We start from the raw sequence: 68,931 nt of genomic DNA, 5'->3' as shown, positions 1-68,931 counted from the left end.
CTCTATGTACTGCGAGCGCTGCTACTTGCAGCTGAGAAGGACCGTGGGGCTAGCAGCGAATTCGGAGAGCGCTAAGCACGTAGTCAAGAAGCGAGACGTGTCCTTGCAATGCGGTACTAAGAGCAGCTTCCTCGCGGAGGAGGCGAGCTCCGGCTACAAGTCATTCTCGTCCTGGCAACGGATCTCTGTGAAGGGGGTAGGCGAAAAGCTTTCGTTTTCCATTCGAAGTGCGTGAGAAGCAGACTGTTGCACGGAGCTCTGAGAACAAAGGTGCACGCCCTAGGCGGGCTTGGGCAGAAGCAGCGTTCTCGAGCTCTTGGCTGCCGGCACACTGTTGGCTATGGGGCGCCCCTGCAGGGGCTTCTGGCCGCCGGGAAATGATATCGGCCCCAGGCGTGGGCGAGGGCGAGGGCGGTGAACGAAGCGGCACAAGAGCCGTGTTTGTGTGCACCACGTTAGAGGCTACTAGGAGAGGAAGGTGGTTGACTCTCACTTGCCTTCCCAAGTGCCCTTAGCAGTCGGAAGGAGCAAGCTGAAGCACTGCTGCTTGTGCTGCTCCTTGGTTCCCTTGCAGCCTGCTGGGAAAGCATTGGCGGTCGCTTCTAGGCGCCGACTTGCACACAGCACCACGGTAAGTGCCGCTGAGAAACGAAATCCTGAGTGCAGCGTGGGGCTGGACGTGGCTTACGTGCAGTTCCTAAGGAGAAGGTGAAACTAGGCACTGCCTCTTCAATCTGGCCGCCTCTGCTCTGGTAGCAACTTTTGCAAGTCGGCAGAGGGAGCCGCGAGTATGTAGAACGGAGGGCAGCGAGACGCCGTGTGTTATGCGCCCTTTCAGGGCTGCTGCCAGGGGGCTACTTTAAGAACGCTTTCTTCTTCCTCGCGTCCTTCTCGCTTCGCTCTAGCTGCATGGAGTACAGCACCGCCAAGGTGTGAGGACGGGGTCTGCCCCAGCTTTTGCCCTGGCGTGCAAAGGCTGTGTGCTGCTTTTCCAAGCAGCAAGAGCACTGAGAAGTGAAAGCGATTGTGAAGGAGCTCTTTGGCTGCTCGTGTGCTCTTCGCTGCACTGCGCCGCTCGCAAGCGGCTTCGTTCTTCGCCTTCTGCCGTCCGGAGAGAGCTGAACTTCAGCGGTCAGTTGCAGCTCTGCCCAAAAGCGTGTTCTCACTCCTGCGAGCAAGCACGCCCTCTTGCCTTGGCTCAGAGTGCAAAGACCCTAGCGAGCACTCACTCAGTGCAATGCACCCAGAAAGACGCTCTCGCTCGTCTTTCAAGGAGCAATTCCTAACAGCAGAAGCAGCAGAAACACAAACTGGATGACGAGTAGGGAAAATGTAGAACACGACTCTGTCCTGCCACATTTTCGTGCGCAATACTTCCCTCCGGGTCTTCGGTCCTTGCGAAGCTCTATGTACTGCGAGCGCTGCTACTTGCAGCTGAGAAGGACCGTGGGGCTAGCAGCGAATTCGGAGAGCGCTAAGCACGTAGTCAAGAAGCGAGACGTGTCCCTGCAATGCGGTACTAAGAGCAGCTTCCTCGCGGCGGGGGCGAGCTCCGGCTACAAGTCATTCTCGTCCTGGCAACGGATCTCTGTGAAGGGCGTAGGCGAAAAGCTTTCGTTTTCCATTCGAACTGCGAGAGAGGCAGACTGTTGCACGGAGCTCTGAGAACAATGGTGCACGCCCTAGGCGGGCTTGGGCAGAAGCAGCGTTCTCGAGCTCTTGGCTGCCAGCACACTGCTGGCGGTGGGGGGCCCCTGCAGCGGCTTCTGGCCGCCGGGAAGTGAAAGCGGCGCCAGGCGAGGGCGAGGGCGAGGGCGGTGAACGAAGCGGCACAAGAGCCGTGTTTGTGTGCACCACGTTAGAGGCTACTAGGAGAGGAAGGTGGTTGACTCTCGCTTTCCCTCGCAAGTGCCCTTAGCAGTCGTAAGGAGCTGAACTCCAGCGGTCAGTTTCAGCTCTGCCCAACAGCGTGTTCTCAGTTCAGCTGGCAAGCACGCCCTGTTGCCTTGGCTCCGAGTGCATAGTCACTAGCGAGCACTCACTCGTGTGCTCTTCGCTGCACAGCGCCGCTCGCAAGCGGCTTCGTTCTTCGCCTTCTGCCGTCCGGAGAGAGCTGAACTTCAGCGGTCAGTTTCAGCTCTGCCCAACAGCGTGTTCTCAGTTCAGCTGGCAAGCACGCCCTCTTGCCTTGGCTCCGAGTGCAAAGACCCTAGCGAGCACTCACTCAGTGCAATGCACCCAGAAAGACGCTCTCGCTCGTCTTTCAAGGAGCGATTCCTAACTGCAAAGGAAGCAGATGTACAAAGTGGATGACGAGAAAGGACAATGTAGAACACGTCTCTGTCCTCCTACATTTTCGTGTGCGATATGTCCCTCCGGGTCTTCGGTCCTTGCGAAGCTCTATGTACTGCGAGCGCTGCTACTTGCAGCTGAGAAGGACCGTGGGGCTAGCAGCGAATTCGGAGAGCGCTAAGCACGTAGTCAAGAAGCGAGACGTGTCCTTGCAATGCGGTACTAAGAGCAGCTTCCTCGCGGAGGAGGCGAGCTCCGGCTACAAGTCATTCTCGTCCTGGCAACGGATCTCTGTGAAGGGGGTAGGCGAAAAGCTTTCGTTTTCCATTCGAAGTGCGTGAGAAGCAGACTGTTGCACGGAGCTCTGAGAACAAAGGTGCACGCCCTAGGCGGGCTTGGGCAGAAGCAGCGTTCTCGAGCTCTTGGCTGCCGGCACACTGTTGGCTATGGGGCGCCCCTGCAGGGGCTTCTGGCCGCCGGGAAATGATATCGGCCCCAGGCGTGGGCGAGGGCGAGGGCGGTGAACGAAGCGGCACAAGAGCCGTGTTTGTGTGCACCACGTTAGAGGCTACTAGGAGAGGAAGGTGGTTGACTCTCGCTTGCCTTCCCAAGTGCCCTTAGCAGTAGGAAGGAGCAAGCTGAAGCACTGCTGCTTGTGCTGCTCCTTGGTTCCCTTGCAGCCTGCTGGGAAAGCATTGGCGGTCGCTTCTAGGCGCCGACTTGCACACAGCACCACGGTAAGTGCCGCTGAGAAACGAAATCCTGAGTGCAGCGTGGGGCTGGACGTGGCTTACGTGCAGTTCCTAAGGAGAAGGTGAAACTAGGCACTGCCTCTTCAATCTGGCCGCCTCTGCTCTGGTAGCAACTTTTGCGAGTCGGCAGAGGGAGCCGCGAGTATGTAGAACGGCAGGCAGCGAGACGCCGTGTGCTATTCGCCCTTTCAGGGCTGCTGCCAGGGGGCTACTTTAAGAACGCTTTCTTCTTCCTCGCGTCCTTCTCGCTTCGCTCTAGCTGCATGGAGTACAGCACCGCCAAGGAGTGAGGACGGGGTCTGCCCCAGCTTTTGCCCTGGCGTGCAAAGGCTGTGTGCTGCTTTTCCAAGCAGCAAGAGCACTGAGAAGTGAAAGCGATTGTGAAGGAGCTCTTTGGCTGCTCGTGTGCTCTTCGCTGCACTGCGCCGCTCGCAAGCGGCTTCGTTCTTCGCCTTCTGCCGTCCGGAGAGAGCTGAACTTCAGCGGTCAGTTTCAGCTCTGCCCAAAAGCGTGTTCTCACTTCTGCGAGCAAGCACGCCCTCTTGCCTTGGCTCCGAGTGCAAAGACCCTAGCGAGCACTCACTCAGTGCAATGCACCCAGAAAGACGCTCTCGCTCGTCTTTCAAGGAGCGATTCCTAACAGCAAAGGAAGCAGATGTACAAAGTGGATGACGAGAAAGGACAATGTAGAACACGTCTCTGTCCTCGTACATTTTCGTGTGCGATATGTCCCTCCGGGTCTTCGGTCCTTGCGAAGCTCTATGTACTGCGAGCGTTGCTACTTGCAGCTGAGAAGGACCGTGGGGCTAGCAGCGAATTCGGAGAGCGCTAAGCACGTAGTCAAGAAGCGAGACGTGTCCCTGCAACGCGGTGCTAAGAGCAGCTTCCTCGCGGCGGGGGCGAGCTCCGGCTACAAGTCATTCTCGTCCAGGCAACGGATCTCTGTGAAGGGCGTAGGCGAAAAGCTTTCGTTTTCCGTTCGAAGTGCGTGAGAGGTAGACTGTTGCACGGAGCTCTGAGAACAAAGGTGAACGCCCTAGGCGGGCTTGGGCAGAAGAAGCGTTCTCGAGCTCTTGGCAGCCGGAACACTGCTGCCTATGTGGCGCCCCTGCAGCGGCTTCTGGCCGCCGGGAAGTGAAAGCGGCGCCAGGCGAGGGCGAGGGAGAGGGTGGTGAACGAAGCGGCACAAGAGCCGTGCTTGTGTGCACCACGATACAGTCTACTAGGAGAGGAAGGTGGTTGACTCTCGCTTTCGCTCGCAAGTGCCCTTAGCAGTCGGAAGGAGCTGAACTCCAGCGGTCACTTTCAGCTCTGCCCAACAGCTTGTTCTCACTTCTGCGGACAAGCACGCCCTCTTGCCTTGGCTCCGAGTGCAAAGTTCCTAGCGAGCACTCACTCGTGTGCTCTTCGCTGCACTGCTCCGATCGCAAGCGGCTTCGTTCTTCGCCTTCTGCCGTCCGGAGAGAGCTGAACTCCAGCGGTCAGTTTCAGCTCTGCCCAAAAGCGTGTTCTCAGTTCTGCGAGCAAGCACGCCCTCTTGCCTTGGCTCCGAGTGCAAAGACCCTAGCGAGCACTCACTCAGTGCAATGCACCCAGAAAGACGCTCTCGCTCGTCTTTCAAGGAGCGATTCCTAACTGCAAAGGAAGCAGATGTACAAACTGGATGACGAGGCAGGACAATGTAGAACACGTCTCTGTCCTCCTACATTTTCGTGTGCGATATGTCCCTCCGGGTCTTCGGTCCTTGCGAAGCTCTATGTACTGCGAGCGCTGCTACTTGCAGCTGACAAGGACCGTGGGGCTAGCAGCGAATTCGGAGAGCGCTAAGCACGTAGTCAAGAAGCGAGACGTGTCCTTGCAATGCGGTACTAAGAGCAGCTTCCTCGCGGAGGAGGCGAGCTCCGGCTACAAGTCATTCTCGTCCTGGCAACGGATCTCTGTGAAGGGGGTAGGCGAAAAGCTTTCGTTTTCCATTCGAAGTGCGTGAGAGGTAGACTGTTGCACGGAGCTCTGAGAACAAAGGTGCACGCCCTAGGCGGGCTTGGGCAGAAGCAGCGTTCTCGAGCTCTTGGCTGCCGGCACACTGCTGGCTATGTGGCGCCCCTGCAGGGGCTTCTGGCCGCCGGGAAATGAAATCGGCCCCAGGCGTGGGCGAGGGCGAAGGCGGTGAACGAAGCGGCACAAGAGCCGTGTTTGTGTGCACCACGTTACAGGCTACTAGGAGAGGAAGGTGGTTGACTCTCACTTGCCTTCCCAAGTTCCCTTAGCATTCGGAAGGAGCAAGCTGAAGCACTGCTGCTTGTGCTGCTCCTTGGTTCCCTTGCAGCCTGCTGGGAAAGCATTGGCGGTCGCTTCTAGGCGCCGACTTGCACACAGCACCACGGTAAGTGCCGCTGAGAAACGAAATCCTGAGTGCAGCGTGGGGCTGGACGTGGCTTACGTGCAGTTCCTAAGGAGAAGGTGAAACTAGGCACTGCCTCTTCAATCTGGCCGCCTCTGCTCTGGTAGCAACTTTTGCAAGTCGGCAGAGGGAGCCGCGAGTATGTAGAACGGAGGGCAGCGAGACGCCGTGTGTTATGCGCCCTTTCAGGGCTGCTGCCAGGGGGCTACTTTAAGAACGGCTTCTTCTTCCTCGCGTCCTTCTCGCTTCGCTCTAGCTGCATGGAGTACAGCACCGCGAAGGAGTGAGGACGGGGTCTGCAACAGCTTTTGCCCTGGTGTGAAAAGGCTGTGTGCTGCTTTTCCAAGCAGCAAGAGCACTGAGAAGTGAAAGCGATTGTGAAGGAACTCTTTGGCTGCTCGTGTGCTCTTCGCTGCACAGCGCCGCTCGCAAGCGGCTTCGTTCTTCGCCTTCTGCCGTCCGGAGAGAGCTGAACTCCAGCGGTCAGTTTCAGCTCTGCCCAAAAGCTTGTTCTCACTTCTGCGAGCAAGCACGCCCTCTTGCCTTGGCTCAGAGTGCAAAGTCACTAGCAAGCACTCACTCAGTGCAATGCACCCAGAAAGACGCTCTCGCTCGTCTTTCAAGGAGCAATTCCTAACAGCAGAAGCATCAGAAACACAAAGTGGATGACGAGTAGGGAAAATGTAGAACACGACTCTGTCCTGCCACATTTTCGTGCGCAATACTTCCCTCCGGGTCTTCGGTCCTTGCGAAGCTCTATGTACTGCGAGCGCTGCTACTTGCAGCTGAGAAGGACCGTGGGGCTAGCAGCGAATTCGGAGAGCGCTAAGCACGTAGTCAAGAAGCGAGACGTGTCCCTGCAATGCGGTACTAAGAGCAGCTTCCTCGCGGCGGGGGCGAGCTCCGGCTACAAGTCATTCTCGTTCTGGCAACGGATCTCTGTGAAGGGCGTAGGCGAAAAGCTTTCGTTTTCCATTCGAACTGCGAGAGAGGCAGACTGTTGCACGGAGCTCTGAGAACAATGATGCACGCCCTAGGCGGGCTTGGGCAGAAGCAGCGTTCTCGAGCTCTTGGCTGCCAGCACACTGCTGGCGGTGGGGGGCCCCTGCAGCGGCTTCTGGCCGCCGGGAAGTGAAAGCGGCGCCAGGCGAGGGCGAGGGCGAGGGCGGTGAACGAAGCGGCACAAGAGCCGCGTTTGTGTGCACCACGTTAGAGGCTACTAGGAGAGGAAGGTGGTTGACTCTCGCTTTCCCTCGCAAGTGCCCTTAGCAGTCGGAAGGAGCTGAACTCCAGCGGTCAGTTTCAGCTCTGCCCAACAGCGTGTTCTCAGTTCAGCTGGCAAGCACGCCCTGTTGCCTTGGCTCCGAGTGCATAGTCACTAGCGAGCACTCACTCGTGTGCTCTTCGCTGCACAGCGCCGCTCGCAAGCGGCTTCGTTCTTCGCCTTCTGCCGTCCGGAGAGAGCTGAACTACAGCGGTCAGTTTCAGCTCTGCCCAAAAGCGTGTTCTCAGTTCTGCGGGCAAGCACGCCCTCTTGCCTTGGCTCCGAGTGCAAAGACCCTAGCGAGCACTCACTCAGTGCAATGCACCCAGAAAGACGCTCTCGCTCGTCTTTCAAGGAGCGATTCCTAACTGCAAAGGAAGCAGATGTACAAACTGGATGACGAGGCAGGACAACGTAGAACACGTCTCTGTCCTCCTACATTTTCGTGTGCGATATGTCCCTCCGGGTCTTCGGTCCTTGCGAAGATCTATGTACTGCGAGCGCCGCTACTTCCAGCTGAGAAGGACCGTGGAGCTAGCAGCGAATTCGGAGAGCGCTAAGCACGTAGTCAAGAAGCGAGACGTGTCCTTGCAATGCGCTGCGAATAGCAGCTTCCTCGCGGCGGGGGCGAGCTCCGGCTACAAGTCATTCTCGTCCTAGCAACGGATCTCTGTGAAGGACGTAGGCGAAAAGCTTTCGTTTTCCGTTCGAAGTGCGAGAGAGGCAGACTGTTGCACGGAGCTCTGAGAACAAAGGTGCACGCCCTAGGCGGGCTTGGGGAGAAGCAGCGTTCTCGAGCTCTTGGCAGCCGGCACACTGCTGGCTATGTGGCGCCCCTGCAGGGGCTTCTGGCCGCCGGGAAATGATATCGGCCCCAGGCGTGGGCGAGGGCGAGGGCGGTGAACGAAGCGGCACAAGAGCCGTGTTTGTGTGCACCACGTTAGAGGCTACTAGGAGAGGAAGGTGGTTGACTCTCGCTTGCCTTCCCAAGTGCCCTTAGCAGTAGGAAGGAGCAAGCTGAAGCACTGCTGCTTGTGCTGCTCCTTGGTTCCCTTGCAGCCCGCTGTGAAAGCATTAGCGGTCACTTCTAGGCGCCGAGTTGCACACAGCACCACGGTAAGTGCCGCGGAGAAGGGAAATCCAGAGTGCAGCGTGGGGCTGGACGTGGCTTACGTGCAGTTACTAAGGAGAAGGTGAAACTAGGCACTGCCTCTTCAATCTGGCCGCCTCTGCTCTGGTAGCAACTTTTGCAAGTCGGCAGAGGGAGCCGCGAGTATGTAGAACGGAGGGCAGCGAGACGCCGTGTGTTATGCGCCCTTTCAGGGCTGCTGCCAGGGGGCTACTTTAAGAACGGCTTCTTCTTCCTCGCGTCCTTCTCGCTTCGCTCTAGCTGCATGGAGTACAGCACCGCCAAGGAGTGAGGACGGGGTCTGCCCCAGCTTTTGCCCTGGTGTGAAAAGGCTGTGTGCTGCTTTTCCAAGCAGCAAGAGCACTGAGAAGTGAAAGCGATTGTGAAGGAACTCTTTGGCTGCTCGTGTGCTCTTCGCTGCACAGCGCCGCTCGCAAGCGGCTTCGTTCTTCGCCTTCTGCCGTCCGGAGAGAGCTGAACTCCAGCGGTCAGTTTCAGCTCTGCCCAACAGCGTGTTCTCAGTTCAGCTGGCAAGCACGCCCTCTTGCCTTGGCTCCGAGTGCAAAGACCCTAGCGAGCACTCACTCAGTGCAATGCACCCAGAAAGACGCTCTCGCTCGTCTTTCAAGGAGCGATTCCTAACTGCAAAGGAAGCAGATGTACAAACTGGATGACGAGGCAGGACAATGTAGAACACGTCTCTGTCCTCCTACATTTTCGTGTGCGATATGTCCCTCCGGGTCTTCGGTCCTTGCGAAGCTCTATGTACTGCGAGCGCTGCTACTTGCAGCTGAGAAGGACCGTGGGGCTAGCAGCGAATTCGGAGAGCGCTAAGCACGTAGTCAAGAAGCGAGACGTGTCCTTGCAATGCGGTACTAAGAGCAGCTTCCTCGCGGAGGAGGCGAGCTCCGGCTACAAGTCATTCTCACCCTGGCAACGGATCTCTGTGAAGGGGGTAGGCGAAAAGCTTTCGTTTTCCATTCGAAGTGCGTGAGAGGTAGACTGTTGCACGGAGCTCTGAGAACAAAGGTGCACGCCCTAGGCGGGCTTGGGCAGAAGCAGCGTTCTCGAGCTCTTGGCTGCCGGAACACTGCTGCCTATGTGGCCCCCCTGCAGCGTCTTCTGGCCGCCGGGAAGTGAAAGCGGAGCCAGGCGTAGGTGTGTGCGAGGGCGGTGAACGAAGCGGCACAAGAGCCGTGTTTGTGTGCACCACGTTACAGGCTACTAGGAGAGGAAGGTGGTTGACTCTCGCTTTCCCTCGCAAGTGCCCTTAGCAGTCGTAAGGAGCTGAACTCCAGCGGTCAGTTTCAGCTCTGCCCAACAGCGTGTTCTCAGTTCAGCTGGCAAGCACGCCCTGTTGCCTTGGCTCCGAGTGCAAAGTCACTAGCAAGCACTCACTCAGTGCAATGCACCCAGAAAGACGCTCTCGCTCGTCTTTCGAGGAGCAATTCCTAACAGCAGAAGCAGCAGAAACACAAACTGGATGACGAGGCAGGACAATGTAGAATACGTCTCTGTCCTGCCACATTTTCGTGTGAGATATGTCCCTCCGGGTCTTCGGTCCTTGCGAAGCTCTATGTACTGCGAGCGCTGCTACTTGCAGCTGAGAAGGACCGTGGGGCTAGCAGCGAATTTGGAGAGCGCTAAGCACGTAGTGAATAAGCGAGACGTGTCCCTGCAATGCGGTACTAAGAGCAGCTTCCTCGCGGCGGGGGCGAGCTCCGGCTACAAGTCATTCTCACCCTGGCAACGGATCTCTGTGAAGGGGGTAGGCGAAAAGCTTTCGTTTTCCGTTCGAAGTGCGAGAGAGGCTGACTGTTGCACGGAGCTCTGAGAACAATGGTGCACGCCCTAGGCGGGCTTGGGCAGAAGCAGCGTTCTCGAGCTCTTGGCTGCCGGCACACTGCTGGCTATGTGGCGCCCCTGCAGCGTCTTCTGGCCGCCGGCAAGTGAAAGCGGAGCCAGGCGTAGGTGTGGCCGAGGGCGGCGAACGAAGCGGCACAAGAGCCGTGTTTGTGTGCACCACGTTACAGGCTACTAGGAGAGGAAGGTGGTTGACTCTCGCTTGCCTTCCCAAGTGCCCTTAGCAGTAGGAAGGAGCAAGCTGAAGCACTGCTGCTTGTGCTGCTCCTTGGTTGCCTTGCAGCCCGCTCTGAAAGCATTAGCGGTCACTTCTAGGCGCCGAGTTGCACACAGCACCACGGTAAGTGCCGCGGAGAAGGGAAATCCAGAGTGCAGCGAGGAGCTGGACGTTGCTTACGTGCAGTTCCTAAGGAGAAGGTGAACCTAGCACTGCCTCTTCAATCTGGCCGCCTCTGCTCTGGTAGCAACTTTTGCGAGTCGGCAGAGGGAGCCGCGAGTATGTAGAACGGCGGGCAGCGAGACGCCGTGTGCTATTCGCCCTTTCAGGGCTGCTGCCAGGGGGCTACTTTAAGAACGCTTTCTTCTTCCTCGCGTCCTTCTCGCTTCGCTCTAGCTGCATGGAGTACAGCACCGCCAAGGTGTGAGGACGGGGTCTGCCCCAGCTTTTGCCCTGGCGTGAAAAGGCTGTGTGCTGCTTTTCCAAGCAGCAAGAGCACTGAGAAGTGAAAGCGATTGTGAAGGAGCTCTTTGGCTGCTCGTGTGCTCTTCGCTGCACTGCGCCGCTCGCAAGCGGCTTCGTTCTTCGCCTTCTGCCGTCCGGAGAGAGCTGAACTTCAGCGGTCAGTTTCAGCTCTGCCCAAAAGCGTGTTCTCACTCCTGCGAGCAAGCACGCCCTCTTGCCTTGGCTCCGAGTGCAAAGACCCTAGCGAGCACTCACTCAGTGCAATGCACCCAGAAAGACGCTCTCGCTCGTCTTTCAAGGAGCAATTCCTAACAGCAGAAGCAGCAGAAACACAAACTGGATGACGAGTAGGGAAAATGTAGAACACGACTCTGTCCTGCCACATTTTCGTGCGCAATACTTCCCTCCGGGTCTTCGGTCCTTGCGAAGCTCTATGTACTGCGAGCGCTGCTACTTGCAGCTGAGAAGGACCGTGGGGCTAGCAGCGAATTCGGAGAGCGCTAAGCACGTAGTCAAGAAGCGAGACGTGTCCCTGCAATGCGGTACTAAGAGCAGCTTCCTCGCGGCGGGGGCGAGCTCCGGCTACAAGTCATTCTCGTCCTGGCAACGGAACTCTGTGAAGGGGGTAGGCGAAAAGCTTTCGTTTTCCATTCGAAGTGCGTGAGAGGTAGACTGTTGCACGGAGCTCTGAGAACAAAGGTGCACGCCCTAGGCGGGCTTGGGCAGAAGCAGCGTTCTCGAGCTCTTGGCTGCCGGAACACTGCTGCCTATGTGGCCCCCCTGCAGCGTCTTCTGGCCGCCGGGAAGTGAAAGCGGAGCCAGGCGTAGGTGTGTGCGAGGGCGGTGAACGAAGCGGCACAAGAGCCGTGTTTGTGTGCACCACGTTACAGGCTACTAGGAGAGGAAGGTGGTTGACTCTCGCTTTCCCTCGCAAGTGCCCTTAGCAGTCGTAAGGAGCTGAACTCCAGCGGTCAGTTTCAGCTCTGCCCAACAGCTTGTTCTCAGTTCAGCTGGCAAGCACGCCCTGTTGCCTTGGCTCCGAGTGCAAAGTCACTAGCAAGCACTCACTCAGTGCAATGCACCCAGAAAGACGCTCTCGCTCGTCTTTCGAGGAGCAATTCCTAACAGCAGAAGCAGCAGAAACACAAACTGGATGACGAGGCAGGACAATGTAGAATACGTCTCTGTCCTGCCACATTTTCGTGTGAGATATGTCCCTCCGGGTCTTCGGTCCTTGCGAAGCTCTATGTACTGCGAGCGCTGCTACTTGCAGCTGAGAAGGACCGTGGGGCTAGCAGCGAATTTGGAGAGCGCTAAGCACGTAGTGAATAAGCGAGACGTGTCCCTGCAATGCGGTACTAAGAGCAGCTTCCTCGCGGCGGGGGCGAGCTCCGGCTACAAGTCATTCTCACCCTGGCAACGGATCTCTGTGAAGGGGGTAGGCGAAAAGCTTTCGTTTTCCGTTCGAAGTGCGAGAGAGGCTGACTGTTGCACGGAGCTCTGAGAACAATGGTGCACGCCCTAGGCGGGCTTGGGCAGAAGCAGCGTTCTCGAGCTCTTGGCTGCCGGCACACTGCTGGCTATGTGGCGCCCCTGCAGCGTCTTCTGGCCGCCGGCAAGTGAAAGCGGAGCCAGGCGTAGGTGTGGCCGAGGGCGGCGAACGAAGCGGCACAAGAGCCGTGTTTGTGTGCACCACGTTACAGGCTACTAGGAGAGGAAGGTGGTTGACTCTCGCTTGCCTTCCCAAGTGCCCTTAGCAGTAGGAAGGAGCAAGCTGAAGCACTGCTGCTTGTGCTGCTCCTTGGTTGCCTTGCAGCCCGCTCTGAAAGCATTAGCGGTCACTTCTAGGCGCCGAGTTGCACACAGCACCACGGTAAGTGCCGCGGAGAAGGGAAATCCAGAGTGCAGCGAGGAGCTGGACGTTGCTTACGTGCAGTTCCTAAGGAGAAGGTGAACCTAGCACTGCCTCTTCAATCTGGCCGCCTCTGCTCTGGTAGCAACTTTTGCGAGTCGGCAGAGGGAGCCGCGAGTATGTAGAACGGCGGGCAGCGAGACGCCGTGTGCTATTCGCCCTTTCAGGGCTGCTGCCAGGGGGCTACTTTAAGAACGCTTTCTTCTTCCTCGCGTCCTTCTCGCTTCGCTCTAGCTGCATGGAGTACAGCACCGCCAAGGTGTGAGGACGGGGTCTGCCCCAGCTTTTGCCCTGGCGTGCAAAGGCTGTGTGCTGCTTTTCCAAGCAGCAAGAGCACTGAGAAGTGAAAGCGATTGTGAAGGAGCTCTTTGGCTGCTCGTGTGCTCTTCGCTGCACTGCGCCGCTCGCAAGCGGCTTCGTTCTTCGCCTTCTGCCGTCCGGAGAGAGCTGAACTTCAGCGGTCAGTTTCAGCTCTGCCCAAAAGCGTGTTCTCACTCCTGCGAGCAAGCACGCCCTCTTGCCTTGGCTCCGAGTGCAAAGACCCTAGCGAGCACTCACTCAGTGCAATGCACCCAGAAAGACGCTCTCGCTCGTCTTTCAAGGAGCAATTCCTAACAGCAGAAGCAGCAGAAACACAAACTGGATGACGAGTAGGGAAAATGTAGAACACGACTCTGTCCTGCCACATTTTCGTGCGCAATACTTCCCTCCGGGTCTTCGGTCCTTGCGAAGCTCTATGTACTGCGAGCGCTGCTACTTGCAGCTGAGAAGGACCGTGGGGCTAGCAGCGAATTCGGAGAGCGCTAAGCACGTAGTCAAGAAGCGAGACGTGTCCCTGCAATGCGGTACTAAGAGCAGCTTCCTCGCGGCGGGGGCGAGCTCCGGCTACAAGTCATTCTCGTTCTGGCAACGGATCTCTGTGAAGGGCGTAGGCGAAAAGCTTTCGTTTTCCATTCGAACTGCGAGAGAGGCAGACTGTTGCACGGAGCTCTGAGAACAATGGTGCACGCCCTAGGCGGGCTTGGGCAGAAGCAGCGTTCTCGAGCTCTTGGCTGCCAGCACACTGCTGGCGGTGGGGGGCCCCTGCAGCGGCTTCTGGCCGCCGGGAAGTGAAAGCGGCGCCAGGCGAGGGCGAGGGCGAGGGCGGTGAACGAAGCGGCACAAGAGCCGTGTTTGTGTGCACCACGTTAGAGGCTACTAGGAGAGGAAGGTGGTTGACTCTCGCTTTCCCTCGCAAGTGCCCTTAGCAGTCGTAAGGAGCTGAACTCCAGCGGTCAGTTTCAGCTCTGCCCAACAGCGTGTTCTCAGTTCAGCTGGCAAGCACGCCCTGTTGCCTTGGCTCCGAGTGCATAGTCACTAGCGAGCACTCACTCGTGTGCTCTTCGCTGCACAGCGCCGCTCGCAAGCGGCTTCGTTCTTCGCCTTCTGCCGTCCGGAGAGAGCTGAACTTCAGCGGTCAGTTTCAGCTCTGCCCAAAAGCGTGTTCTCACTTCTGCGAGCAAGCACGCCCTCTTGCCTTGGCTCCGAGTGCAAAGACCCTAGCGAGCACTCACTCAGTGCAATGCACCCAGAAAGACGCTCTCGCTCGTCTTTCAAGGAGCGATTCCTAACTGCAAAGGAAGCAGATGTACAAAGTGGATGACGAGAAAGGACAATGTAGAACACGTCTCTGTCCTCCTACATTTTCGTGTGCGATATGTCCCTCCGGGTCTTCGGTCCTTGCGAAGCTCTATGTACTGCGAGCGCTGCTACTTGCAGCTGAGAAGGACCGTGGGGCTAGCAGCGAATTCGGAGAGCGCTAAGCACGTAGTCAAGAAGCGAGACGTGTCCTTGCAATGCGGTACTAAGAGCAGCTTCCTCGCGGAGGAGGCGAGCTCCGGCTACAAGTCATTCTCGTCCTGGCAACGGATCTCTGTGAAGGGGGTAGGCGAAAAGCTTTCGTTTTCCATTCGAAGTGCGTGAGAAGCAGACTGTTGCACGGAGCTCTGAGAACAAAGGTGCACGCCCTAGGCGGGCTTGGGCAGAAGCAGCGTTCTCGAGCTCTTGGCTGCCGGCACACTGTTGGCTATGGGGCGCCCCTGCAGGGGCTTCTGGCCGCCGGGAAATGATATCGGCCCCAGGCGTGGGCGAGGGCGAGGGCGGTGAACGAAGCGGCACAAGAGCCGTGTTTGTGTGCACCACGTTAGAGGCTACTAGGAGAGGAAGGTGGTTGACTCTCACTTGCCTTCCCAAGTGCCCTTAGCAGTCGGAAGGAGCAAGCTGAAGCACTGCTGCTTGTGCTGCTCCTTGGTTCCCTTGCAGCCTGCTGGGAAAGCATTGGCGGTCGCTTCTAGGCGCCGACTTGCACACAGCACCACGGTAAGTGCCGCTGAGAAACGAAATCCTGAGTGCAGCGTGGGGCTGGACGTGGCTTACGTGCAGTTCCTAAGGAGAAGGTGAAACTAGGCACTGCCTCTTCAATCTGGCCGCCTCTGCTCTGGTAGCAACTTTTGCAAGTCGGCAGAGGGAGCCGCGAGTATGTAGAACGGAGGGCAGCGAGACGCCGTGTGTTATGCGCCCTTTCAGGGCTGCTGCCAGGGGGCTACTTTAAGAACGGCTTCTTCTTCCTCGCGTCCTTCTCGCTTCGCTCTAGCTGCATGGAGTACAGCACCGCGAAGGAGTGAGGACGGGGTCTGCAACAGCTTTTGCCCTGGTGTGAAAAGGCTGTGTGCTGCTTTTCCAAGCAGCAAGAGCACTGAGAAGTGAAAGCGATTGTGAAGGAACTCTTTGGCTGCTCGTGTGCTCTTCGCTGCACTGCGCCGCTCGCAAGCGGCTTCGTTCTTCGCCTTCTGCCGTCCGGAGAGAGCTGAACTCCAGCGGTCACTTTCAGCTCTGCCCAACAGCGTGTTCTCAGTTCAGCTGGCAAGCACGCCCTCTTGCCTTGGCTCCGAGTGCAAAGACCCTAGCGAGCACTCACTCAGTGCAATGCACCCAGAAAGACGCTCTCGCTCGTCTTTCAAGGAGCGATTCCTAACTGCAAAGGAAGCAGATGTACAAACTGGATGACGAGGCAGGACAATGTAGAACACGTCTCTGTCCTCGTACATTTTCGTGTGCGATATGTCCCTCCGGGTCTTCGGTCCTTGCGAAGCTCTATGTACTGCGAGCGCTGCTACTTGCAGCTGAGAAGGACCGTGGGGCTAGCAGCGAATTCGGAGAGCGCTAAGCACGTAGTCAAGAAGCGAGACGTGTCCTTGCAATGCGGTACTAAGAGCAGCTTCCTCGCGGAGGAGGCGATCTCCGGCTACAAGTCATTCTCGTCCTGGCAACGGATCTCTGTGAAGGGGGTAGGCGAAAAGCTTTCGTTTTCCATTCGAAGTGCGTGAGAGGTAGACTGTTGCACGGAGCTCTGAGAACAAAGGTGCACGCCCTAGGCGGGCTTGGGCAGAAGCAGCGTTCTCGAGCTCTTGGCAGCCGGAACACTGCTGCCTATGTGGCCCCCCTGCAGCGTCTTCTGGCCGCCGGGAAGTGAAAGCGGAGCCAGGCGTAGGTGTGTGCGAGGGCGGTGAACGAAGCGGCACAAGAGCCGTGTTTGTGTGCACCACGTTACAGGCTACTAGGAGAGGAAGGTGGTTGACTCTCGCTTTCCCTCGCAAGTGCCCTTAGCAGTCGTAAGGAGCTGAACTCCAGCGGTCAGTTTCAGCTCTGCCCAACAGCGTGTTCTCAGTTCAGCTGGCAAGCACGCCCTCTTGCCTTGGCTCCGAGTGCAAAGACCCTAGCGAGCACTCACTCAGTGCAATGCACCCAGAAAGACGCTCTCGCTCGTCTTTCAAGGAGCAATTCCTAACAGCAGAAGCAGCAGAAACACAAACTGGATGACGAGGCAGGACAATGTAGAATACGTCTCTGTCCTCGTACATTTTCGTGTGAGATATGTCCCTCCGGGTCTTCGGTCCTTGCGAAGCTCTATGTACTGCGAGCGCTGCTACTTGCAGCTGAGAAGGACCGTGGGGCTAGCAGCGAATTCGGAGAGCGCTAAGCACGTAGTCAAGAAGCGAGACGTGTCCCTGCAATGCGGTACTAAGAGCAGCTTCCTCGCGACGGGGGCGAGCTCCGGCTACAAGACATTCTCGTCCTGGCAACGGATCTCTGTGAAGGGCGTAGGCGAAAAGCTTTCGTTTTCCATTCGAAGTGCGAGAGAGGCAGACTGTTGTACGGAGCTCTGAGAACAAAGGTGCACGCCCTAGGCGGGCTTGGGCAGAAGCAGCGTTCTCGAGCTCTTGGCTGCCGGCACACTGTTGGCTATGTGGCGCCCCTGCAGGGGCTTCTGGCCGCCGGGAAATGAAATCGGCCCCAGGCGTGGGCGAGGGCGAGGGCGGTGAACGAAGCGGCACAAGAGCCGTGTTTGTGTGCACCACGTTAGAGGCTACTAGGAGAGGAAGGTGGTTGACTCTCACTTGCCTTCCCAAGTGCCCTTAGCAGTCGGAAGGAGCAAGCTGAAGCACTGCTGCTTGTGCTGCTCCTTGGTTCCCTTGCAGCCTGCTGGGAAAGCATTGGCGGTCGCTTCTAGGCGCCGACTTGCACACAGCACCACGGTAAGTGCCGCTGAGAAACGAAATCCTGAGTGCAGCGTGGGGCTGGACGTGGCTTACGTGCAGTTCCTAAGGAGAAGGTGAAACTAGGCACTGCCTCTTCAATCTGGCCGCCTCTGCTCTGGTAGCAACTTTTGCAAGTCGGCAGAGGGAGCCGCGAGTATGTAGAACGGAGGGCAGCGAGACGCCGTGTGTTATGCGCCCTTTCAGGGCTGCTGCCAGGGGGCTACTTTAAGAACGGCTTCTTCTTCCTCGCGTCCTTCTCGCTTCGCTCTAGCTGCATGGAGTACAGCACCGCGAAGGAGTGAGGACGGGGTCTGCAACAGCTTTTGCACTGGTGTGAAAAGGCTGTGTGCTGCTTTTCCAAGCAGCAAGAGCACTGAGAAGTGAAAGCAATTGTGAAGGAACTCTTTGGCTGCTCGTGTGCTCTTCGCTGCACAGCGCCGCTCGCAAGCGGCTTCGTTCTTCGCCTTCTGCCGTCCGGAGAGAGCTGAACTCCAGCGGTCAGTTTCAGCTCTGCCCAAAAGCTTGTTCTCACTTCTGCGAGCAAGCACGCCCTCTTGCCTTGGCTCAGAGTGCAAAGTCACTAGCAAGCACTCACTCAGTGCAATGCACCCAGAAAGACGCTCTCGCTCGTCTTTCAAGGAGCAATTCCTAACAGCAGAAGCATCAGAAACACAAAGTGGATGACGAGTAGGGAAAATGTAGAACACGACTCTGTCCTGCCACATTTTCGTGCGCAATACTTCCCTCCGGGTCTTCGGTCCTTGCGAAGCTCTATGTACTGCGAGCGCTGCTACTTGCAGCTGAGAAGGACCGTCGGGCTAGCAGCGAATTCGGAGAGCGCTAAGCACGTAGTGAAGAAGCGAGACGTGTCCCTGCAATGCGGTACTAAGAGCAGCTTCCTCGCGGCGGGGGCGAGCTCCGGCTACAAGTCATTCTCGTTCTGGCAACGGATCTCTGTGAAGGGCGTAGGCGAAAAGCTTTCGTTTTCCATTCGAACTGCGAGAGAGGCAGACTGTTGCACGGAGCTCTGAGAACAAAGGTGCACGCCCTAGGCGGGCTTGGGCAGAAGCAGCGTTCTCGAGCTCTTGGCTGCCAGCACACTGCTGGCGGTGGGGGGCCCCTGCAGCGGCTTCTGGCCGCCGGGAAGTGAAAGCGGCGCCAGGCGAGGGCGAGGGCGAGGGCGGTGAACGAAGCGGCACAAGAGCCGTGTTTGTGTGCACCACGTTAGAGGCTACTAGGAGAGGAAGGTGGTTGACTCTCGCTTTCCCTCGCAAGTGCCCTTAGCAGTCGTAAGGAGCTGAACTCCAGCGGTCAGTTTCAGCTCTGCCCAACAGCGTGTTCTCAGTTCAGCTGGCAAGCACGCCCTGTTGCCTTGGCTCCGAGTGCATAGTCACTAGCGAGCACTCACTCGTGTGCTCTTCGCTGCACAGCGCCGCTCGCAAGCGGCTTCGTTCTTCGCCTTCTGCCGTCCGGAGAGAGCTGAACTCCAGCGGTCAGTTTCAGCTCTGCCCAAAAGCGTGTTCTCAGTTCTGCGGGCAAGCACGCCCTCTTGCCTTGGCTCCGAGTGCAAAGACCCTAGCGAGCACTCACTCAGTGCAATGCACCCAGAAAGACGCTCTCGCTCGTCTTTCAAGGAGCGATTCCTAACTGCAAAGGAAGCAGATGTACAAACTGGATGACGAGGCAGGACAACGTAGAACACGTCTCTGTCCTCCTACATTTTCGTGTGCGATATGTCCCTCCGGGTCTTCGGTCCTTGCGAAGATCTATGTACTGCGAGCGCCGCTACTTCCAGCTGAGAAGGACCGTGGAGCTAGCAGCGAATTCGGAGAGCGCTAAGCACGTAGTGAATAAGCGAGACGTGTCCTTGCAATGCGCTGCTAAGAGCAGCTTCCTCGCGGCGGGGGCGAGCTCCGGGTACAAGTCATTCTCGTCCTGGCAACGGATCTCTGTGAAGGACGTAGGCGAAAAGCTTTCGTTTTCCGTTCGAAGTGCGAGAGAGGCAGACTGTTGCACGGAGCTCTGAGAACAAAGGTGCACGCCCTAGGCGGGCTTGGGGAGAAGCAGCGTTCTCGAGCTCTTGGCTGCCGGCACACTGCTGGCTATGTGGCGCCCCTGCAGGGGCTTCTGGCCGCCGGGAAATGATATCGGCCCCAGGCGTGGGCGAGGGCGAGGGCGGTGAACGAAGCGGCACAAGAGCCGTGTTTGTGTGCACCACGTTAGAGGCTACTAGGAGAGGAAGGTGGTTGACTCTCGCTTGCCTTCCCAAGTGCCCTTAGCAGTAGGAAGGAGCAAGCTGAAGCACTGCTGCTTGTGCTGCTCCTTGGTTGCCTTGCAGCCCGCTGTGAAAGCATTAGCGGTCACTTCTAGGCGCCGAGTTGCACACAGCACCACGGTAAGTGCCGCGGAGAAGGGAAATCCAGAGTGCAGCGTGGGGCTGGACGTGGCTTACGTGCAGTTCCTAAGGAGAAGGTGAAACTAGGCACTGCCTCTTCAATCTGGCCGCCTCTGCTCTGGTAGCAACTTTTGCAAGTCGGCAGAGGGAGCCGCGAGTATGTAGAACGGAGGGCAGCGAGACGCCGTGTGTTATGCGCCCTTTCAGGGCTGCTGCCAGGGGGCTACTTTAAGAACGGCTTCTTCTTCCTCGCGTCCTTCTCGCTTCGCTCTAGCTGCATGGAGTACAGCACCGCGAAGGAGTGAGGACGGGGTCTGCCCCAGCTTTTGCCCTGGTGTGAAAAGGCTGTGTGCTGCTTTTCCAAGCAGCAAGAGCACTGAGAAGTGAAAGCGATTGTGAAGGAACTCTTTGGCTGCTCGTGTGCTCTTCGCTGCACTGCGCCGCTCGCAAGCGGCTTCGTTCTTCGCCTTCTGCCGTCCGGAGAGAGCTGAACTCCAGCGGTCAGTTTCAGCTCTGCCCAACAGCGTGTTCTCAGTTCAGCTGGCAAGCACGCCCTCTTGCCTTGGCTCCGAGTGCAAAGACCCTAGCGAGCACTCACTCAGTGCAATGCACCCAGAAAGACGCTCTCGCTCGTCTTTCAAGGAGCGATTCTTAACTGCAAAGGAAGCAGATGTACAAACTGGATGACGAGGCAGGACAATGTAGAACACGTCTCTGTCCTCGTACATTTTCGTGTGCGATATGTCCCTCCGGGTCTTCGGTCCTTGCGAAGCTCTATGTACTGCGAGCGCTGCTACTTGCAGCTGAGAAGGACCGTGGGGCTAGCAGCGAATTCGGAGAGCGCTAAGCACGTAGTCAAGAAGCGAGACGTGTCCTTGCAATGCGGTACTAAGAGCAGCTTCCTCGCGGAGGAGGCGAGCTCCGGCTACAAGTCATTCTCGTCCTGGCAACGGATCTCTGTGAAGGGGGTAGGCGAAAAGCTTTCGTTTTCCATTCGAAGTGCGTGAGAGGTAGACTGTTGCACGGAGCTCTGAGAACAAAGGTGCACGCCCTAGGCGGGCTTGGGCAGAAGCAGCGTTCTCGAGCTCTTGGCAGCCGGAACACTGCTGCCTATGTGGCCCCCCTGCAGCGTCTTCTGGCCGCCGGGAAGTGAAAGCGGAGCCAGGCGTAGGTGTGTGCGAGGGCGGTGAACGAAGCGGCACAAGAGCCGTGTTTGTGTGCACCACGTTACAGGCTACTAGGAGAGGAAGGTGGTTGACTCTCGCTTTCCCTCGCAAGTGCCCTTAGCAGTCGTAAGGAGCTGAACTCCAGCGGTCAGTTTCAGCTCTGCCCAACAGCGTGTTCTCAGTTCAGCTGGCAAGCACGCCCTCTTGCCTTGGCTCAGAGTGCAAAGTCACTAGCAAGCACTCACTCAGTGCAATGCACCCAGAAAGACGCTCTCGCTCGTCTTTCGAGGAGCAATTCCTAACAGCAGAAGCAGCAGAAACACAAACTGGATGACGAGGCAGGACAATGTAGAATACGTCTCTGTCCTGCCACATTTTCGTGTGAGATATGTCCCTCCGGGTCTTCGGTCCTTGCGAAGCTCTATGTACTGCGAGCGCTGCTACTTGCAGCTGAGAAGGACCGTGGGGCTAGCAGCGAATTTGGAGAGCGCTAAGCACGTAGTGAATAAGCGAGACGTGTCCCTGCAATGCGGTACTAAGAGCAGCTTCCTCGCGGCGGGGGCGAGCTCCGGCTACAAGTCATTCTCACCCTGGCAACGGATCTCTGTGAAGGGGGTAGGCGAAAAGCTTTCGTTTTCCGTTCGAAGTGCGAGAGAGGCTGACTGTTGCACGGAGCTCTGAGAACAATGGTGCACGCCCTAGGCGGGCTTGGGCAGAAGCAGCGTTCTCGAGCTCTTGGCTGCCGGCACACTGCTGGCTATGTGGCGCCCCTGCAGCGTCTTCTGGCCGCCGGCAAGTGAAAGCGGAGCCAGGCGTAGGTGTGGCCGAGGGCGGCGAACGAAGCGGCACAAGAGCCGTGTTTGTGTGCACCACGTTACAGGCTACTAGGAGAGGAAGGTGGTTGACTCTCGCTTGCCTTCCCAAGTGCCCTTAGCAGTAGGAAGGAGCAAGCTGAAGCACTGCTGCTTGTGCTGCTCCTTGGTTCCCTTGCAGCCCGCTGTGAAAGCATTAGCGGTCACTTCTAGGCGCCGAGTTGCACACAGCACCACGGTAAGTGCCGCGGAGAAGGGAAATCCAGAGTGCAGCGAGGAGCTGGACGTTGCTTACGTGCAGTTCCTAAGGAGAAGGTGAACCTAGCACTGCCTCTTCAATCTGGCCGCCTCTGCTCTGGTAGCAACTTTTGCGAGTCGGCAGAGGGAGCCGCGAGTATGTAGAACGGCGGGCAGCGAGACGCCTTGTGCTATTCGCCCTTTCAGGGCTGCTGCCAGGGGGCTACTTTAAGAACGGCTTCTTCTTCCTCGCGTCCTTCTCGCTTCGCTCTAGCTGCATGGAGTACAGCACCGCGAAGGAGTGAGGACGGGGTCTGCCCCAGCTTTTGCCCTGGCGTGCAAAGGCTGTGTGCTGCTTTTCCAAGCAGCAAGAGCACTGAGAAGTGAAAGCGATTGTGAAGGAGCTCTTTGGCTGCTCGTGTGCTCTTCGCTGCACAGCGCCGCTCGCAAGCGGCTTCGTTCTTCGCCTTCTGCCGTCCGGAGAGAGCTGAACTTCAGCGGTCAGTTTCAGCTCTGCCCAAAAGCGTGTTCTCACTTCTGCGAGCAAGCACGCCCTCTTGCCTTGGCTCCGAGTGCAAAGACCCTAGCGAGCACTCACTCAGTGCAATGCACCCAGAAAGACGCTCTCGCTCGTCTTTCAAGGAGCGATTCCTAACAGCAAAGGAAGCAGATGTACAAACTGGATGACGAGAAAGGACAATGTAGAACACGTCTCTGTCCTCGTACATTTTCGTGTGCGATATGTCCCTCCGGGTCTTCGGTCCTTGCGAAGCTCTATGTACTGCGAGCGCTGCTACTTGCAGCTGAGAAGGACCGTGGGGCTAGCAGCGAATTCGGACAGCGCTAAGCACGTAGTCAAGAAGCGAGACGTGTCCCTGCAACGCGGTGCTAAGAGCAGCTTCCTCGCGGCGGGGGCGAGCTCCGGCTACAAGTCATTCTCGTCCAGGCAACGGATCTCTGTGAAGGGCGTAGGCGAAAAGCTTTCGTTTTCCGTTCGAAGTGCGAGAGAGGCAGACTGTTGCACGGAGCTCTGAGAACAAAGGTGCACGCCCTAGGCGGGCTTGGGCAGAAGCAGCGTTCTCGAGCTCTTGGCTGCCGGCACACTGTTGGCTATGGGGCGCCCCTGCAGGGGCTTCTGGCCGCCGGGAAATGAAATCGGCCCCAGGCGTGGGCGAGGGCGAGGGCGGTGAACGAAGCGGCACAAGAGCCGTGCTTGTGTGCACCACGTTACAGGCTACTAGGAGAGGAAGGTGGTTGACTCTCACTTGCCTTCCCAAGTGCCCTTTGCAGTCGGAAGGAGCAAGCTGAAGCACTGCTGCTTGTGCTGCTCCTTGGTTCCCTTGCAGCCTGCTGGGAAAGCATTGGCGGTCGCTTCTAGGCGCCGACTTGCACACAGCACCACGGTAAGTGCCGCTGAGAAACGAAATCCTGAGTGCAGCGTGGGGCTGGACGTGGCTTACGTGCAGTTCCTAAGGAGAAGGTGAAACTAGGCACTGCCTCTTCAATCTGGCCGCCTCTGCTCTGGTAGCAACTTTTGCAAGTCGGCAGAGGGAGCCGCGAGTATGTAGAACGGAGGGCAGCGAGACGCCGTGTGTTATGCGCCCTTTCAGGGCTGCTGCCAGGGGGCTACTTTAAGAACGGCTTCTTCTTCCTCGCGTCCTTCTCGCTTCGCTCTAGCTGCATGGAGTACAGCACCGCGAAGGAGTGAGGACGGGGTCTGCAACAGCTTTTGCACTGGTGTGAAAAGGCTGTGTGCTGCTTTTCCAAGCAGCAAGAGCACTGAGAAGTGAAAGCAATTGTGAAGGAACTCTTTGGCTGCTCGTGTGCTCTTCGCTGCACAGCGCCGCTCGCAAGCGGCTTCGTTCTTCGCCTTCTGCCGTCCGGAGAGAGCTGAACTCCAGCGGTCAGTTTCAGCTCTGCCCAAAAGCTTGTTCTCACTTCTGCGAGCAAGCACGCCCTCTTGCCTTGGCTCAGAGTGCAAAGTCACTAGCAAGCACTCACTCAGTGCAATGCACCCAGAAAGACGCTCTCGCTCGTCTTTCAAGGAGCAATTCCTAACAGCAGAAGCATCAGAAACACAAAGTGGATGACGAGTAGGGAAAATGTAGAACACGACTCTGTCCTGCCACATTTTCGTGCGCAATACTTCCCTCCGGGTCTTCGGTCCTTGCGAAGCTCTATGTACTGCGAGCGCTGCTACTTGCAGCTGAGAAGGACCGTGGGGCTAGCAGCGAATTCGGAGAGCGCTAAGCACGTAGTCAAGAAGCGAGACGTGTCCCTGCAATGCGGTACTAAGAGCAGCTTCCTCGCGGCGGGGGCGAGCTCCGACTACAAGTCATTCTCGTTCTGGCAACGGATCTCTGTGAAGGGCGTAGGCGAAAAGCTTTCGTTTTCCATTCGAACTGCGAGAGAGGCAGACTGTTGCACGGAGCTCTGAGAACAATGGTGCACGCCCTAGGCGGGCTTGGGCAGAAGCAGCGTTCTCGAGCTCTTGGCTGCCAGCACACTGCTGGCGGTGGGGCGCCCCTGCAGTGGCTTCTGGCCGCCGGGAAGTGAAAGCGGCGCCAGGCGTAGGTGTGGCCGAGGGCGGCGAACGAAGCGGCACAAGAGCCGTGTTTGTGTGCACCACGTTACAGGCTACTAGGAGAGGAAGGTGGTTGACTCTCGCTTGCCTTCCCAAGTGCCCTTAGCAGTAGGAAGGAGCAAGCTGAAGCACTGCTGCTTGTGCTGCTCCTTGGTTGCCTTGCAGCCCGCTGTGAAAGCATTAGCGGTCACTTCTAGGCGCCGAGTTGCACACAGCACCACGGTAAGTGCCGCGGAGAAGGGAAATCCAGAGTGCAGCGAGGAGCTGGACGTTGCTTACGTGCAGTTCCTAAGGAGAAGGTGAACCTAGCACTGCCTCTTCAATCTGGCCGCCTCTGCTCTGGTAGCAACTTTTGCGAGTCGGCAGAGGGAGCCGCGAGTATGTAGAACGGAGGGCAGCGAGACGCCGTGTGCTATTCGCCCTTTCAGGGCTGCTGCCAGGGGGCTACTTTAAGAACGCTTTCTTCTTCCTCGCGTCCTTCTCGCTTCGCTCTAGCTGCATGGAGTACAGCACCGCGAAGGAGTGAGGACGGGGTCTGCCCCAGCTTTTGCCCTGGTGTGAAAAGGCTGTGTGCTGCTTTTCCAAGCAGCAAGAGCACTGAGAAGTGAAAGCGATTGTGAAGGAACTCTTTGGCTGCTCGTGTGCTCTTCGCTGCACTGCGCCGCTCGCAAGCGGCTTCGTTCTTCGCCTTCTGCCGTCCGGAGAGAGCTGAACTGCAGCGGTCAGTTTCAGCTCTGCCCAACAGCGTGTTCTCAGTTCAGCTGGCAAGCACGCCCTCTTGCCTTGGCTCCGAGTGCAAAGACCCTAGCGAGCACTCACTCAGTGCAATGCACCCAGAAAGACGCTCTCGCTCGTCTTTCAAGGAGCGATTCCTAACTGCAAAGGAAGCAGATGTACAAACTGGATGACGAGGCAGGACAATGTAGAACACGTCTCTGTCCTCCTACATTTTCGTGTGCGATATGTCCCTCCGGGTCTTCGGTCCTTGCGAAGCTCTATGTACTGCGAGCGCTGCTACTTGCAGCTGAGAAGGACCGTGGGGCTAGCAGCGAATTCGGAGAGCGCTAAGCACGTAGTCAAGAAGCGAGACGTGTCCTTGCAATGCGGTACTAAGAGCAGCTTCCTCGCGGAGGAGGCGAGCTCCGGCTACAAGTCATTCTCGTCCTGGCAACGGATCTCTGTGAAGGGGGTAGGCGAAAAGCTTTCGTTTTCCATTCGAAGTGCGTGAGAGGTAGACTGTTGCACGGAGCTCTGAGAACAAAGGTGCACGCCCTAGGCGGGCTTGGGCAGAAGCAGCGTTCTCGAGCTCTTGGCAGCCGGAACACTGCTGCCTATGTGGCCCCCCTGCAGCGTCTTCTGGCCGCCGGGAAGTGAAAGCGGAGCCAGGCGTAGGTGTGTGCGAGGGCGGTGAACGAAGCGGCACAAGAGCCGTGTTTGTGTGCACCACGTTACAGGCTACTAGGAGAGGAAGGTGGTTGACTCTCGCTTTCCCTCGCAAGTGCCCTTAGCAGTCGTAAGGAGCTGAACTCCAGCGGTCAGTTTCAGCTCTGCCCAACAGCGTGTTCTCAGTTCAGCTGGCAAGCACGCCCTCTTGCCTTGGCTCCGAGTGCAAAGACCCTAGCGAGCACTCACTCAGTGCAATGCACCCAGAAAGACGCTCTCGCTCGTCTTTCAAGGAGCAATTCCTAACAGCAGAAGCAGCAGAAACACAAACTGGATGACGAGGCAGGACAATGTAGAATACGTCTCTGTCCTCGTACATTTTCGTGTGAGATATGTCCCTCCGGGTCTTCGGTCCTTGCGAAGCTCTATGTACTGCGAGCGCTGCTACTTGCAGCTGAGAAGGACCGTGGGGCTAGCAGCGAATTCGGAGAGCGCTAAGCACGTAGTCAAGAAGCGAGACGTGTCCCTGCAATGCGGTACTAAGAGCAGCTTCCTCGCGACGGGGGCGAGCTCCGGCTACAAGACATTCTCGTCCTGGCAACGGATCTCTGTGAAGGGCGTAGGCGAAAAGCTTTCGTTTTCCATTCGAAGTGCGAGAGAGGCAGACTGTTGTACGGAGCTCTGAGAACAAAGGTGCACGCCCTAGGCGGGCTTGGGCAGAAGCAGCGTTCTCGAGCTCTTGGCTGCCGGCACACTGTTGGCTATGTGGCGCCCCTGCAGGGGCTTCTGGCCGCCGGGAAATGAAATCGGCCCCAGGCGTGGGCGAGGGCGAGGGCGGTGAACGAAGCGGCACAAGAGCCGTGTTTGTGTGCACCACGTTAGAGGCTACTAGGAGAGGAAGGTGGTTGACTCTCACTTGCCTTCCCAAGTGCCCTTAGCAGTCGGAAGGAGCAAGCTGAAGCACTGCTGCTTGTGCTGCTCCTTGGTTCCCTTGCAGCCTGCTGGGAAAGCATTGGCGGTCGCTTCTAGGCGCCGACTTGCACACAGCACCACGGTAAGTGCCGCTGAGAAACGAAATCCTGAGTGCAGCGTGGGGCTGGACGTGGCTTACGTGCAGTTCCTAAGGAGAAGGTGAAACTAGGCACTGCCTCTTCAATCTGGCCGCCTCTGCTCTGGTAGCAACTTTTGCAAGTCGGCAGAGGGAGCCGCGAGTATGTAGAACGGAGGGCAGCGAGACGCCGTGTGTTATGCGCCCTTTCAGGGCTGCTGCCAGGGGGCTACTTTAAGAACGGCTTCTTCTTCCTCGCGTCCTTCTCGCTTCGCTCTAGCTGCATGGAGTACAGCACCGCGAAGGAGTGAGGACGGGGTCTGCAACAGCTTTTGCACTGGTGTGAAAAGGCTGTGTGCTGCTTTTCCAAGCAGCAAGAGCACTGAGAAGTGAAAGCAATTGTGAAGGAACTCTTTGGCTGCTCGTGTGCTCTTCGCTGCACAGCGCCGCTCGCAAGCGGCTTCGTTCTTCGCCTTCTGCCGTCCGGAGAGAGCTGAACTCCAGCGGTCAGTTTCAGCTCTGCCCAAAAGCTTGTTCTCACTTCTGCGAGTAAGCACGCCCTCTTGCCTTGGCTCAGAGTGCAAAGTCACTAGCAAGCACTCACTCAGTGCAATGCACCCAGAAAGACGCTCTCGCTCGTCTTTCAAGGAGCAATTCCTAACAGCAGAAGCATCAGAAACACAAAGTGGATGACGAGTAGGGAAAATGTAGAACACGACTCTGTCCTGCCACATTTTCGTGCGCAATACTTCCCTCCGGGTCTTCGGTCCTTGCGAAGCTCTATGTACTGCGAGCGCTGCTACTTGCAGCTGAGAAGGACCGTCGGGCTAGCAGCGAATTCGGAGAGCGCTAAGCACGTAGTGAAGAAGCGAGACGTGTCCCTGCAATGCGGTACTAAGAGCAGCTTCCTCGCGGCGGGGGCGAGCTCCGGCTACAAGTCATTCTCGTTCTGGCAACGGATCTCTGTGAAGGGCGTAGGCGAAAAGCTTTCGTTTTCCATTCGAACTGCGAGAGAGGCAGACTGTTGCACGGAGCTCTGAGAACAATGGTGCACGCCCTAGGCGGGCTTGGGCAGAAGCAGCGTTCTCGAGCTCTTGGCTGCCAGCACACTGCTGGCGGTGGGGGGCCCCTGCAGCGGCTTCTGGCCGCCGGGAAGTGAAAGCGGCGCCAGACGAGGGCGAGGGCGAGGGCGGTGAACGAAGCGGCACAAGAGCCGTGTTTGTGTGCACCACGTTACAGGCTACTAGGAGAGGAAGGTGGTTGACTCTCGCTTTCCCTCGCAAGTGCCCTTAGCAGTCGTAAGGAGCTGAACTCCAGCGGTCAGTTTCAGCTCTGCCCAACAGCGTGTTCTCAGTTCAGCTGGCAAGCACGCCCTGTTGCCTTGGCTCCGAGTGCATAGTCACTAGCGAGCACTCACTCGTGTGCTCTTCGCTGCACAGCGCCGCTCGCAAGCGGCTTCGTTCTTCGCCTTCTGCCGTCCGGAGAGAGCTGAACTCCAGCGGTCAGTTTCAGCTCTGCCCAAAAGCGTGTTCTCAGTTCTGCGGGCAAGCACGCCCTCTTGCCTTGGCTCCGAGTGCAAAGACCCTAGCGAGCACTCACTCAGTGCAATGCACCCAGAAAGACGCTCTCGCTCGTCTTTCAAGGAGCGATTCCTAACTGCAAAGGAAGCAGATGTACAAACTGGATGACGAGGCAGGACAACGTAGAACACGTCTCTGTCCTCCTACATTTTCGTGTGCGATATGTCCCTCCGGGTCTTCGGTCCTTGCGAAGATCTATGTACTGCGAGCGCCGCTACTTCCAGCTGAGAAGGACCGTGGAGCTAGCAGCGAATTCGGAGAGCGCTAAGCACGTAGTGAAGAAGCGAGACGTGTCCTTGCAATGCGCTGCTAAGAGCAGCTTCCTCGCGGCGGGGGCGAGCTCCGGGTACAAGTCATTCTCGTCCTAGCAACGGATCTCTGTGAAGGACGTAGGCGAAAAGCTTTCGTTTTCCGTTCGAAGTGCGAGAGAGGCAGACTGTTGCACGGAGCTCTGAGAACAAAGGTGCACGCCCTAGGCGGGCTTGGGCAGAAGCAGCGTTCTCGAGCTCTTGGCAGCCGGAACACTGCTGCCTATGTGGCCCCCCTGCAGCGTCTTCTGGCCGCCGGGAAGTGAAAGCGGAGCCAGGCGTAGGTGTGTGCGAGGGCGGTGAACGAAGCGGCACAAGAGCCGTGTTTGTGTGCACCACGTTACAGGCTACTAGGAGAGGAAGGTGGTTGACTCTCGCTTTCCCTCGCAAGTGCCCTTAGCAGTCGTAAGGAGCTGAACTCCAGCGGTCAGTTTCAGCTCTGCCCAACAGCGTGTTCTCAGTTCAGCTGGCAAGCACGCCCTCTTGCCTTGGCTCAGAGTGCAAAGTCACTAGCAAGCACTCACTCAGTGCAATGCACCCAGAAAGACGCTCTCGCTCGTCTTTCGAGGAGCAATTCCTAACAGCAGAAGCAGCAGAAACACAAACTGGATGACGAGGCAGGACAATGTAGAATACGTCTCTGTCCTGCCACATTTTCGTGTGAGATATGTCCCTCCGGGTCTTCGGTCCTTGCGAAGCTCTATGTACTGCGAGCGCTGCTACTTGCAGCTGAGAAGGACCGTGGGGCTAGCAGCGAATTTGGAGAGCGCTAAGCACGTAGTGAATAAGCGAGACGTGTCCCTGCAATGCGGTACTAAGAGCAGCTTCCTCGCGGCGGGGGCGAGCTCCGGCTACAAGTCATTCTCACCCTGGCAACGGATCTCTGTGAAGGGGGTAGGCGAAAAGCTTTCGTTTTCCGTTCGAAGTGCGAGAGAGGCTGACTGTTGCACGGAGCTCTGAGAACAATGGTGCACGCCCTAGGCGGGCTTGGGCAGAAGCAGCGTTCTCGAGCTCTTGGCTGCCGGCACACTGCTGGCTATGTGGCGCCCCTGCAGCGTCTTCTGGCCGCCGGCAAGTGAAAGCGGAGCCAGGCGTAGGTGTGGCCGAGGGCGGCGAACGAAGCGGCACAAGAGCCGTGTTTGTGTGCACCACGTTACAGGCTACTAGGAGAGGAAGGTGGTTGACTCTCGCTTGCCTTCCCAAGTGCCCTTAGCAGTAGGAAGGAGCAAGCTGAAGCACTGCTGCTTGTGCTGCTCCTTGGTTGCCTTGCAGCCCGCTGTGAAAGCATTAGCGGTCACTTCTAGGCGCCGAGTTGCACACAGCACCACGGTAAGTGCCGCGGAGAAGGGAAATCCAGAGTGCAGCGAGGAGCTGGACGTTGCTTACGTGCAGTTCCTAAGGAGAAGGTGAACCTAGCACTGCCTCTTCAATCTGGCCGCCTCTGCTCTGGTAGCAACTTTTGCGAGTCGGCAGAGGGAGCCGCGAGTATGTAGAACGGCGGGCAGCGAGACGCCTTGTGCTATTCGCCCTTTCAGGGCTGCTGCCAGGGGGCTACTTTAAGAACGGCTTCTTCTTCCTCGCGTCCTTCTCGCTTCGCTCTAGCTGCATGGAGTACAGCACCGCCAAGGAGTGAGGACGGGGTCTGCCCCAGCTTTTGCCCTGGCGTGCAAAGGCTGTGTGCTGCTTTTCCAAGCAGCAAGAGCACTGAGAAGTGAAAGCGATTGTGAAGGAGCTCTTTGGCTGCTCGTGTGCTCTTCGCTGCACTGCGCCGCTCGCAAGCGGCTTCGTTCTTCGCCTTCTGCCGTCCGGAGAGAGCTGAACTTCAGCGGTCAGTTTCAGCTCTGCCCAAAAGCGTGTTCTCACTTCTGCGAGCAAGCACGCCCTCTTGCCTTGGCTCCGAGTGCAAAGACCCTAGCGAGCACTCACTCAGTGCAATGCACCCAGAAAGACGCTCTCGCTCGTCTTTCAAGGAGCGATTCCTAACAGCAAAGGAAGCAGATGTACAAACTGGATGACGAGAAAGGACAATGTAGAACACGTCTCTGTCCTCGTACATTTTCGTGTGCGATATGTCCCTCCGGGTCTTCGGTCCTTGCGAAGCTCTATGTACTGCGAGCGCTGCTACTTGCAGCTGAGAAGGACCGTGGGGCTAGCAGCGAATTCGGACAGCGCTAAGCACGTAGTCAAGAAGCGAGACGTGTCCCTGCAACGCGGTGCTAAGAGCAGCTTCCTCGCGGCGGGGGCGAGCTCCGGCTACAAGTCATTCTCGTCCAGGCAACGGATCTCTGTGAAGGGCGTAGGCGAAAAGCTTTCGTTTTCCGTTCGAAGTGCGAGAGAGGCAGACTGTTGCACGGAGCTCTGAGAACAAAGGTGCACGCCCTAGGCGGGCTTGGGCAGAAGCAGCGTTCTCGAGCTCTTGGCTGCCAGCACACTGCTGGCGGTGGGGGGCCCCTGCAGCGGCTTCTGGCCGCCGGGAAGTGAAAGCGGCGCCAGGCGAGGGCGAGGGCGAGGGCGGTGAACGAAGCGGCACAAGAGCCGTGTTTGTGTGCACCACGTTAGAGGCTACTAGGAGAGGAAGGTGGTTGACTCTCGCTTTCCCTCGCAAGTGCACTTAGCAGTCGTAAGGAGCTGAACTCCAGCGGTCAGTTTCAGCTCTGCCCAACAGCGTGTTCTCAGTTCAGCTGGCAAGCACGCCCTGTTGCCTTGGCTCCGAGTGCATAGTCACTAGCGAGCACTCACTCGTGTGCTCTTCGCTGCACAGCGCCGCTCGCAAGCGGCTTCGTTCTTCGCCTTCTGCCGTCCGGAGAGAGCTGAACTCCAGCGGTCAGTTTCAGCTCTGCCCAAAAGCGTGTTCTCAGTTCTGCGGGCAAGCACGCCCTCTTGCCTTGGCTCCGAGTGCAAAGACCCTAGCGAGCACTCACTCAGTGCAATGCACCCAGAAAGACGCTCTCGCTCGTCTTTCAAGGAGCGATTCCTAACTGCAAAGGAAGCAGATGTACAAACTGGATGACGAGGCAGGACAACGTAGAACACGTCTCTGTCCTCCTACATTTTCGTGTGCGATATGTCCCTCCGGGTCTTCGGTCCTTGCGAAGATCTATGTACTGCGAGCGCCGCTACTTCCAGCTGAGAAGGACCGTGGAGCTAGCAGCGAATTCGGAGAGCGCTAAGCACGTAGTGAATAAGCGAGACGTGTCCTTGCAATGCGCTGCTAAGAGCAGCTTCCTCGCGGCGGGGGCGAGCTCCGGGTACAAGTCATTCTCGTCCTAGCAACGGATCTCTGTGAAGGACGTAGGCGAAAAGCTTTCGTTTTCCGTTCGAAGTGCGAGAGAGGCAGACTGTTGCACGGAGCTCTGAGAACAAAGGTGCACGCCCTAGGCGGGCTTGGGGAGAAGCAGCGTTCTCGAGCTCTTGGCTGCCGGCACACTGCTGGCTATGTGGCGCCCCTGCAGGGGCTTCTGGCCGCCGGGAAATGATATCGGCCCCAGGCGTGGGCGAGGGCGAGGGCGGTGAACGAAGCGGCACAAGAGCCGTGTTTGTGTGCACCACGTTAGAGGCTACTAGGAGAGGAAGGTGGTTGACTCTCGCTTGCCTTCCCAAGTGCCCTTAGCAGTAGGAAGGAGCAAGCTGAAGCACTGCTGCTTGTGCTGCTCCTTGGTTGCCTTGCAGCCCGCTGTGAAAGCATTAGCGGTCACTTCTAGGCGCCGAGTTGCACACAGCACCACGGTAAGTGCCGCGGAGAAGGGAAATCCAGAGTGCAGCGTGGGGCTGGACGTGGCTTACGTGCAGTTCCTAAGGAGAAGGTGAAACTAGGCACTGCCTCTTCAATCTGGCCGCCTCTGCTCTGGTAGCAACTTTTGCGAGTCGGCAGAGGGAGCCGCGAGTATGTAGAACGGAGGGCAGCGAGACGCCGTGTGTTATGCGCCCTTTCAGGGCTGCTGCCAGGGGGCTACTTTAAGAACGGCTTCTTCTTCCTCGCGTCCTTCTCGCTTCGCTCTAGCTGCATGGAGTACAGCACCGCGAAGGAGTGAGGACGGGGTCTGCCCCAGCTTTTGCCCTGGTGTGAAAAGGCTGTGTGCTGCTTTTCCAAGCAGCAAGAGCACTGAGAAGTGAAAGCGATTGTGAAGGAACTCTTTGGCTGCTCGTGTGCTCTTCGCTGCACTGCGCCGCTCGCAAGCGGCTTCGTTCTTCGCCTTCTGCCGTCCGGAGAGAGCTGAACTGCAGCGGTCAGTTTCAGCTCTGCCCAACAGCGTGTTCTCAGTTCAGCTGGCAAGCACGCCCTCTTGCCTTGGCTCCGAGTGCAAAGACCCTAGCGAGCACTCACTCAGTGCAATGCACCCAGAAAGACGCTCTCGCTCGTCTTTCAAGGAGCGATTCCTAACTGCAAAGGAAGCAGATGTACAAACTGGATGACGAGGCAGGACAATGTAGAACACGTCTCTGTCCTCGTACATTTTCGTGTGCGATATGTCCCTCCGGGTCTTCGGTCCTTGCGAAGCTCTATGTACTGCGAGCGCTGCTACTTGCAGCTGAGAAGGACCGTGGGGCTAGCAGCGAATTCGGAGAGCGCTAAGCACGTAGTCAAGAAGCGAGACGTGTCCTTGCAATGCGGTACTAAGAGCAGCTTCCTCGCGGAGGAGGCGAGCTCCGGCTACAAGTCATTCTCGTCCTGGCAACGGATCTCTGTGAAGGGGGTAGGCGAAAAGCTTTCGTTTTCCATTCGAAGTGCGTGAGAGGTAGACTGTTGCACGGAGCTCTGAGAACAAAGGTGCACGCCCTAGGCGGGCTTGGGCAGAAGCAGCGTTCTCGAGCTCTTGGCAGCCGGAACACTGCTGCCTATGTGGCCCCCCTGCAGCGTCTTCTGGCCGCCGGGAAGTGAAAGCGGAGCCAGGCGTAGGTGTGTGCGAGGGCGGTGAACGAAGCGGCACAAGAGCCGTGTTTGTGTGCACCACGTTACAGGCTACTAGGAGAGGAAGGTGGTTGACTCTCGCTTTCCCTCGCAAGTGCCCTTAGCAGTCGTAAGGAGCTGAACTCCAGCGGTCAGTTTCAGCTCTGCCCAACAGCGTGTTCTCAGTTCAGCTGGCAAGCACGCCCTCTTGCCTTGGCTCAGAGTGCAAAGTCACTAGCAAGCACTCACTCAGTGCAATGCACCCAGAAAGACGCTCTCGCTCGTCTTTCGAGGAGCAATTCCTAACAGCAGAAGCAGCAGAAACACAAACTGGATGACGAGGCAGGACAATGTAGAATACGTCTCTGTCCTGCCACATTTTCGTGTGAGATATGTCCCTCCGGGTCTTCGGTCCTTGCGAAGCTCTATGTACTGCGAGCGCTGCTACTTGCAGCTGAGAAGGACCGTGGGGCTAGCAGCGAATTTGGAGAGCGCTAAGCACGTAGTGAATAAGCGAGACGTGTCCCTGCAATGCGGTGCTAAGAGCAGCTTCCTCGCGGCGGGGGCGAGCTCCGGCTACAAGTCATTCTCGTCCAGGCAACGGATCTCTGTGAAGGGGGTAGGCGAAAAGCTTTCGTTTTCCGTTCGAAGTGCGAGAGAGGCTGACTGTTGCACGGAGCTCTGAGAACAATGGTGCACGCCCTAGGCGGGCTTGGGCAGAAGCAGCGTTCTCGAGCTCTTGGCTGCCGGCACACTGCTGGCTATGTGGCGCCCCTGCAGCGTCTTCTGGCCGCCGGCAAGTGAAAGCGGAGCCAGGCGTAGGTGTGGCCGAGGGCGGCGAACGAAGCGGCACAAGAGCCGTGTTTGTGTGCACCACGTTACAGGCTACTAGGAGAGGAAGGTGGTTGACTCTCGCTTGCCTTCCCAAGTGCCCTTAGCAGTAGGAAGGAGCAAGCTGAAGCACTGCTGCTTGTGCTGCTCCTTGGTTGCCTTGCAGCCCGCTCTGAAAGCATTAGCGGTCACTTCTAGGCGCCGAGTTGCACACAGCACCACGGTAAGTGCCGCGGAGAAGGGAAATCCAGAGTGCAGCGAGGAGCTGGACGTTGCTTACGTGCAGTTCCTAAGGAGAAGGTGAACCTAGCACTGCCTCTTCAATCTGGCCGCCTCTGCTCTGGTAGCAACTTTTGCGAGTCGGCAGAGGGAGCCGCGAGTATGTAGAACGGCGGGCAGCGAGACGCCTTGTGCTATTCGCCCTTTCAGGGCTGCTGCCAGGGGGCTACTTTAAGAACGGCTTCTTCTTCCTCGCGTCCTTCTCGCTTCGCTCTAGCTGCATGGAGTACAGCACCGCCAAGGAGTGAGGACGGGGTCTGCCCCAGCTTTTGCCCTGGCGTGCAAAGGCTGTGTGCTGCTTTTCCAAGCAGCAAGAGCACTGAGAAGTGAAAGCGATTGTGAAGGAGCTCTTTGGCTGCTCGTGTGCTCTTCGCTGCACTGCGCCGCTCGCAAGCGGCTTCGTTCTTCGCCTTCTGCCGTCCGGAGAGAGCTGAACTTCAGCGGTCAGTTTCAGCTCTGCCCAAAAGCGTGTTCTCACTTCTGCGAGCAAGCACGCCCTCTTGCCTTGGCTCCGAGTGCAAAGACCCTAGCGAGCACTCACTCAGTGCAATGCACCCAGAAAGACGCTCTCGCTCGTCTTTCAAGGAGCGATTCCTAACAGCAAAGGAAGCAGATGTACAAACTGGATGACGAGAAAGGACAATGTAGAACACGTCTCTGTCCTCGTACATTTTCGTGTGCGATATGTCCCTCCGGGTCTTCGGTCCTTGCGAAGCTCTATGTACTGCGAGCGCTGCTACTTGCAGCTGAGAAGGACCGTGGGGCTAGCAGCGAATTCGGACAGCGCTAAGCACGTAGTCAAGAAGCGAGACGTGTCCCTGCAACGCGGTGCTAAGAGCAGCTTCCTCGCGGCGGGGGCGAGCTCCGGCTACAAGTCATTCTCGTCCAGGCAACGGATCTCTGTGAAGGGCGTAGGCGAAAAGCTTTCGTTTTCCGTTCGAAGTGCGAGAGAGGCAGACTGTTGCACGGAGCTCTGAGAACAAAGGTGCACGCCCTAGGAGGGCTTGGGCAGAAGCAGCGTTCTCGAGCTCTTGGCTGCCGGCACACTGTTGGCTATGGGGCGCCCCTGCAGGGGCTTCTGGCCGCCGGGAAATGAAATCGGCCCCAGGCGTGGGCGAGGGCGAGGGCGGTGAACGAAGCGGCACAAGAGCCGTGTTTGTGTGCACCACGTTAGAGGCTACTAGGAGAGGAAGGTGGTTGACTCTCACTTGCCTTCCCAAGTGCCCTTTGCAGTCGGAAGGAGCAAGCTGAAGCACTGCTGCTTGTGCTGCTCCTTGGTTCCCTTGCAGCCTGCTGGGAAAGCATTGGCGGTCGCTTCTAGGCGCCGACTTGCACACAGCACCACGGTAAGTGCCGCTGAGAAACGAAATCCTGAGTGCAGCGTGGGGCTGGACGTGGCTTACGTGCAGTTCCTAAGGAGAAGGTGAAACTAGGCACTGCCTCTTCAATCTGGCCGCCTCTGCTCTGGTAGCAACTTTTGCAAGTCGGCAGAGGGAGCCGCGAGTATGTAGAACGGAGGGCAGCGAGACGCCGTGTGTTATGCGCCCTTTCAGGGCTGCTGCCAGGGGGCTACTTTAAGAACGGCTTCTTCTTCCTCGCGTCCTTCTCGCTTCGCTCTAGCTGCATGGAGTACAGCACCGCGAAGGAGTGAGGACGGGGTCTGCAACAGCTTTTGCACTGGTGTGAAAAGGCTGTGTGCTGCTTTTCCAAGCAGCAAGAGCACTGAGAAGTGAAAGCAATTGTGAAGGAACTCTTTGGCTGCTCGTGTGCTCTTCGCTGCACAGCGCCGCTCGCAAGCGGCTTCGTTCTTCGCCTTCTGCCGTCCGGAGAGAGCTGAACTCCAGCGGTCAGTTTCAGCTCTGCCCAAAAGCTTGTTCTCACTTCTGCGAGCAAGCACGCCCTCTTGCCTTGGCTCAGAGTGCAAAGTCACTAGCAAGCACTCACTCAGTGCAATGCACCCAGAAAGACGCTCTCGCTCGTCTTTCAAGGAGCAATTCCTAACAGCAGAAGCATCAGAAACACAAAGTGGATGACGAGTAGGGAAAATGTAGAACACGACTCTGTCCTGCCACATTTTCGTGCGCAATACTTCCCTCCGGGTCTTCGGTCCTTGCGAAGCTCTATGTACTGCGAGCGCTGCTACTTGCAGCTGAGAAGGACCGTGGGGCTAGCAGCGAATTCGGAGAGCGCTAAGCACGTAGTCAAGAAGCGAGACGTGTCCCTGCAATGCGGTACTAAGAGCAGCTTCCTAGCGTCGGGGGCGAGCTCCGGCTACAAGTCATTCTCGTTCTGGCAACGGATCTCTGTGAAGGGCGTAGGCGAAAAGCTTTCGTTTTCCATTCGAACTGCGAGAGAGGCAGACTGTTGCACGGAGCTCTGAGAACAATGGTGCACGCCCTAGGCGGGCTTGGGCAGAAGCAGCGTTCTCGAGCTCTTGGCTGCCAGCACACTGCTGGCGGTGGGGCGCCCCTGCAGTGGCTTCTGGCCGCCGGGAAGTGAAAGCGGCGCCAGGCGTAGGTGTGGCCGAGGGCGGCGAACGAAGCGGCACAAGAGCCGTGTTTGTGTGCACCACGTTACAGGCTACTAGGAGAGGAAGGTGGTTGACTCTCGCTTGCCTTCCCAAGTGCCCTTAGCAGTAGGAAGGAGCAAGCTGAAGCACTGCTGCTTGTGCTGCTCCTTGGTTCCCTTGCAGCCCGCTGTGAAAGCATTAGCGGTCACTTCTAGGCGCCGAGTTGCACACAGCACCACGGTAAGTGCCGCGGAGAAGGGAAATCCAGAGTGCAGCGAGGAGCTGGACGTTGCTTACGTGCAGTTCCTAAGGAGAAGGTGAACCTAGCACTGCCTCTTCAATCTGGCCGCCTCTGCTCTGGTAGCAACTTTTGCGAGTCGGCAGAGGGAGCCGCGAGTATGTAGAACGGAGGGCAGCGAGACGCCGTGTGCTATTCGCCCTTTCAGGGCTGCTGCCAGGGGGCTACTTTAAGAACGCTTTCTTCTTCCTCGCGTCCTTCTCGCTTCGCTCTAGCTGCATGGAGTACAGCACCGCGAAGGAGTGAGGACGGGGTCTGCCCCAGCTTTTGCCCTGGTGTGAAAAGGCTGTGTGCTGCTTTTCCAAGCAGCAAGAGCACTGAGAAGTGAAAGCGATTGTGAAGGAACTCTTTGGCTGCTCGTGTGCTCTTCGCTGCACTGCGCCGCTCGCAAGCGGCTTCGTTCTTCGCCTTCTGCCGTCCGGAGAGAGCTGAACTGCAGCGGTCAGTTTCAGCTCTGCCCAACAGCGTGTTCTCAGTTCAGCTGGCAAGCACGCCCTCTTGCCTTGGCTCCGAGTGCAAAGACCCTAGCGAGCACTCACTCAGTGCAATGCACCCAGAAAGACGCTCTCGCTCGTCTTTCAAGGAGCGATTCCTAACTGCAAAGGAAGCAGATGTACAAACTGGATGACGAGGCAGGACAATGTAGAACACGTCTCTGTCCTCCTACATTTTCGTGTGCGATATGTCCCTCCGGGTCTTCGGTCCTTGCGAAGCTCTATGTACTGCGAGCGCTGCTACTTGCAGCTGAGAAGGACCGTGGGGCTAGCAGCGAATTCGGACAGCGCTAAGCACGTAGTCAAGAAGCGAGACGTGTCCTTGCAATGCGGTACTAAGAGCAGCTTCCTCGCGGAGGAGGCGAGCTCCGGCTACAAGTCATTCTCGTCCTGGCAACGGATCTCTGTGAAGGGGGTAGGCGAAAAGCTTTCGTTTTCCATTCGAAGTGCGTGAGAGGTAGACTGTTGCACGGAGCTCTGAGAACAAAGGTGCACGCCCTAGGCGGGCTTGGGCAGAAGCAGCGTTCTCGAGCTCTTGGCAGCCGGAACACTGCTGCCTATGTGGCCCCCCTGCAGCGTCTTCTGGCCGCCGGGAAGTGAAAGCGGAGCCAGGCGTAGGTGTGTGCGAGGGCGGTGAACGAAGCGGCACAAGAGCCGTGTTTGTGTGCACCACGTTACAGGCTACTAGGAGAGGAAGGTGGTTGACTCTCGCTTTCCCTCGCAAGTGCCCTTAGCAGTCGTAAGGAGCTGAACTCCAGCGGTCAGTTTCAGCTCTGCCCAACAGCGTGTTCTCAGTTCAGCTGGCAAGCACGCCCTCTTGCCTTGGCTCAGAGTGCAAAGTCACTAGCAAGCACTCACTCAGTGCAATGCACCCAGAAAGACGCTCTCGCTCGTCTTTCGAGGAGCAATTCCTAACAGCAGAAGCAGCAGAAACACAAACTGGATGACGAGGCAGGACAATGTAGAATACGTCTCTGTCCTGCCACATTTTCGTGTGAGATATGTCCCTCCGGGTCTTCGGTCCTTGCGAAGCTCTATGTACTGCGAGCGCTGCTACTTGCAGCTGAGAAGGACCGTGGGGCTAGCAGCGAATTTGGAGAGCGCTAAGCACGTAGTGAATAAGCGAGACGTGTCCCTGCAATGCGGTACTAAGAGCAGCTTCCTCGCGGCGGGGGCGAGCTCCGGCTACAAGTCATTCTCACCCTGGCAACGGATCTCTGTGAAGGGGGTAGGCGAAAAGCTTTCGTTTTCCGTTCGAAGTGCGAGAGAGGCTGACTGTTGCACGGAGCTCTGAGAACAATGGTGCACGCCCTAGGCGGGCTTGGGCAGAAGCAGCGTTCTCGAGCTCTTGGCTGCCAGCACACTGCTGGCGGTGGGGCGCCCCTGCAGTGGCTTCTGGCCGCCGGGAAATGAAATCGGCCCCAGGCGTGGGCGAGGGCGAGGGCGGTGAACGAAGCGGCACAAGAGCCGTGTTTGTGTGCACCACGTTAGAGGCTACTAGGAGAGGAAGGTGGTTGACTCTCACTTGCCTTCCCAAGTGCCCTTTGCAGTCGGAAGGAGCAAGCTGAAGCACTGCTGCTTGTGCTGCTCCTTGGTTCCCTTGCAGCCTGCTGGGAAAGCATTGGCGGTCGCTTCTAGGCGCCGACTTGCACACAGCACCACGGTAAGTGCCGCTGAGAAACGAAATCCTGAGTGCAGCGTGGGGCTGGACGTGGCTTACGTGCAGTTCCTAAGGAGAAGGTGAAACTAGGCACTGCCTCTTCAATCTGGCCGCCTCTGCTCTGGTAGCAACTTTTGCAAGTCGGCAGAGGGAGCCGCGAGTATGTAGAACGGAGGGCAGCGAGACGCCGTGTGTTATGCGCCCTTTCAGGGCTGCTGCCAGGGGGCTACTTTAAGAACGGCTTCTTCTTCCTCGCGTCCTTCTCGCTTCGCTCTAGCTGCATGGAGTACAGCACCGCGAAGGAGTGAGGACGGGGTCTGCAACAGCTTTTGCACTGGTGTGAAAAGGCTGTGTGCTGCTTTTCCAAGCAGCAAGAGCACTGAGAAGTGAAAGCAATTGTGAAGGAACTCTTTGGCTGCTCGTGTGCTCTTCGCTGCACAGCGCCGCTCGCAAGCGGCTTCGTTCTTCGCCTTCTGCCGTCCGGAGAGAGCTGAACTCCAGCGGTCAGTTTCAGCTCTGCCCAAAAGCTTGTTCTCACTTCTGCGAGCAAGCACGCCCTCTTGCCTTGGCTCAGAGTGCAAAGTCACTAGCAAGCACTCACTCAGTGCAATGCACCCAGAAAGACGCTCTCGCTCGTCTTTCAAGGAGCAATTCCTAACAGCAGAAGCATCAGAAACACAAAGTGGATGACGAGTAGGGAAAATGTAGAACACGACTCTGTCCTGCCACATTTTCGTGCGCAATACTTCCCTCCGGGTCTTCGGTCCTTGCGAAGCTCTATGTACTGCGAGCGCTGCTACTTGCAGCTGAGAAGGACCGTGGGGCTAGCAGCGAATTCGGAGAGCGCTAAGCACGTAGTCAAGAAGCGAGACGTGTCCCTGCAATGCGGTACTAAGAGCAGCTTCCTCGCGGCGGGGGCGAGCTCCGACTACAAGTCATTCTCGTTCTGGCAACGGATCTCTGTGAAGGGCGTAGGCGAAAAGCTTTCGTTTTCCATTCGAACTGCGAGAGAGGCAGACTGTTGCACGGAGCTCTGAGAACAATGGTGCACGCCCTAGGCGGGCTTGGGCAGAAGCAGCGTTCTCGAGCTCTTGGCTGCCAGCACACTGCTGGCGGTGGGGCGCCCCTGCAGTGGCTTCTGGCCGCCGGCAAGTGAAAGCGGAGCCAGGCGTAGGTGTGGCCGAGGGCGGCGAACGAAGCGGCACAAGAGCCGTGTTTGTGTGCACCACGTTACAGGCTACTAGGAGAGGAAGGTGGTTGACTCTCGCTTGCCTTCCCAAGTGCCCTTAGCAGTAGGAAGGAGCAAGCTGAAGCACTGCTGCTTGTGCTGCTCCTTGGTTCCCTTGCAGCCCGCTGTGAAAGCATTAGCGGTCACTTCTAGGCGCCGAGTTGCACACAGCACCACGGTAAGTGCCGCGGAGAAGGGAAATCCAGAGTGCAGCGAGGAGCTGGACGTTGCTTACGTGCAGTTCCTAAGGAGAAGGTGAACCTAGCACTGCCTCTTCAATCTGGCCGCCTCTGCTCTGGTAGCAACTTTTGCGAGTCGGCAGAGGGAGCCGCGAGTATGTAGAACGGAGGGCAGCGAGACGCCGTGTGCTATTCGCCCTTTCAGGGCTGCTGCCAGGGGGCTACTTTAAGAACGCTTTCTTCTTCCTCGCGTCCTTCTCGCTTCGCTCTAGCTGCATGGAGTACAGCACCGCGAAGGAGTGAGGACGGGGTCTGCCCCAGCTTTTGCCCTGGTGTGAAAAGGCTGTGTGCTGCTTTTCCAAGCAGCAAGAGCACTGAGAAGTGAAAGCGATTGTGAAGGAACTCTTTGGCTGCTCGTGTGCTCTTCGCTGCACTGCGCCGCTCGCAAGCGGCTTCGTTCTTCGCCTTCTGCCGTCCGGAGAGAGCTGAACTGCAGCGGTCAGTTTCAGCTCTGCCCAACAGCGTGTTCTCAGTTCAGCTGGCAAGCACGCCCTCTTGCCTTGGCTCCGAGTGCAAAGACCCTAGCGAGCACTCACTCAGTGCAATGCACCCAGAAAGACGCTCTCGCTCGTCTTTCAAGGAGCGATTCCTAACTGCAAAGGAAGCAGATGTACAAACTGGATGACGAGGCAGGACAATGTAGAACACGTCTCTGTCCTCCTACATTTTCGTGTGCGATATGTCCCTCCGGGTCTTCGGTCCTTGCGAAGCTCTATGTACTGCGAGCGCTGCTACTTGCAGCTGAGAAGGACCGTGGGGCTAGCAGCGAATTCGGACAGCGCTAAGCACGTAGTCAAGAAGCGAGACGTGTCCTTGCAATGCGGTACTAAGAGCAGCTTCCTCGCGGAGGAGGCGAGCTCCGGCTACAAGTCATTCTCGTCCTGGCAACGGATCTCTGTGAAGGGGGTAGGCGAAAAGCTTTCGTTTTCCATTCGAAGTGCGTGAGAGGTAGACTGTTGCACGGAGCTCTGAGAACAAAGGTGCACGCCCTAGGCGGGCTTGGGCAGAAGCAGCGTTCTCGAGCTCTTGGCAGCCGGAACACTGCTGCCTATGTGGCCCCCCTGCAGCGTCTTCTGGCCGCCGGGAAGTGAAAGCGGAGCCAGGCGTAGGTGTGTGCGAGGGCGGTGAACGAAGCGGCACAAGAGCCGTGTTTGTGTGCACCACGTTACAGGCTACTAGGAGAGGAAGGTGGTTGACTCTCGCTTTCCCTCGCAAGTGCCCTTAGCAGTCGTAAGGAGCTGAACTCCAGCGGTCAGTTTCAGCTCTGCCCAACAGCGTGTTCTCAGTTCAGCTGGCAAGCACGCCCTCTTGCCTTGGCTCCGAGTGCAAAGACCCTAGCGAGCACTCACTCAGTGCAATGCACCCAGAAAGACGCTCTCGCTCGTCTTTCAAGGAGCAATTCCTAACAGCAGAAGCAGCAGAAACACAAACTGGATGACGAGGCAGGACAATGTAGAATACGTCTCTGTCCTCGTACATTTTCGTGTGAGATATGTCCCTCCGGGTCTTCGGTCCTTGCGAAGCTCTATGTACTGCGAGCGCTGCTACTTGCAGCTGAGAAGGACCGTGGGGCTAGCAGCGAATTCGGAGAGCGCTAAGCACGTAGTCAAGAAGCGAGACGTGTCCCTGCAATGCGGTACTAAGAGCAGCTTCCTCGCGACGGGGGCGAGCTCCGGCTACAAGACATTCTCGTCCTGGCAACGGATCTCTGTGAAGGGCGTAGGCGAAAAGCTTTCGTTTTCCATTCGAACTGCGAGAGAGGCAGACTGTTGTACGGAGCTCTGAGAACAAAGGTGCACGCCCTAGGCGGGCTTGGGCAGAAGCAGCGTTCTCGAGCTCTTGGCTGCCGGCACACTGTTGGCTATGTGGCGCCCCTGCAGGGGCTTCTGGCCGCCGGGAAATGAAATCGGCCCCAGGCGTGGGCGAGGGCGAGGGCGGTGAACGAAGCGGCACAAGAGCCGTGTTTGTGTGCACCACGTTAGAGGCTACTAGGAGAGGAAGGTGGTTGACTCTCACTTGCCTTCCCAAGTGCCCTTAGCAGTCGGAAGGAGCAAGCTGAAGCACTGCTGCTTGTGCTGCTCCTTGGTTCCCTTGCAGCCTGCTGGGAAAGCATTGGCGGTCGCTTCTAGGCGCCGACTTGCACACAGCACCACGGTAAGTGCCGCTGAGAAACGAAATCCTGAGTGCAGCGTGGGGCTGGACGTGGCTTACGTGCAGTTCCTAAGGAGAAGGTGAAACTAGGCACTGCCTCTTCAATCTGGCCGCCTCTGCTCTGGTAGCAACTTTTGCAAGTCGGCAGAGGGAGCCGCGAGTATGTAGAACGGAGGGCAGCGAGACGCCGTGTGTTATGCGCCCTTTCAGGGCTGCTGCCAGGGGGCTACTTTAAGAACGGCTTCTTCTTCCTCGCGTCCTTCTCGCTTCGCTCTAGCTGCATGGAGTACAGCACCGCGAAGGAGTGAGGACGGGGTCTGCAACAGCTTTTGCACTGGTGTGAAAAGGCTGTGTGCTGCTTTTCCAAGCAGCAAGAGCACTGAGAAGTGAAAGCAATTGTGAAGGAACTCTTTGGCTGCTCGTGTGCTCTTCGCTGCACAGCGCCGCTCGCAAGCGGCTTCGTTCTTCGCCTTCTGCCGTCCGGAGAGAGCTGAACTCCAGCGGTCAGTTTCAGCTCTGCCCAAAAGCTTGTTCTCACTTCTGCGAGTAAGCACGCCCTCTTGCCTTGGCTCAGAGTGCAAAGTCACTAGCAAGCACTCACTCAGTGCAATGCACCCAGAAAGACGCTCTCGCTCGTCTTTCAAGGAGCAATTCCTAACAGCAGAAGCATCAGAAACACAAAGTGGATGACGAGTAGGGAAAATGTAGAACACGACTCTGTCCTGCCACATTTTCGTGCGCAATACTTCCCTCCGGGTCTTCGGTCCTTGCGAAGCTCTATGTACTGCGAGCGCTGCTACTTGCAGCTGAGAAGGACCGTCGGGCTAGCAGCGAATTCGGACAGCGCTAAGCACGTAGTCAAGAAGCGAGACGTGTCCCTGCAATGCGGTACTAAGAGCAGCTTCCTCGCGGCGGGGGCGAGCTCCGGCTACAAGTCATTCTCGTTCTGGCAACGGATCTCTGTGAAGGGCGTAGGCGAAAAGCTTTCGTTTTCCATTCGAACTGCGAGAGAGGCAGACTGTTGCACGGAGCTCTGAGAACAATGGTGCACGCCCTAGGCGGGCTTGGGCAGAAGCAGCGTTCTCGAGCTCTTGGCTGCCAGCACACTGCTGGCGGTGGGGGGCCCCTGCAGCGGCTTCTGGCCGCCGGGAAGTGAAAGCGGCGCCAGGCGAGGGCGAGGGCGAGGGCGGTGAACGAAGCGGCACAAGAGCCGTGTTTGTGTGCACCACGTTAGAGGCTACTAGGAGAGGAAGGTGGTTGACTCTCGCTTTCCCTCGCAAGTGCCCTTAGCAGTCGTAAGGAGCTGAACTCCAGCGGTCAGTTTCAGCTCTGCCCAACAGCGTGTTCTCAGTTCAGCTGGCAAGCACGCCCTGTTGCCTTGGCTCCGAGTGCATAGTCACTAGCGAGCACTCACTCGTGTGCTCTTCGCTGCACAGCGCCGCTCGCAAGCGGCTTCGTTCTTCGCCTTCTGCCGTCCGGAGAGAGCTGAACTCCAGCGGTCAGTTTCAGCTCTGCCCAAAAGCGTGTTCTCAGTTCTGCGGGCAAGCACGCCCTCTTGCCTTGGCTCCGAGTGCAAAGACCCTAGCGAGCACTCACTCAGTGCAATGCACCCAGAAAGACGCTCTCGCTCGTCTTTCAAGGAGCGATTCCTAACTGCAAAGGAAGCAGATGTACAAACTGGATGACGAGGCAGGACAACGTAGAACACGTCTCTGTCCTCCTACATTTTCGTGTGCGATATGTCCCTCCGGGTCTTCGGTCCTTGCGAAGATCTATGTACTGCGAGCGCCGCTACTTCCAGCTGAGAAGGACCGTGGAGCTAGCAGCGAATTCGGAGAGCGCTAAGCACGTAGTGAATAAGCGAGACGTGTCCTTGCAATGCGCTGCTAAGAGCAGCTTCCTCGCGGCGGGGGCGAGCTCCGGGTACAAGTCATTCTCGTCCTAGCAACGGATCTCTGTGAAGGGGGTAGGCGAAAAGCTTTCGTTTTCCGTTCGAAGTGCGAGAGAGGCAGACTGTTGCACGGAGCTCTGAGAACAAAGGTGCACGCCCTAGGCGGGCTTGGGGAGAAGCAGCGTTCTCGAGCTCTTGGCTGCCGGCACACTGCTGGCTATGTGGCGCCCCTGCAGGGGCTTCTGGCCGCCGGGAAATGATATCGGCCCCAGGCGTGGGCGAGGGCGAGGGCGGTGAACGAAGCGGCACAAGAGCCGTGTTTGTGTGCACCACGTTAGAGGCTACTAGGAGAGGAAGGTGGTTGACTCTCGCTTGCCTTCCCAAGTGCCCTTAGCAGTAGGAAGGAGCAAGCTGAAGCACTGCTGCTTGTGCTGCTCCTTGGTTCCCTTGCAGCCCGCTGTGAAAGCATTAGCGGTCACTTCTAGGCGCCGAGTTGCACACAGCACCACGGTAAGTGCCGCGGAGAAGGGAAATCCAGAGTGCAGCGTGGGGCTGGACGTGGCTTACGTGCAGTTCCTAAGGAGAAGGTGAAACTAGGCACTGCCTCTTCAATCTGGCCGCCTCTGCTCTGGTAGCAACTTTTGCAAGTCGGCAGAGGGAGCCGCGAGTATGTAGAACGGAGGGCAGCGAGACGCCGTGTGTTATGCGCCCTTTCAGGGCTGCTGCCAGGGGGCTACTTTAAGAACGGCTTCTTCTTCCTCGCGTCCTTCTCGCTTCGCTCTAGCTGCATGGAGTACAGCACCGCGAAGGAGTGAGGACGGGGTCTGCCCCAGCTTTTGCCCTGGTGTGAAAAGGCTGTGTGCTGCTTTTCCAAGCAGCAAGAGCACTGAGAAGTGAAAGCGATTGTGAAGGAACTCTTTGGCTGCTCGTGTGCTCTTCGCTGCACTGCGCCGCTCGCAAGCGGCTTCGTTCTTCGCCTTCTGCCGTCCGGAGAGAGCTGAACTGCAGCGGTCAGTTTCAGCTCTGCCCAACAGCGTGTTCTCAGTTCAGCTGGCAAGCACGCCCTCTTGCCTTGGCTCCGAGTGCAAAGACCCTAGCGAGCACTCACTCAGTGCAATGCACCCAGAAAGACGCTCTCGCTCGTCTTTCAAGGAGCGATTCCTAACTGCAAAGGAAGCAGATGTACAAACTGGATGACGAGGCAGGACAATGTAGAACACGTCTCTGTCCTCGTACATTTTCGTGTGCGATATGTCCCTCCGGGTCTTCGGTCCTTGCGAAGCTCTATGTACTGCGAGCGCTGCTACTTGCAGCTGAGAAGGACCGTGGGGCTAGCAGCGAATTCGGAGAGCGCTAAGCACGTAGTCAAGAAGCGAGACGTGTCCTTGCAATGCGGTACTAAGAGCAGCTTCCTCGCGGAGGAGGCGAGCTCCGGCTACAAGTCATTCTCGTCCTGGCAACGGATCTCTGTGAAGGGGGTAGGCGAAAAGCTTTCGTTTTCCATTCGAAGTGCGTGAGAGGTAGACTGTTGCACGGAGCTCTGAGAACAAAGGTGCACGCCCTAGGCGGGCTTGGGCAGAAGCAGCGTTCTCGAGCTCTTGGCAGCCGGAACACTGCTGCCTATGTGGCCCCCCTGCAGCGTCTTCTGGCCGCCGGGAAGTGAAAGCGGAGCCAGGCGTAGGTGTGTGCGAGGGCGGTGAACGAAGCGGCACAAGAGCCGTGTTTGTGTGCACCACGTTACAGGCTACTAGGAGAGGAAGGTGGTTGACTCTCGCTTTCCCTCGCAAGTGCCCTTAGCAGTCGTAAGGAGCTGAACTCCAGCGGTCAGTTTCAGCTCTGCCCAACAGCGTGTTCTCAGTTCAGCTGGCAAGCACGCCCTCTTGCCTTGGCTCAGAGTGCAAAGTCACTAGCAAGCACTCACTCAGTGCAATGCACCCAGAAAGACGCTCTCGCTCGTCTTTCGAGGAGCAATTCCTAACAGCAGAAGCAGCAGAAACACAAACTGGATGACGAGGCAGGACAATGTAGAATACGTCTCTGTCCTGCCACATTTTCGTGTGAGATATGTCCCTCCGGGTCTTCGGTCCTTGCGAAGCTCTATGTACTGCGAGCGCTGCTACTTGCAGCTGAGAAGGACCGTGGGGCTAGCAGCGAATTTGGAGAGCGCTAAGCACGTAGTGAATAAGCGAGACGTGTCCCTGCAATGCGGTACTAAGAGCAGCTTCCTCGCGGCGGGGGCGAGCTCCGGCTACAAGTCATTCTCACCCTGGCAACGGATCTCTGTGAAGGGGGTAGGCGAAAAGCTTTCGTTTTCCGTTCGAAGTGCGAGAGAGGCTGACTGTTGCACGGAGCTCTGAGAACAATGGTGCACGCCCTAGGCGGGCTTGGGCAGAAGCAGCGTTCTCGAGCTCTTGGCTGCCGGCACACTGCTGGCTATGTGGCGCCCCTGCAGCGTCTTCTGGCCGCCGGCAAGTGAAAGCGGAGCCAGGCGTAGGTGTGGCCGAGGGCGGCGAACGAAGCGGCACAAGAGCCGTGTTTGTGTGCACCACGTTACAGGCTACTAGGAGAGGAAGGTGGTTGACTCTCGCTTGCCTTCCCAAGTGCCCTTAGCAGTATGAAGGAGCAAGCTGAAGCACTGCTGCTTGTGCTGCTCCTTGGTTGCCTTGCAGCCCGCTGTGAAAGCATTAGCGGTCACTTCTAGGCGCCGAGTTGCACACAGCACCACGGTAAGTGCCGCGGAGAAGGGAAATCCAGAGTGCAGCGAGGAGCTGGACGTTGCTTACGTGCAGTTCCTAAGGAGAAGGTGAACCTAGCACTGCCTCTTCAATCTGGCCGCCTCTGCTCTGGTAGCAACTTTTGCGAGTCGGCAGAGGGAGCCGCGAGTATGTAGAACGGCGGGCAGCGAGACGCCTTGTGCTATTCGCCCTTTCAGGGCTGCTGCCAGGGGGCTACTTTAAGAACGGCTTCTTCTTCCTCGCGTCCTTCTCGCTTCGCTCTAGCTGCATGGAGTACAGCACCGCCAAGGAGTGAGGACGGGGTCTGCCCCAGCTTTTGCCCTGGCGTGCAAAGGCTGTGTGCTGCTTTTCCAAGCAGCAAGAGCACTGAGAAGTGAAAGCGATTGTGAAGGAGCTCTTTGGCTGCTCGTGTGCTCTTCGCTGCACTGCGCCGCTCGCAAGCGGCTTCGTTCTTCGCCTTCTGCCGTCCGGAGAGAGCTGAACTTCAGCGGTCAGTTTCAGCTCTGCCCAAAAGCGTGTTCTCACTTCTGCGAGCAAGCACGCCCTCTTGCCTTGGCTCCGAGTGCAAAGACCCTAGCGAGCACTCACTCAGTGCAATGCACCCAGAAAGACGCTCTCGCTCGTCTTTCAAGGAGCGATTCCTAACAGCAAAGGAAGCAGATGTACAAACTGGATGACGAGAAAGGACAATGTAGAACACGTCTCTGTCCTCGTACATTTTCGTGTGCGATATGTCCCTCCGGGTCTTCGGTCCTTGCGAAGCTCTATGTACTGCGAGCGCTGCTACTTGCAGCTGAGAAGGACCGTGGGGCTAGCAGCGAATTCGGACAGCGCTAAGCACGTAGTCAAGAAGCGAGACGTGTCCCTGCAACGCGGTGCTAAGAGCAGCTTCCTCGCGGCGGGGGCGAGCTCCGGCTACAAGTCATTCTCGTCCAGGCAACGGATCTCTGTGAAGGGCGTAGGCGAAAAGCTTTCGTTTTCCGTTCGAAGTGCGAGAGAGGCAGACTGTTGCACGGAGCTCTGAGAACAAAGGTGCACGCCCTAGGCGGGCTTGGGCAGAAGCAGCGTTCTCGAGCTCTTGGCTGCCGGCACACTGTTGGCTATGGGGCGCCCCTGCAGGGGCTTCTGGCCGCCGGGAAATGAAATCGGCCCCAGGCGTGGGCGAGGGCGAGGGCGGTGAACGAAGCGGCACAAGAGCCGTGTTTGTGTGCACCACGTTAGAGGCTACTAGGAGAGGAAGGTGGTTGACTCTCACTTGCCTTCCCAAGTGCCCTTTGCAGTCGGAAGGAGCAAGCTGAAGCACTGCTGCTTGTGCTGCTCCTTGGTTCCCTTGCAGCCTGCTGGGAAAGCATTGGCGGTCGCTTCTAGGCGCCGACTTGCACACAGCACCACGGTAAGTGCCGCTGAGAAACGAAATCCTGAGTGCAGCGTGGGGCTGGACGTGGCTTACGTGCAGTTCCTAAGGAGAAGGTGAAACTAGGCACTGCCTCTTCAATCTGGCCGCCTCTGCTCTGGTAGCAACTTTTGCAAGTCGGCAGAGGGAGCCGCGAGTATGTAGAACGGAGGGCAGCGAGACGCCGTGTGTTATGCGCCCTTTCAGGGCTGCTGCCAGGGGGCTACTTTAAGAACGGCTTCTTCTTCCTCGCGTCCTTCTCGCTTCGCTCTAGCTGCATGGAGTACAGCACCGCGAAGGAGTGAGGACGGGGTCTGCAACAGCTTTTGCACTGGTGTGAAAAGGCTGTGTGCTGCTTTTCCAAGCAGCAAGAGCACTGAGAAGTGAAAGCAATTGTGAAGGAACTCTTTGGCTGCTCGTGTGCTCTTCGCTGCACAGCGCCGCTCGCAAGCGGCTTCGTTCTTCGCCTTCTGCCGTCCGGAGAGAGCTGAACTCCAGCGGTCAGTTTCAGCTCTGCCCAAAAGCTTGTTCTCACTTCTGCGAGCAAGCACGCCCTCTTGCCTTGGCTCAGAGTGCAAAGTCACTAGCAAGCACTCACTCAGTGCAATGCACCCAGAAAGACGCTCTCGCTCGTCTTTCAAGGAGCAATTCCTAACAGCAGAAGCAGCAGAAACACAAAGTGGATGACGAGTAGGGAAAATGTAGAACACGACTCTGTCCTGCCACATTTTCGTGCGCAATACTTCCCTCCGGGTCTTCGGTCCTTGCGAAGCTCTATGTACTGCGAGCGCTGCTACTTGCAGCTGAGAAGGACCGTGGGGCTAGCAGCGAATTCGGAGAGCGCTAAGCACGTAGTCAAGAAGCGAGACGTGTCCCTGCAATGCGGTACTAAGAGCAGCTTCCTCGCGGCGGGGGCGAGCTCCGACTACAAGTCATTCTCGTTCTGGCAACGGATCTCTGTGAAGGGCGTAGGCGAAAAGCTTTCGTTTTCCATTCGAACTGCGAGAGAGGCAGACTGTTGCACGGAGCTCTGAGAACAATGGTGCACGCCCTAGGCGGGCTTGGGCAGAAGCAGCGTTCTCGAGCTCTTGGCTGCCAGCACACTGCTGGCGGTGGGGCGCCCCTGCAGCGGCTTCTGGCCGCCGGGAAGTGAAAGCGGCGCCAGGCGTAGGTGTGGCCGAGGGCGGCGAACGAAGCGGCACAAGAGCCGTGTTTGTGTGCACCACGTTACAGGCTACTAGGAGAGGAAGGTGGTTGACTCTCGCTTGCCTTCCCAAGTGCCCTTAGCAGTAGGAAGGAGCAAGCTGAAGCACTGCTGCTTGTGCTGCTCCTTGGTTGCCTTGCAGCCTGCTGTGAAAGCATTAGCGGTCACTTCTAGGCGCCGAGTTGCACACAGCACCACGGTAAGTGCCGCGGAGAAGGGAAATCCAGAGTGCAGCGAGGAGCTGGACGTTGCTTACGTGCAGTTCCTAAGGAGAAGGTGAACCTAGCACTGCCTCTTCAATCTGGCCGCCTCTGCTCTGGTAGCAACTTTTGCGAGTCGGCAGAGGGAGCCGCGAGTATGTAGAACGGAGGGCAGCGAGACGCCGTGTGCTATTCGCCCTTTCAGGGCTGCTGCCAGGGGGCTACTTTAAGAACGCTTTCTTCTTCCTCGCGTCCTTCTCGCTTCGCTCTAGCTGCATGGAGTACAGCACCGCGAAGGAGTGAGGACGGGGTCTGCCCCAGCTTTTGCCCTGGTGTGAAAAGGCTGTGTGCTGCTTTTCCAAGCAGCAAGAGCACTGAGAAGTGAAAGCGATTGTGAAGGAACTCTTTGGCTGCTCGTGTGCTCTTCGCTGCACTGCGCCGCTCGCAAGCGGCTTCGTTCTTCGCCTTCTGCCGTCCGGAGAGAGCTGAACTCCAGCGGTCAGTTTCAGCTCTGCCCAACAGCGTGTTCTCAGTTCAGCTGGCAAGCACGCCCTCTTGCCTTGGCTCCGAGTGCAAAGACCCTAGCGAGCACTCACTCAGTGCAATGCACCCAGAAAGACGCTCTCGCTCGTCTTTCAAGGAGCGATTCCTAACTGCAAAGGAAGCAGATGTACAAACTGGATGACGAGGCAGGACAATGTAGAACACGTCTCTGTCCTCGTACATTTTCGTGTGCGATATGTCCCTCCGGGTCTTCGGTCCTTGCGAAGCTCTATGTACTGCGAGCGCTGCTACTTGCAGCTGAGAAGGACCGTGGGGCTAGCAGCGAATTCGGAGAGCGCTAAGCACGTAGTCAAGAAGCGAGACGTGTCCTTGCAATGCGGTACTAAGAGCAGCTTCCTCGCGGAGGAGGCGAGCTCCGGCTACAAGTCATTCTCGTCCTGGCAACGGATCTCTGTGAAGGGGGTAGGCGAAAAGCTTTCGTTTTCCATTCGAAGTGCGTGAGAGGTAGACTGTTGCACGGAGCTCTGAGAACAAAGGTGCACGCCCTAGGCGGGCTTGGGCAGAAGCAGCGTTCTCGAGCTCTTGGCAGCCGGAACACTGCTGCCTATGTGGCCCCCCTGCAGCGTCTTCTGGCCGCCGGGAAGTGAAAGCGGAGCCAGGCGTAGGTGTGTGCGAGGGCGGTGAACGAAGCGGCACAAGAGCCGTGTTTGTGTGCACCACGTTACAGGCTACTAGGAGAGGAAGGTGGTTGACTCTCGCTTTCCCTCGCAAGTGCCCTTAGCAGTCGTAAGGAGCTGAACTCCAGCGGTCAGTTTCAGCTCTGCCCAACAGCGTGTTCTCAGTTCAGCTGGCAAGCACGCCCTCTTGCCTTGGCTCCGAGTGCAAAGACCCTAGCGAGCACTCACTCAGTGCAATGCACCCAGAAAGACGCTCTCGCTCGTCTTTCAAGGAGCAATTCCTAACAGCAGAAGCAGCAGAAACACAAACTGGATGACGAGGCAGGACAATGTAGAATACGTCTCTGTCCTCGTACATTTTCGTGTGAGATATGTCCCTCCGGGTCTTCGGTCCTTGCGAAGCTCTATGTACTGCGAGCGCTGCTACTTGCAGCTGAGAAGGACCGTGGGGCTAGCAGCGAATTCGGAGAGTGCTAAGCACGTAGTCAAGAAGCGAGACGTGTCCCTGCAATGCGGTACTAAGAGCAGCTTCCTCGCGACGGGGGCGAGCTCCGGCTACAAGACATTCTCGTCCTGGCAACGGATCTCTGTGAAGGGCGTAGGCGAAAAGCTTTCGTTTTCCATTCGAAGTGCGAGAGAGGCAGACTGTTGTACGGAGCTCTGAGAACAAAGGTGCACGCCCTAGGCGGGCTTGGGCAGAAGCAGCGTTCTCGAGCTCTTGGCTGCCGGCACACTGTTGGCTATGGGGCGCCCCTGCAGGGGCTTCTGGCCGCCGGGAAATGAAATCGGCCCCAGGCGTGGGCGAGGGCGAGGGCGGTGAACGAAGCGGCACAAGAGCCGTGTTTGTGTGCACCACGTTAGAGGCTACTAGGAGAGGAAGGTGGTTGACTCTCACTTGCCTTCCCAAGTGCCCTTAGCAGTCGGAAGGAGCAAGCTGAAGCACTGCTGCTTGTGCTGCTCCTTGGTTCCCTTGCAGCCTGCTGGGAAAGCATTGGCGGTCGCTTCTAGGCGCCGACTTGCACACAGCACCACGGTAAGTGCCGCTGAGAAACGAAATCCTGAGTGCAGCGTGGGGTTGGACGTGGCTTACGTGCAGTTCCTAAGGAGAAGGTGAAACTAGGCACTGCCTCTTCAATCTGGCCGCCTCTGCTCTGGTAGCAACTTTTGCAAGTCGGCAGAGGGAGCCGCGAGTATGTAGAACGGAGGGCAGCGAGACGCCGTGTGTTATGCGCCCTTTCAGGGCTGCTGCCAGGGGGCTACTTTAAGAACGGCTTCTTCTTCCTCGCGTCCTTCTCGCTTCGCTCTAGCTGCATGGAGTACAGCACCGCGAAGGAGTGAGGACGGGGTCTGCAACAGCTTTTGCACTGGTGTGAAAAGGCTGTGTGCTGCTTTTCCAAGCAGCAAGAGCACTGAGAAGTGAAAGCAATTGTGAAGGAACTCTTTGGCTGCTCGTGTGCTCTTCGCTGCACAGCGCCGCTCGCAAGCGGCTTCGTTCTTCGCCTTCTGCCGTCCGGAGAGAGCTGAACTCCAGCGGTCAGTTTCAGCTCTGCCCAAAAGCTTGTTCTCACTTCTGCGAGCAAGCACGCCCTCTTGCCTTGGCTCAGAGTGCAAAGTCACTAGCAAGCACTCACTCAGTGCAATGCACCCAGAAAGACGCTCTCGCTCGTCTTTCAAGGAGCAATTCCTAACAGCAGAAGCATCAGAAACACAAAGTGGATGACGAGTAGGGAAAATGTAGAACACGACTCTGTCCTGCCACATTTTCGTGCGCAATACTTCCCTCCGGGTCTTCGGTCCTTGCGAAGCTCTATGTACTGCGAGCGCTGCTACTTGCAGCTGAGAAGGACCGTGGGGCTAGCAGCGAATTCGGAGAGCGCTAAGCACGTAGTCAAGAAGCGAGACGTGTCCCTGCAATGCGGTACTAAGAGCAGCTTCCTCGCGGCGGGGGCGAGCTCCGACTACAAGTCATTCTCGTTCTGGCAACGGATCTCTGTGAAGGGCGTAGGCGAAAAGCTTTCGTTTTCCATTCGAACTGCGAGAGAGGCAGACTGTTGCACGGAGCTCTGAGAACAATGGTGCACGCCCTAGGCGGGCTTGGGCAGAAGCAGCGTTCTCGAGCTCTTGGCTGCCAGCACACTGCTGGCGGTGGGGCGCCCCTGCAGCGGCTTCTGGCCGCCGGGAAGTGAAAGCGGCGCCAGGCGTAGGTGTGGCCGAGGGCGGCGAACGAAGCGGCACAAGAGCCGTGTTTGTGTGCACCACGTTACAGGCTACTAGGAGAGGAAGGTGGTTGACTCTCGCTTGCCTTCCCAAGTGCCCTTAGCAGTAGGAAGGAGCAAGCTGAAGCACTGCTGCTTGTGCTGCTCCTTGGTTGCCTTGCAGCCCGCTGTGAAAGCATTAGCGGTCACTTCTAGGCGCCGAGTTGCACACAGCACCACGGTAAGTGCCGCGGAGAAGGGAAATCCAGAGTGCAGCGAGGAGCTGGACGTTGCTTACGTGCAGTTCCTAAGGAGAAGGTGAACCTAGCACTGCCTCTTCAATCTGGCCGCCTCTGCTCTGGTAGCAACTTTTGCGAGTCGGCAGAGGGAGCCGCGAGTATGTAGAACGGAGGGCAGCGAGACGCCGTGTGCTATTCGCCCTTTCAGGGCTGCTGCCAGGGGGCTACTTTAAGAACGCTTTCTTCTTCCTCGCGTCCTTCTCGCTTCGCTCTAGCTGCATGGAGTACAGCACCGCGAAGGAGTGAGGACGGGGTCTGCCCCAGCTTTTGCCCTGGTGTGAAAAGGCTGTGTGCTGCTTTTCCAAGCAGCAAGAGCACTGAGAAGTGAAAGCGATTGTGAAGGAACTCTTTGGCTGCTCGTGTGCTCTTCGCTGCACTGCGCCGCTCGCAAGCGGCTTCGTTCTTCGCCTTCTGCCGTCCGGAGAGAGCTGAACTCCAGCGGTCAGTTTCAGCTCTGCCCAACAGCGTGTTCTCAGTTCAGCTGGCAAGCACGCCCTCTTGCCTTGGCTCCGAGTGCAAAGACCCTAGCGAGCACTCACTCAGTGCAATGCACCCAGAAAGACGCTCTCGCTCGTCTTTCAAGGAGCGATTCCTAACTGCAAAGGAAGCAGATGTACAAACTGGATGACGAGGCAGGACAATGTAGAACACGTCTCTGTCCTCGTACATTTTCGTGTGCGATATGTCCCTCCGGGTCTTCGGTCCTTGCGAAGCTCTATGTACTGCGAGCGCTGCTACTTGCAGCTGAGAAGGACCGTGGGGCTAGCAGCGAATTCGGAGAGCGCTAAGCACGTAGTCAAGAAGCGAGACGTGTCCTTGCAATGCGGTACTAAGAGCAGCTTCCTCGCGGAGGAGGCGAGCTCCGGCTACAAGTCATTCTCGTCCTGGCAACGGATCTCTGTGAAGGGGGTAGGCGAAAAGCTTTCGTTTTCCATTCGAAGTGCGTGAGAGGTAGACTGTTGCACGGAGCTCTGAGAACAAAGGTGCACGCCCTAGGCGGGCTTGGGCAGAAGCAGCGTTCTCGAGCTCTTGGCAGCCGGAACACTGCTGCCTATGTGGCCCCCCTGCAGCGTCTTCTGGCCGCCGGGAAGTGAAAGCGGAGCCAGGCGTAGGTGTGTGCGAGGGCGGTGAACGAAGCGGCACAAGAGCCGTGTTTGTGTGCACCACGTTACAGGCTACTAGGAGAGGAAGGTGGTTGACTCTCGCTTTCCCTCGCAAGTGCCCTTAGCAGTCGTAAGGAGCTGAACTCCAGCGGTCAGTTTCAGCTCTGCCCAACAGCGTGTTCTCAGTTCAGCTGGCAAGCACGCCCTCTTGCCTTGGCTCCGAGTGCAAAGACCCTAGCGAGCACTCACTCAGTGCAATGCACCCAGAAAGACGCTCTCGCTCGTCTTTCAAGGAGCAATTCCTAACAGCAGAAGCAGCAGAAACACAAACTGGATGACGAGGCAGGACAATGTAGAATACGTCTCTGTCCTCGTACATTTTCGTGTGAGATATGTCCCTCCGGGTCTTCGGTCCTTGCGAAGCTCTATGTACTGCGAGCGCTGCTACTTGCAGCTGAGAAGGACCGTGGGGCTAGCAGCGAATTCGGAGAGCGCTAAGCACGTAGTCAAGAAGCGAGACGTGTCCCTGCAATGCGGTACTAAGAGCAGCTTCCTCGCGACGGGGGCGAGCTCCGGCTACAAGACATTCTCGTCCTGGCAACGGATCTCTGTGAAGGGGGTAGGCGAAAAGCTTTCGTTTTCCATTCGAAGTGCGAGAGAGGCAGACTGTTGTACGGAGCTCTGAGAACAAAGGTGCACGCCCTAGGCGGGCTTGGGCAGAAGCAGCGTTCTCGAGCTCTTGGCTGCCGGCACACTGTTGGCTATGGGGCGCCCCTGCAGGGGCTTCTGGCCGCCGGGAAATGAAATCGGCCCCAGGCGTGGGCGAGGGCGAGGGCGGTGAACGAAGCGGCACAAGAGCCGTGTTTGTGTGCACCACGTTAGAGGCTACTAGGAGAGGAAGGTGGTTGACTCTCACTTGCCTTCCCAAGTGCCCTTAGCAGTCGGAAGGAGCAAGCTGAAGCACTGCTGCTTGTGCTGCTCCTTGGTTCCCTTGCAGCCTGCTGGGAAAGCATTGGCGGTCGCTTCTAGGCGCCGACTTGCACACAGCACCACGGTAAGTGCCGCTGAGAAACGAAATCCTGAGTGCAGCGTGGGGTTGGACGTGGCTTACGTGCAGTTCCTAAGGAGAAGGTGAAACTAGGCACTGCCTCTTCAATCTGGCCGCCTCTGCTCTGGTAGCAACTTTTGCAAGTCGGCAGAGGGAGCCGCGAGTATGTAGAACGGAGGGCAGCGAGACGCCGTGTGTTATGCGCCCTTTCAGGGCTGCTGCCAGGGGGCTACTTTAAGAACGGCTTCTTCTTCCTCGCGTCCTTCTCGCTTCGCTCTAGCTGCATGGAGTACAGCACCGCGAAGGAGTGAGGACGGGGTCTGCAACAGCTTTTGCACTGGTGTGAAAAGGCTGTGTGCTGCTTTTCCAAGCAGCAAGAGCACTGAGAAGTGAAAGCAATTGTGAAGGAACTCTTTGGCTGCTCGTGTGCTCTTCGCTGCACAGCGCCGCTCGCAAGCGGCTTCGTTCTTCGCCTTCTGCCGTCCGGAGAGAGCTGAACTCCAGCGGTCAGTTTCAGCTCTGCCCAAAAGCTTGTTCTCACTTCTGCGAGCAAGCACGCCCTCTTGCCTTGGCTCAGAGTGCAAAGTCACTAGCAAGCACTCACTCAGTGCAATGCACCCAGAAAGACGCTCTCGCTCGTCTTTCAAGGAGCAATTCCTAACAGCAGAAGCAGCAGAAACACAAAGTGGATGACGAGTAGGGAAAATGTAGAACACGACTCTGTCCTGCCACATTTTCGTGCGCAATACTTCCCTCCGGGTCTTCGGTCCTTGCGAAGCTCTATGTACTGCGAGCGCTGCTACTTGCAGCTGAGAAGGACCGTGGGGCTAGCAGCGAATTCGGAGAGCGCTAAGCACGTAGTCAAGAAGCGAGACGTGTCCCTGCAATGCGGTACTAAGAGCAGCTTCCTCGCGGCGGGGGCGAGCTCCGGCTACAAGTCATTCTCGTTCTGGCAACGGATCTCTGTGAAGGGCGTAGGCGAAAAGCTTTCGTTTTCCATTCGAACTGCGAGAGAGGCAGACTGTTGCACGGAGCTCTGAGAACAATGGTGCACGCCCTAGGCGGGCTTGGGCAGAAGCAGCGTTCTCGAGCTCTTGGCTGCCAGCACACTGCTGGCGGTGGGGGGCCCCTGCAGCGGCTTCTGGCCGCCGGGAAGTGAAAGCGGCGCCAGGCGAGGGCGAGGGCGAGGGCGGTGAACGAAGCGGCACAAGAGCCGTGTTTGTGTGCACCACGTTAGAGGCTACTAGGAGAGGAAGGTGGTTGACTCTCGCTTTCCCTCGCAAGTGCCCTTAGCAGTAGGAAGGAGCTGAACTCCAGCGGTCAGTTTCAGCTCTGCCCAACAGCGTGTTCTCAGTTCAGCTGGCAAGCACGCCCTGTTGCCTTGGCTCCGAGTGCATAGTCACTAGCGAGCACTCACTCGTGTGCTCTTCGCTGCACAGCGCCGCTCGCAAGCGGCTTCGTTCTTCGCCTTCTGCCGTCCGGAGAGAGCTGAACTTCAGCGGTCAGTTTCAGCTCTGCCCAAAAGCGTGTTCTCACTTCTGCGAGCAAGCACGCCCTCTTGCCTTGGCTCCGAGTGCAAAGACCCTAGCGAGCACTCACTCAGTGCAATGCACCCAGAAAGACGCTCTCGCTCGTCTTTCAAGGAGCGATTCCTAACAGCAAAGGAAGCAGATGTACAAACTGGATGACGAGAAAGGACAATGTAGAACACGTCTCTGTCCTCCTACATTTTCGTGTGCGATATGTCCCTCCGGATCTTCGGTCCTTGCGAAGCTCTATGTACTGCGAGCGTTGCTACTTGCAGCTGAGAAGGACCGTGGGGCTAGCAGCGAATTCGGAGAGCGCTAAGCACGTAGTCAAGAAGCGAGACGTGTCCCTGCAACGCGGTGCTAAGAGCAGCTTCCTCGCGGCGGGGGCGAGCTCCGGCTACAAGTCATTCTCGTCCAGGCAACGGATCTCTGTGAAGGGCGTAGGCGAAAAGCTTTCGTTTTCCGTTCGAAGTGCGAGAGAGGCAGACTGTTGCACGGAGCTCTGAGAACAAAGGTGCACGCCCTAGGCGGGCTTGGGCAGAAGCAGCGTTCTCGAGCTCTTGGCTGCCGGCACACTGCTGGCTATGTGGCGCCCCTGCAGGGGCTTCTGGCCGCCGGCAAGTGAAAGCGGCGCCAGGCGAGGGCGAGGGAGAGAGCGGTGAACGAAGCGGCACAAGAGCCGTGCTTGTGTGCACCACGTTACAGGCTACTAGGAGAGGAAGGTGGTTGACTCTCGCTTTCCCTCGCAAGTGCCCTTAGCAGTAGGAAGGAGCAAGCTGAAGCACTGCTGCTTGTGCTGCTCCTTGGTTCCCTTGCAGCCTGCTGGGAAAGCATTGGCGGTCGCTTCTAGGCGCCGACTTGCACACAGCACCACGGTAAGTGCCGCTGAGAAACGAAATCCTGAGTGCAGCGTGGGGCTGGACGTGGCTTACGTGCAGTTCCTAAGGAGAAGGTGAAACTAGGCACTGCCTCTTCAATCTGGCCGCCTCTGCTCTGGTAGCAACTTTTGCAAGTCGGCAGAGGGAGCCGCGAGTATGTAGAACGGAGGGCAGCGAGACGCCGTGTGTTATGCGCCCTTTCAGGGCTGCTGCCAGGGGGCTACTTTAAGAACGCCTTCTTCTTCCTCGCGTCCTTCTCGCTTCGCTCTAGCTGCGCGGAGTACAGCACAGCGAAGGAGTGAGTACGGGCACTTGCCCAGCTTTTGCCCTGGCCTCCCTGTGCTGCGCCTTTAGCTGCACACCTGAACAATGGCATTTCTTACCCACAAGGGAAAATACTTTAGTGCAGCTTTAGGAATGGCATGTGCCTAGGCATTAAGTTGAGGGTCCAGGTATGAGGGAGTCTTTAGCGGTTTCCTCCCCCATGGCGCAGGTGCATTCTCATTCTCGTGCTGAACTGAAAAGTCCGGGCATGGCAAGTCTGGCCTGCCTTGTGCAGAGACGAACACAAATGTGGGGCTATGATCCTCTGTGTTGGGAGCTCTGCTTCCGGGTGTGTGGGCCGCCAAGAGCCCGCAGCAGCCGCCGAGGACACTGTGGATTGTGGATGAGGCTGGGCTGGCCCCCCCGCCCCCCCGCTGGTCTGACAGCGGCAGGAGTGGCGTCGGACCGGCATTGCCTGAGGGCCCCATGGGGGGCGGGGAGAGAGCCGGGAGTGACCCCGAGCGACACCGGAAGCGATATCCGTAGGGCCCGGAAGGCCAGCGTTGCCATCGAGTTTGGCCGGTAGGAGGCGTCTAAGGTGCTTTGAAAGGTGGAGCTTCTTTGCTCTAGGACAGTCTGGGAGAGCTGAGGGTGTCCAATCTGGAGAACAGAAGGCTCCAGGGAGACCTTCGAGCCCCTTGCAGTGCCTGCTGGGGCTCCTAGATAGCTGTGGAGGGACTTTGGAAAAGGGTCTGGACTCGCAGGACGAGGGGGAATAGCTTCAAACTGCCAGAGGGCTGCGGTAGCTGGGATATTGGAAAGGAATTCTTCCTTGTGTGGGTGCTGAGGCCTGGCACATGTTGCTCAAAGAGGCTGTGTGGGAGCCCCATGGCAGGAAGTGTCCAGGGCCAGGCTGGAGCGGACATGGAGCAACCTGGACTAGTGGAAAAGTGTCCCTGCCCATGTCAGGATGTGGGAAGAAGATAATCTGTCTCTAAGGTCTCTTCTAGTCCAAACCATTCTGGGATTCTAGGATTCATGGAAGGCCCTTTTCCAAGTGAAGTGTTGTATCTCTTGGCTCCCAGCTTGTAGTTGCCAGTTCTTCTGGAAGCAGGCGTGGCGAAGCAGCTGTGATGAGCCATGGGTTCTCAATAGGACGAGTGTGATATATTTGCAGAGAGGAAGGCTGCAGACAGATCTTCAAGGCCCAGGTAAAACAAGCAAAGGATTGAATAAAAGCAAAAAGTTGGTTGTGTTAGTCAGTTTGCTGGCTGTTGAAATGGCCCCAGGTCATTTTCAACATTTCTAATTTGGATTTGTTTGAGTAAAAAATGAATGTGTTACCTCCAGCGTAGGCTCTCCAATGCATCTCCATGTGCTCCCATCTCTTTGTTGTATATCAGGTTCTATTAACTGAAGACAGAATCATAACACAGTAGTAAAACATTTAGAGGTGTAGTTAGCCAGCTTCAGGAGTTTTCAACACTGCTGTTAACTCTTCTGGTAACTGTAAGCAAGGCAACACAATCCAGTTACTCCACTTTTCCTCTCTGAGGAAAAGATGATCTTTTTTTTTTTTTCTCATTTGGAAAATAGCCTTGAATGAAGAGAGTTATGTATGTGGCATGTAGGATTCATTATTTTACCTTTCTCTTCTGCTGTCTTTTGCGTACTAGTCTTTTTAAAATTTTTTTGTCGCTGTTCTCCATTCAGTAGGTTTGAAAGAATTCTAATTGTTGAGATGATGGTTCTTTGAAGGCTCACTTAGCCCACCTTTTGGGTGAAGGAAAGAAGAAGACAAGGTCCTCTAGGAAGAGTAAAAAGCATACTTTCAAGAGACATTCAGAGATGTCTGCTGATGCCATGCAATTAGCGTGTAATCAGCAGAAATATGTTGGAAAAACACCCATCAGTGACTTCACAAGAAAGCCACACTCAAGACAGGTAAAGAACAGAAGCATAAAACCCCAAAGGTATGAAATGGACAGATTTTCATTGGGAATGAGCAACTCCTGAATTCTTGGTTCTAGAACTAGGGGCTTGTAATAAATAGACTGTCTCCTTGCCAAACGTAAATTTGGTGTCATGAACTGCTCACTGCCCGTTGAAGTGCAGTGTAGACTAATATTTGCCATGGCAGGCATATTGTATGGCTTTCCTGTTAAAAAGAAATTGGTTTTGCTCATAGCAATCTAGATATGTACCCAGTCTGACACCTATTTTTTAGGCTATATTTCCAAGTAAATGGCTTCCATGATGATGCAGTAAGTTTATGTCATGAACAGGAATGAAGTGATTGCATGCATCCTTTTTTAGCCTAAGCCAGCTGCTGAATAATGAGACAGAGACTCTCACTGACGCCAAGGAGTGCCCGTGCTTTTGGGAAAAGCACTGGGCAGATAAAGCCTATTTCCACATTTCTTGCTAGCGTCTCCTTCAAAGTTCATGGGTTTGTTCATCTTTTAGAGCTGTTCTAGATGTCTTTGTAGTTTACATGTACTAAATGTAGCAGGTATTGCTTTCATGGCGTCCTACTAGATTTGAAGTTGGGATCTACTCAGGCTTCAATGTCTCAGAAGAAGCAACGTTGATTCTTTTAATTCTATTCTTGAACGTGAGAATGCTACTTATGTAGTTAATGAATTAATTAAATCGAATTCACTTGAATGGAAAAATTGTCTTGTTCATGTAGATTTTAACTTGGGAAATTGATATTTGAGTTCTACTTTTCATTGTTGTTGCTTTTCTGTATTGTTTGATTGCACAGATAGCAGATGTACTGACCAAGTATTGTGTGAAACTGGAGGAAAATATCCTTCCTCTTGGCAGCTGATGTTCACAAGCTGATTAACGCTAAGGCCATGGTAAATGTTTTACCTGGGGCAAGATAGCAGTCTGAATTTTCCTAGAATGTCTTTCTTTCCCCAGATGAAATTAATTTTTTCTGCTTATCAATCACTGAAGTACAGAAGAAATTTCTACTTGGCAGGGTATTGGTTCTCATTTGTGTTCTTTTCTCCCCTCATTTTCTGTAGAAGAGACAATTTTTGGTTTGTTTTTGCATGTTGAAGCAGAGGAAGAAGAAGATGAGGAGAGGATTCCTTGTAAAAGTGAAGAAAATGAGCATGCAGAACAGGGACTAAGCATTATGCAGGTAAGTGAGCAAGAGAATAAGTTTGAAAGTGAAGGCAGTTTTGTCCAAAAGAAGGAGGAATAAGAAGTCTTTTTGCTGAGAATGAATAGAAAGGTTTTTTCCATTTAGTTTGTATACGAAGTACACAGGGTTTTAGATCCTTTTGTGGGAAAATGGAGTGTGTAAAGTTGCCAGTCATTTTGGAGCGAATTTGGAGGGTTTTGGGGTCCCAGGTGAATTTTGGGTCGAATTCTGGGGATTTGGGGGTCCCCAGGTGAAGGGGGGGGGAGGGGGCGGGGATTTGGGGAGATCCAGGTGAGTTTTGAGGGGTCCCAGGTTGATTTTGGGGGAGAATTTGTGGAATTTGGGGTATCCCGGGTAGCGAGGTTTGGGGTGAATTTGTGGAATGTGGGGAGTCCCAGTTGAATTTTAGGGGGAATTTGTGGAATTCTAGGGATCTCAGGGGAATTTTGGGGTGAATTTGGTGAATTTTAGGGTATACATGTGAATTTTAAGGTTCTCAGGTGAGTTTTGGGGATGCCAGGCGGATTTTGGGGCGAATTCTGTCGATTTTGGGGTATCCAGGTGAGCATTTGGAAGTCGTGGGAGAATTTTGGGATGAATTTGGGGGAATGCAGGTGGATTTTCCGGGGAATTTTGGTGATTTTTGGGAGTCCCAGATGGGTCTTGGAGTGAATTTGGTGGATTTGGGGGTATCTGGGCAGGTTTCGAGGGGGATTGGAGACATTTTGGGGTGAATTTGGGAGGTGTTGGGGGTCTGGGTCTTGGGGGTGATTTGAGGGATTTTGGGGGTTGCAGGTGGGATTGTGGGGTGAAGCCCTGGGATTTGGGGGTCCCCCGTGAATTTTGGGGAGAATTTGTGGAATTTTGGGGGATGCTAGGTGAGTGCTGAGCATCCCAGGGGGGACTTCGGGGTGAATTTTGGGGATTTGGGGTTTCCCAGGTGAATTTCTGAGGTGAAAAGGTTCAAAAAAGTTTTTTTTGAAAACAAGTTAAAGCCAGAAGGTTATTGAAAATTAATAGATGTGATGCAAGTAGGTAATATGCAGACGATACACAGCGAGGCAAATCATGGGAAAAATACAGTGGTAACACATGAGTGTGTGAGGATGGGATCAGTATAGCTAAGGCTCAGTTGAAGCTGAATTTGGAAAAGCATGCCAAAACTAAGAATAATAAAGGCACCTACGGGTATTTCAGTGGGAAATGAAAAGAAAGATGAAAAGAAACCTATCACACCTCCCCTATTCCCCCCCCCACCCCCATAAGCCAGACAGGACTAGTGACAACAGACAAGGAGAAGGCTGAGGTACTCAACAAGTGTTGGTCTCAATTTTTACTGCCAGTCACTATTTCCACATCTCTCAGGTTGTTGGACTGGTGGACTTGACTCTAACCCATAGTAGCAGGTCAGCTTTCAGACCACTTGAGGAACCTGAGCATGCAAGACCATGGCACCCACCCAGAGGCATGTCAGGGCCCTGAGAGAACTGGCAGCTGTAGTTGCTAAGGTGCTTCCTCCATCATATTTGAGAAATCAAGGCAACCAGCTGAAGTCTGCAGACACTGTGTTGTATTGACTCCAATCCTCTTGGTCTTTTTTGTAAATCTTAGAGCTCTGAGTCAATTTCTGCAGAGGATTCCCAATGCAGTTTCAAAAATGGTATCGTTGTTATTGGTCTTCATGTTGATCTTGGATATTTCCATTTTCTGCACTCCTTTATTTTCGAAACATTTGTAATGACTGAAAAGAAAGCTGAGACGAGGCATTATGCTCTTTCCAGTGATAGAAATGGACCAGTATTCTTTTCAGACAAATATATTTTTGCTATGTCTAAGCACATGTGCATACCTGTGTTTGATTTATGTGTCCAGGTTTTGGCAATGGGGCAGCCACAGGGCCGTCCTGTGACAATGGCCCAGGTGCTGCCCTGTCCCGCTTTCTTCCAACTGGCTCCACTTCAGGATGTCCACCCTGCTGAGAGAAGAGGCTGGGACAGCACTACTTTAGAAATGTGACTTTCTGGGTTTTTTTTGTTTTGTTTTGTTTTGTTATTTCTAAAGTTGCTAAAAACCTTCACCCTGATTCTTTGTATTGGGTTTGGGGGTTTTTTTCAGTTTTGGGTGGGTTTTTTGGGGGGCTTTTTTTGTCTCTTTGGGGATTATTGGTTGGGGTTTTTTGTGTGTTTGTTTGGTCTGCTTTTTTTGTTTATTTGTTTATTACAGTTTTGTAGAGTTTTTTAAGCAAATTGATTGGAAAACTGAATAGTCCTCCACTATAGTCTCCTGGATTCACCTGAGACTCTTCCTAGGCATCTCCCTGATCCTTTTTGCAATGAGTCTCACATCATTCTCCTGAAGAAACTGTCTGCTTATGGTTTGCATGGGTGGGCTGTTTGCTGGGTGACAAACTGGGTGATGGCCAGGCCCACAGAGTGGTGGGAAATAGAGTTCATCCAGCTGGTCCCCAAGGCTCAGTCTTGGGCCCAGTCCTGTTTAATATCTTGCTCAGTGATCTGGACAAGGGGATAGAGTACACGCCCAGGAAGTTCACAGATGATGCAAAGTTGGCTGGTAGTGTTTTTTTCTTCTGGAGGACAGCAGGCTCTGCTTCTTCTTCCTCCTGTTCTGAGGTCGCTGCTCCCTCTTCATCCCTCATTAAGTGTGCTGATTTTGTCACTTGGATGAGAAAACAAACAATTTTAGCAACAATACTAGTGGCAGGGTACAAGAAAGGAAGAGTTCACATGAATCCCCCCCCCCAACAACAGACAATACCTGATGGCTCCTCTGCCCAGCTTACTGACTACACCGGAACCCATTGGCCCCCAAAGATACTCCCTTCTAACTGCCCCCAACCATGATGTGAGATGGAATAGAATAACTAAGATTAAGATTCTCCCTATGGAACTCCATCATACTTCGATTCTGGGAAAAAAAATTCTTGAAGTTCTATCATTTCAGATCATTTGAATTTGCATACTAAAAAGTCTAGCCAGAAACTCATGACAATATTAAGAGCTATTCTAGAATGTCCGAGATGATAGACACTTCTTTCAAGAGAATGTGATACCTCACGTGACTTCTCCAGAATTTAAATGAACAGCGGGAGTAGTCTACAAGATTCTTGCTGCCATCTGGATTTCCTGGTATTTGACTGGTCTATGTAAGCCAACCAGTTATTCAGCAGAGGGAATATAAGTGTGATACTTGATGGTATGTGAGATGGAACACAGTAATTTATGGCTTTTTGCATAGTGATGAAGCTGTAAAGAAAGCTCCATAATGCTCAGACAAGGAGGCTGCTGGACTTCAAGCAGCAAAGGCCCAAAACGAACCAGTGAAAAGGTGTCATTGAAAAAAAAAAAAAAAAGCCAGGTGGGGAGCAAAGTGATACTTAAGGGCAGTTTACTGAAAGAGGAAATCTAGTGAAAAAAAAGTCCAAGAGTGAAGGAATAACAGGGAAAATGAAACTAAGGAAGGAAATCAATCTCAGCTAATCATTTCAGAAGCTAACAAGTTGTCATTGCAATGATGCATAAAGTGAGAAATAATAAATATGTCTGCACCAAAATCTGAAATATGAACTTTATTGCATTCTGTCTTTCACGGAATCATACAACAGTCTGTGATTAAAGATCATCTAGTCCAACTTCCTTGCCAGGTAGATCTTACAGTAGATCAAATTGCTCAAGACTAGCCAAACTGATAAGGAGAACTCTCAATGATGGGGCATCCACAACTTCTCTGGAACAGCCGTTTGAGTGTCTCACCAGCTTCATTGTAGAAAAGTTTTTCCTTTTAGCCAATCTAAACCTAGTCTCAGTTTGAAAGCATGGCCCCTTGTCCTGTCTCTGCAAACCTTCCTAAAAAGTCTTTCTCCATTTGTCTTATACCCTCTTTACATATTCAAAGGCCACAATACTGTCTCTCCAGAAACCTCTCTTCTCCAGGCTAAAAGATCCTACTTTTCACCAGAACCAGGTCATAAACTGAGATGGAAGACCTCTCAGGAGATCAGATCATCCAACAGCTCAGCGTAAGAATAGCTCTGAAGTCAGATCAACTAGCTTAGGGCTGTGTCTGTTTGAATTTTGAAAATTAGCAGGACTTGAAATGCTTCAAGGAAGAGAACTCTGGGTGGCTCCAGAAACAGCCTGAGAAACTCGAGCAAACTCGAAACCTCAGAAACTACCACTGCTTTCTCTCCCTCAGCCCAAGCAGTCCCAAAGAAGAAGTGTTCCCAGCAGGCTGGGATAGCACGCATATACACTACATATACATGACAGGCATCGCCAGCAGCCACATCCTGCTCCTTTCTGTGGCTGGCAAGAGTGAGACTGGATGTTTACATGTGGGCAACCTGGGTCCCTCCAGCAGCTCACACACTCAGCCTGCCCCAGTGACCCCACTGAATTCCAGTATTCGCAGTGTCCCAAGGCCACAGCACTACTCCGCTTGCTGACACAGGCCATCACACGCCTCCTAAATCAGTCAGGACTCCCCTGGTCCCACAGCCAGCACCCCACTTGCTCTCCGCCAGGCCACTGCCATTGTTCACCAACTTCTCCACTTTGATCTTTGCTGGTGCTCTCAACACTGGCACTCCCAGATGTTCTGCAGCTGTTGTCTCCTGGTGGAAAGGACTTGTAAAGCCGTGTTTCCACACAGGACTTCCACAACCTTTCAAAGCAACCTTTTCTGGGGTATGAACAATCTCATTCAAATGTCAACATTTCTTTTCCCATATGTGAAATCAGAATTTCCTTCTTCCGGGCATGCCCAAAACAAGGCACAAACTACATTGTGCCTTCTGTTTCACATGCTGAGTCGTTTGTAAACAATGCTAGGAGAATACCTGTTTTGATCCAAGCTAATCTCTGGCCCTTATAGTGCTTCCCGTAGTTAGTTTTGCTTTGCTATTTACTTGATGTCCCATTGAATTGTTGAATCATAAACAGACTGTCTGTATAGCAGCATAGCAGTGATGAATAAATGCAAGAGAAGGAGCAAGGTGATTGTTTGCCAGACTCTTCCTAGAAACTGAGAAATCTGTTACTTAATGCTGACCACAGCAGATGGAGGAAGCATCCTACATGATGTCAAAGCAATGAAGCTGTAATCACTTTTATGATTACAGTCAAGGCACTGCTTTTGCCACCATAAGTGGAGTGCAGGGAATCTTAAAAGACGACACTCTAACTGTTGTCCATGCTCAATGAGAAAATAATGCTTTTACAGCAGAGCAGGCATAATGGAGTCAGGGACACCACTGATACTGAAATCTGCTGGATAGCAACTTTTGAACACAGTTTTGAGGATTTGAGAGCAGGTATTCTTTATTACACCATGGTGGTCGCTTGGGCAATCCTTCATCTACTCGAGTGCACTGGCCACCAGGCAATCGGAGCTTTTATCACTCACACTGATGATGTATTCATTAGTTAACCCCACCTGGAATTTATTTGCCATAATTGCACCCCTTCTCACAAGTCCTTCTATGGTTCTTTGGAGTGTGTCTTCAACATGCACTGTCCTTTTTAGGTGACTGCTCTTTGATCCCCGCTTTTGAGGAAGGGCAATATTATTGTTGTGTATAACTTCTGCTTTTGTCAGCCTTGCAGAGCTGAGCTGACATTCTCCTTGCGTTTTGTGCACGCTCCGTTTGCCTCGGCTACATCCTTTGTGCGTTTCTCCAAGACTGTGCTCTTCTGTTCTCTGCCCTTGGTAAGTGTAAATGTTCTTCTGTTCTCCTGTCCTTGTCACAGTGCTCGCCCCACGAGGCGTGTCTGCAAGCCCCTCCAACCCATGGACTTGGGATGGGCAAGTGTTCCTGAGGGAACAGGGATGGGACAGCTGGGCTGGACTGGCCCAAGGGATGTTCCATTCCATGTCACAGCACGATCAGCAATCAACTGGGAGAAGCAGGGGCATGGGGGATGGGGGGGGTGGGGGGGGGTGGGGGTGTGTCACCATCTGCCAACACAGGCCGAGGATTGTTCGATCTCAGAGGTGCAAACAGGTAAATAGCGGGGGACAAATCAGTTTATTCAACAACAGCAATACATTTTTATTGAATGCCAAACAATTCAGTTGCGATAGAGGGGAGAGATATAGGAAACGGAGTATAGAGAGAGAAAAGGAGGGGAAGGGGGAAGTAGCTACCAACAGACGAGACCAAGGTCATGGTGGGCCAGCCAATGGAAGGGTGGTCATCCGTGGGGAGTACTCAGGGTCTTCTCCAGAGGATCGCTCTTTTATAGTCCTTTTCCAAAGCGAGTGGCTTGTGGCCAAGAGGCGGGGAGATTTATGGAGCATTGTGTGGTGCTCCAAGAGACAGGTGCGGTCGTGCAGTACATGCAGGCTTCAGCTGGTACCATGACAGCAGAGTCCAGTGAGCACAACACACCTGCAAAGAGTCCCTTGGCAAGCACCCACCTCAAGCAGGCCAGAAAACCATTGTCCAGAGTCAACCTGGGCGGGGGTCCTTGAGGTCTTCTTGAGAGGGTCATGAGGCAAAAATGAGGGAAACTTCACACCGACCCTTAGAGTGGTAGATGAGAGGCAGCCCTCAGGAAACGGTGGCCACCCAGAGCTGTTACTCCTAGCAGATTTTGGCTGGGAGCAAGCCTTGTATGTAGTGCTTTTTCAGGGGGAATATCAGTTTCAGCCGTGGGAACCTGCAAAAGGGGCTGGTACTTTTCCATAGGAAGGAAAGCACAGAGCCTTAGTGCTCCAGGAGCTGATGAGAGGCAGTCCTCAACATTCCAGGATCAGCCAGTCTTGCCAGGTGGCCCCTGGGAGGCCCAGCCAGCCAGACCTGTTCCATGTTGCCTTGGTTCCATGGGGCCTCACAGTGTCACAATGTTCTCCTTGATTCCAGGAGTCCCTGTAG

This window comes from Sturnus vulgaris, unplaced genomic scaffold, assembly GCF_052056855.1.
Source record: "Sturnus vulgaris isolate bStuVul1 unplaced genomic scaffold, bStuVul1.hap1 Scaffold_151, whole genome shotgun sequence".
NCBI lineage: Eukaryota > Metazoa > Chordata > Aves > Passeriformes > Sturnidae > Sturnus > Sturnus vulgaris.
The sequence above is the reverse complement of the archived record's forward strand: the minus strand, read 5'-3'. Positions refer to the sequence as shown.